The 62,825-nt window shown below is 39.0% G+C and overlaps 2 protein-coding genes and 1 pseudogene across 5 annotated transcripts; 1 reads left to right on the forward strand and 2 right to left on the reverse strand.

Annotated features, from left to right (window-relative positions):
• Positions 1 to 34,454: 34,454 nt before the first annotated feature.
• LOC149841807 (serine/threonine-protein kinase WAG2 pseudogene) lies at positions 34,455 to 35,783 on the reverse strand (annotated as a pseudogene). Its single transcript, XR_016430967.1, has one exon. The product of XR_016430967.1 is annotated as a serine/threonine-protein kinase WAG2 pseudogene (transcript).
• A 13,151-nt stretch (positions 35,784 to 48,934) lies between these two features.
• Positions 48,935 to 52,107, forward strand: LOC149841808 (uncharacterized). 3 transcript variants are annotated; one of them, XR_016431013.1, is made up of 3 exons: positions 48,935 to 49,249; positions 49,355 to 50,165; positions 51,737 to 52,107. XR_016431013.1 is itself a non-coding variant. In XM_090001169.1 (2 exons), the coding sequence occupies exons 1-2, from the start codon at positions 48,970 to 48,972 to the stop codon at positions 50,101 to 50,103; spliced, it is 1,029 nt and encodes a 342-aa protein (XP_089857295.1). In that variant the 5' UTR covers positions 48,935 to 48,969; the 3' UTR covers positions 50,104 to 50,415. The 3 variants fall into 3 exon arrangements, 1 of the variants encoding a protein (XP_089857295.1); XR_016431012.1 differs by having other exon boundaries at positions 51,740 to 52,107; XM_090001169.1 differs by lacking the exon at positions 51,737 to 52,107 and having other exon boundaries at positions 49,355 to 50,415.
• Positions 52,108 to 54,100: 1,993 nt separating this feature from the next.
• On the reverse strand, positions 54,101 to 60,259 carry LOC149841809 (VIN3-like protein 2). Its single transcript, XM_090001170.1, has 5 exons — positions 60,063 to 60,259; positions 59,938 to 59,996; positions 56,127 to 56,802; positions 55,385 to 55,713; positions 54,101 to 55,279 (listed from the first exon to the last, which is right to left on the reverse strand). The coding sequence occupies exons 1-5, from the start codon at positions 60,089 to 60,091 to the stop codon at positions 54,354 to 54,356; spliced, it is 2,019 nt and encodes a 672-aa protein (XP_089857296.1). The 5' UTR covers positions 60,092 to 60,259; the 3' UTR covers positions 54,101 to 54,353.
• Between the last annotated feature and the right edge of the window lie 2,566 nt (positions 60,260 to 62,825).

Here is a 62,825-nt window from a genome sequence, read left to right on the forward strand (position 1 = left end):
ATATATATGGATGGCATTTTTGTTACATGTTGCTTTAATTAGATGAATCATATAGTGTGTGGTTGGTATAGGCAGTTAATTAACATACACAAATACAATACAATCGAGACTTTTCAATGACTAACAATAAGCTCAAATGAAGGAGACATTGTTGTTGAGCAAATGTTTAATGATCTAAAGCATTATCGTAAGTTTTTAAAAGATCATATAATTAGTGGTACTACATGCATATGTTTATATTCAGTTGCAATTAACCATAAAAACCGATTGATGTCAACCAACCACATAGATGTAAAGTTGTAGAGTTGCTCGAGTATGATTTCTTCATGGACAATGATGTGTGTTTGAGCCTAGGTTAGAATTTTTTTAGCAGGGGTAGGCTTGGTTAGGTCAAAAGATCAACTCGGATAGACAAGAGTTAGGTTAAAATATCAACTCTGATAGGTTTGGTAGAAAAATCAGAATGCCTAAATGACAAAAAACAAAAAAAATTGGATGAATGATTTTGGACTAGGTACGATTAAAATTTCAAGGGTAGGAGACACAAGGATATAGAGATATGACTTAGACAAGTGCGGGACTTACAAGACAGGATAGAGACAAAGTGGGTTTTGGGGACACACATGCCAACTTGTAAAATCTAGTTCTCTTTGTAGAGAGTCAATAAATCGTGGGATTTAAAAGGTAGACACTAGACACCCTAAAGTATCCTGTGTCCAATTTATAAACTCAGATACTTTACAGTTTGGTTTGGGCAATTTTTTAAAGTCTAATAACTTTCAAGGTTGGATTGATTGGGTTCAGTGGGTTCTAACTTAGGATTTAGGTCAAGGGCAGAGCTAAGATGACTTATTGGACTTGGATTGACTTTGATAAGGTCTACTATAGGCACTGATTCAATTGAAGAAGGCCAGAGCATCACGGGATCAGCTTGGGATAGGTGAGGTTGTCAAGCATTCAAAGTCATGGATGCCAGATTGAGGTGGACCTTGGCTGCAGCCTTGGTCCACTAAAGTGAGCAGACCCACTAAGGATCAACATACCTAAATGAGCTAGTGAGTTGGATCAACAAAAGAAACAAAACACCATTGTGACAGAGGGACTAGCCCTAGAGAGATAGATGAGTCATGGAGTTGGGAATCATTAGAAGAAAGAGAGAGAGGGACAAGCTAAAGAGAGAAAGATAGACGAATTTGAGAGATCAATTCTATTTCATTTTCTTGATTCTCAAGCATAAACAAGTCTCCCCTTATATATGCTAAAGCGGAAATATAATGCCTTACACAAATAACAAAACATGAAATAAATAAAAACCTAAAACTAGATACAACCTAAAATATGCTAAGACTAATTCTAGTTAAACCCTAGGCTAGGTTATTCTTGGTTAAGCCTACTTGGACCAAACTAAATGTAGGGTATTCTTCTCCATTTTTGACCCTTCCTTGGACTTCTTTTTTTCATTCTTAGAGAGCCACTTAAGTCCACTTATACTCCCTTCCTTGCTCTCTTGAAATAGGTGGGCACTGCTAGGGTGGGTTTCACAGAGCCTTAAGCTTCAAAAATAGGATGAGGTGATCCACATGTGGACCCCACTTGGTCTTTACTGCTAGAATTAGGAGATGCCACCCTATAGATGGGCCCCCACAAGTTTCAACATTTGGATAACTGGATTCAGATCTGAGCCTTTAAAATTTGGATCTGGGTCTTCGATAATTGGGTTTGCATCAAACAATTTGTTGGCCATTGATGTAAGTGTTAGGTTTGCATGTTTGTTTGTTACATTTATATATAGACTCATTTGAATCTAACATGAACATATCACATATGATGATTATGTAGCATCTATATAGATTCATAAAAAAACTTATTCAGAATCACAGTCAGGACCTGATAATATAAAAAGAACAAACAAAAACCATTTACCTTACATCATATTTCTCAGTGAATCTCTAAAGCTATAGTCCTCTTGTTTTTATATCGACTAAGAGACGTTTCACATTGTTAATAACAAATGAACAAACATTTCAATACAAAAGAAGAAACTCATTTTTTAGAGAATCAAAATATGTTTATTCTTTTGAGGAATGTGATAAGGTATCTATTAAAAAACATTGCATATTTACATTTACGTTTACACTATATATGATGTATACTTATGTCTTGTAATTCCTCTCAAATGGGGCAATCATCATTGTGTTCTATGAGAGGTAACCATGAAAAAATAAGAATTAAGGCTCCATAATTTTACGAAGATTACATAGAATGCAAATAATGACATAAAAAATACAATACAAACACATTACTTATTCAATAATATATTTATTTTTCTCTCATATTATGTATGATTAATATTGGGTTTCAGGTTAAATTTTTTGTAGAGTGTTTTGGCTATGATGCTCAATCTAATTGGATGGTTTGTCTTGTGAATGGTATTCTTCAACAAGATGAGTAATTACTTTGCAATTGTGTCTAAAATCAATATATATATATATATATATATATATATATATATGTACATATTGTTGATATTATATATGATTGGTACAAGATTGATTATGGTATATTTGTGCTGATATACATGCTATACTTTGTAAAAAACATGAAATTTGATTTCATGCAGGTACTTGTATATTTGAACTCTCTTAGATATTTGCAAATCCACTTCACATCATTCTAATGCTATTTCTCTGTATTAGAGAGAAATCTGCTCACAACTCTAACTACATGAACAATATCTAGTCTAGTAAAAACCATTGGATATATTAAAATTCCTTCTACAGATGCATAGGAAATACATGACATATATTTCTTCTTCTTTTCAGTAGAAGGGCATTGCATCTTGTCAAATTTAAAGTGATTGGCGCGAGAACTAACCACTGAATTTGCATTTTACATATTGAATCACTCAAGTATTCATTCAATATATTTTTCTTGTGGCAACCATAACTTCTTGACTTTCCTGTCATGAATGATCTGCATGCCCAAAATCTGGCATGCTGACCCTAAGTACTTTATGTCAAATGACTTGAATAAATTATGTTTCAACTCAAAAAGCATTTGTTTATCCTATCCAAGTATGAGCATATTATCTATATACATTAGAAGATAATAAACTTTGCACTTGAGAAATTCTTGATATAGACACATAGATCCACAAAGTCTTCTAAAAATCATGATAAATCATAAAGGAATCAAATTTCTTATACCACTTCCTGGGTGCATGTTTAACTCGTAGATACTCTTTTTCAATTTGCAAACCATGTGCTCTTTTCCTTTCACTTCAAAACTTAGTGGTTGTTCTATGTAGATCTCTTCCTCCAAATCACCATGAAGGAAGGCAATCTTTATATCAAGTTGTTCAAGCTCAAGATCTGTTCTAGCTGTCAATCCCAAGGCTACTCGATCTTCACCACTGTAAAAAAGATCTCATCAAAATGAATTCCATGTTTCTGACTAAGACCTTTTATCATAATTCTTGCTTTGTGCTTAAATATGTTTTCATTTCTATCCATTTTTCAACTTGTACACCCATTTATTCTTCAATGCTTTTGCATCTTTAGGAAGCTCCACTAGCTCATAAGTGTTATTCTTCTATTAGGAACTTATCTCTTCTTGCATTGCCTTGACCCATTAGTCCTTGTCTTTATGAGTTTGTACTTCCTCAAAATTCTCTGGCTCTCCCTTTTTGTCAACATAATATACTCATAATTGGGGTATCTGAACGAAGGTCGATGCTTTCTTGTAGAGCTTCTAAACTCATGTTCTGAGGATGCTCTTGTTGCTCAGGAGCATATAGATGTGACTCATCATCCATCCTTGGAGTCTCATTTCTATCATATCCATTTTGGGTATCTTTCTCATTTTTATGACAAGTGGTAATGAAGTAGAAACATATGTAAGATCCACAACATCATTAACAAAATGTATGATCCTCATGAAAGGTTATATCTCTATGTTTGACAATCTTTTTCCTTACTGGATCTCATAATATGTAACCAAATTGTTCATCTACATAGCCTACAAAGATGTATGAGGCTACTTTGTCATTATGTTTTTGTCTCAAATCTCTAGAAACATCTGAAAATGATTTGCACCCAAACACCTTTAGATGAGAATATGATGAATCCTTCTTAATCCATATCCTTTTTGGAATATCCAATCCCAAAGAAACTGATGGGAACTTATTAATCAAGTAACATGTTGTGCGGGATGCTTCACCCCAAAAGTTTTTAGGTAGTTTTGACATCTTAAGCCTACATCTCACTTTCCCTATAATAGTGTGATTCATCCTTTTAATCATCCCATTCTGTTGTAGGGTACCAAGTACGATCTTTTCATGATGTATGCCTCGATCTACACAATAGGCATCAAATTCCCTAGAAGTATATTCTCCACCATTATCAATACAAAGACATTTTAATTGTTTTCTAGTATTTCTCTTAACCATAACATGAAACTGTTGAAAATATGTGATCCTTTGTCCTAAAAAAGTACATAACAATGAATGTGATAAAATGTGTTCCCCTCTAAGGTCTCCACCTTAAAAACACCACATACATCATAATAAATGAGATCCAATGTGTTATTTTTCTTTTCTGATGTCTTCTAAAAAGACACCTTATGATGTTTTCCATACAAACAAAACTCACAAAGGTTATATATCACTACTTTTGCAAAGGAAATGAAGGACTTCTTTCTTAAACTTCGTAAACCTCTCACTCATGTGTCCAAGCCTCTTGTGCCACATGTCCAGAGAATAATCATTTTGAATTACATTGAAGCTACTCTTGCACACCTTTGCATGTCTTATAAAGGGTACAACATCCTTTTCTTCTGGCTACAACTAGTGATCCTTTGGTCAGCTTTCATTTTTTATTTTCAAAGTAGTTTTCAAATCTTTGTTTGTCTAGAGCAACAACAAAAATTAAATTCAGAAGCAAATCAGAAATATGACACACGTCTTTCATAACCAATGTACATCCGACATCTATTTGTATGCATATATCACCTATTCCTACAATCTTGGATTTACAAGTATTTCTCATCCTCATTGTCCCAAAGTCTCATGCTTTGTAAGGGGTAAAGAACTCCTTGTTTGAGGTAGCATGATATGAGGCTCATGTACCCACTACCCATTCAATGTTTTAGTGATTTGCAACATGCAGACATTTTTCTTCACCAAATGAGAGTATTACTACTTCATTAGATACTATAATTACTTCATTAAATACTATAACTGTAGTGTTCTTATCTTCCTCTTTCTTTTGATTTTTGCCATTTTTTTGTTCTCCAAGCTAGATCCTATAATTCATTTTCATGCGACCTTCTTTACTACAATGAAAGCAAGCTCTTCTTTTGGACTTCAATCCGCCCTTGGATTTACTATGTCTCCTCAAATGACATCGATCATGACTTCTTCCCATGTTCTTTGTGACTCGGGCATGTATATCATTTGTCCTGATTTTTTTCACCTTATTTCTTCCTTGAACAAGCTACCAATGATGGTACTCATAGTTACCATTCAGTTTGGTGCAGAGTTATTGACAGATGCAACCAAGGCCTCCTAAAGCCTGGACCTCATCATCCAAATAGCTCTTCATTTCTGCCAATTGGTTGGCTATACTTTGAAATCTGTTCAAGTATTCTGCAATACTATTGCCTTCTCTGAATTTCAAATTCACCATTTTTTTAATCAAAAACGCCTTTTGAGTTGCAGTTTTTTGCTCATACAATGATTCCAACTTCTTCTATAGGGTGTGGGCATTTGTTTCATTAGCCACGTGATGAAACACACTATCATCTAACCATTGTCTAATTGTGCCTACAAATTTTTTGTTCAATTTGTTTAACGCAACATATATTTTGTTTTTGGGTTTGGCTCCATCCCTTTCAATAGGATCATACAAATCTTTACAGAACAAAATATCTTTCATATTTTGTTTTTAAATTTACAGGTTATTATTGTTTAACTTAATCACAGTACTTTATGATCCGTCCATTTTAATTTACACACTAGCACCTAAACACCAATACAATCAAACTCTGATACCACTTATTAGGTTGTACAATGAAAGAAAACCAGATATCCGTGCAATGTACTTGTGTGTCACAAACAACCCGAGAACAACCACACACCAAATTTGATGGAAACTTAAAATAAATAAAAACAAGAAACAATAGCATAAACCATAGAACACTAGATACAATGTTATACAAACAAAACCTAAGAATGAAATCCACTATATAAAATAGTTCATACACATATCTTCTCAAGTTTTTGCCCAAAACTTGAGGAATACAAGCATATGTTACTTGCATTTGGGTGAAATAACTCAAATCCTCACCATACAAATGGTGGAATACCTCCTCCTTTGCTAGCCTCTCTCTCCAATGAAACCTCGGCTCAGCAAGGTCGACAGACCCTCATTTGCAAAAGCTAGCCGACTGCACCCACTCCAATTCAACAAGGTTGGATGAAAAAAAAACTTGACTCATCAAAAAAAGGCCGGTAATAGGGCAGACGCCACCACCTCCAACTGAAACAATGTCTGACAACATGAGACACTGATGGGAGAGGCTCGACAGTCCCAGGAGCTCATCCTCAATGGAAGTCTCTTCTCTGACAATGGTGAGGTCACACAATGAGCTCCTCACAGTGATGACCCACGACATGATGACGAAGTCCTGGATGACACTACATCACGCCAAAAACCTACGCAGCGGTGACCCACAACACAACGACGTAGTCTTGCAAAACAGAGACAACAAGTGAGAGAGCTTCTATGCGTGAGAGAGAGAGAGAGCAAGTGGTGTGAGGGAGAGGAGAGAAAAAGAAGGTTTTCATTGTTCGGGCTGGACCCATATTGGATCTTGATCCAATATTAGCCAAACACTTTATTCTATCACATACACGTGATGGACTCTAGTGTTGTGTTGTAAACCTAGCCCTCTAGTCAAAGATAACCTTTGCAAGTGCTATATTTGAATGGAGGTGCTACAAGGAATCTAAGCCTTTGTTTGGTAAGTGGAGACTAGTAGGTTTGGTTGCTTGTGGGGTACTATACAAATGAGATTCACTTTTTAGATCTCATGAGAATTCCAATGTCATGAGATCTCTCAAGATTCGAGTTTTCACACAAATGAGGTTCACTTTCTCATGAGAATACCTTTTTACGTTTGATTTCTTTTGCAAAAAAAAAAAAGAGATTCACTTTCTAAAGTGTATGAGAAAGTGAATCTCATGTGATCAAACTAAAACTTAGGATTTTTGGAATTGCTGCCCATCTCTCCTGTTTGGTGTGACAGTCAGCATGGGAGGAAAGAATCAGAGGGGAGACGGGATCAAATTTGGCATTCTGTCACCATTGTAAAGTCTGGATTCCAACATCTTCTTGTCAAGGATGTCGTGAAATCCACTCCAATTACCCTGTTTCCATCACTGTCATCATCGCCGCTCAGATATCCCTCCCAACACTAGCTCCCAAACAGATCCTACAGGATGAAGCAAATTCTAGATTAGTTTTTTATGACGAGGAACCATCATCAAAGCGAGGAAAACCCTGGGTGGGCTGAGGACATAGCGATAGAAGTTTTACAATACAAAGCAACAACAACCACTATCTCGTGAGAAATTCCAATTTCTTTTATGTTTCTGACATTTTATTAGCAAATTATTGGCTGAAATAAATTAACATATAAATAGAATAGAAATATAAAAATTAAAAGGCTATTTTCTTCTAATTTAAAGTTGACAAAAATGTAAATATCATGATAAGTTTGTAATATTTTAAATATATAAATATAATGATGTTTTGATCCTTTAAAAGAGCTGGCAAAATATCATGATGTTTTGTGTTACTCTTGAAAATTAAGCAGCAGTTATCACTATAGTTGAAGGAAATAATCAAGCTGGGAAATAACCTCATGGGATTTGATCTCAGGACCCCTTAGTTATCAACTTGTGATAATGTGATCTAATCATCCTGCTATTGCATTCAATCATGGCAAGCTTAACTCGTAGGACACTTTTGGAAGCTATAAAGATGTAGGAAAAGTGATGCAAAATATAAAATCTGTATGAATTTTCCAACCCTTCCAAACAAGAGAGACTTTTTAGCTGAGAGAGTTTTGCTAATAAGAAATATTCCTCTATGAGGTGGAGGAATGTTTTCTACCAAGAGAAAATTTATTTTTACACTTTCCACCACCCATCTCACCATATCTCATCACCACCCACCATTTCACTATCACCACCAAAATCCAATGACTTAGATTTGACTGTCTAAGTTCCATGAGTGACTTGGTACGTGGAGCTCAAGTGACCGTCTAGATCAAATGTTCACCTCAATCTCATGTTTGAGGAGCAAGAGATTATTGCTCTAATTATTGTGGTCCACTCACCATTTCTTTTTTTAAAACCACGCAGGAAAACACTCACGCAAAACTGAGTCACCCAATGGACCCACATCCCTGTGAGGTAAAAGTAAAACTCAGAGTTGAAGACACGACCAACCAGCCTTACGTGCCCAAACAGTGTGATAAAACACTGGCGGCCACTGTGCACCAACCGGATTGGATCATGTGCCTTTGACAGGTCACTCACCATTTGGGAAACAAAAAAGTAACTGAAATGTAGAAATGAAGGTATTTGCTCATAAAACAAGCAATGCAAGTGATTAATAAATTATCATAACAATTAATAATCAATGCTATCAATGAAAAAGAAAGCCAAAGCAGTAGTTGAACAGTTACGATCAAATTTCCTAAATAAACACCAAGAAGCTATGTCACAAGGACACCATATACGCCATTCTTAGGCAATTTATCATTAAGAATAGCACATAAAAGGATACAACACAAGAGGGTAAATTGTGTTAAGAAAATCGAACTCTAGTCATACTAGAGTTTCAGATAGCTATAACTTATGGATAAACGTTATCGTCAAATGTTTTCTTTATTTCTCTGAACTCTAGGCATTTACATTTTCTTTATTTCTCTTGTAAAAATACATGTACCTACCATGTGTATAAGCAATGCAAACTTAGCTTTGCCTTCAATTCTTTGTTTCCTCTGTTATCTGTTCTTCACATGGTATTAGAGCACAACATCTGTTCCAACAGTATCCTCTTGATTCAATAACCTTGTTTTCAGTTAAGGTCTTCACAAGTGGTGCCTGCAATTGTGTGTCGTTATCAACTCAAAAAAATATATCGCTGCTCTCCTTCCTCTCGTCAATAAGTGGTGGCCTCTGCAGATCATCTCTGCACTACAGAGTGGTGCAGAATATTAGACAAGATCCTTGACTGAGATATTATATCTAGACTGAATCAGTTGACTTGTTGAGTTGTAGAGTTTATTAACATCTGCCTTTATCAAACCAATCTCTGCTCATCTACAGTCCAGATCCTTTTTTTTAGTTTGCACATTCACCGTCAAGATCTCCATCAGTTTCAAGCATATCCGCAAGCAAATAGTTGCAAAAATCACTTTCTACGATTCAACAACTTTGTTGTTCTTCATCAGTCAGGTAGTATTCAGGTTGATCCGGTTCCAACATTGGTACTTCCTGCATTTCTTGCTATCCTTGTTGCTTAAGTCTCATTGTTGTGAGGAGCGACATTACCAAAACTGAGCTTTGTTCTTTATGACAATGGCGTAAGAAGAAGGAAGTTCGAAAGGTATGTTTCTCAAGACAGAATCAGGTCAGGATGCTTCTAGTCCTTTCTTAATTCATCACTTTGATAACCCTAACAACATTCTGGTCTCTCAACCGTTGACCGGGAATAACTATGGCACTTGGAGTAGAGCCATGATGATGGCTCTTAGTGCAAAAAATAAACTTGGTTTTATTGATGGCTCTATCATCGAACCTGAAGAAGGAACAATCGATCACCCATCTTGGATCCACTGTAATAACATGATATTATCCTGGATTTTGAATTTGGTAAGTAAAAGATTGCCAATAGTGTAATCTACTCTACCATGGCTAACGAGGTATGGAAAGAGCTACAGAAAAGGTACACTCAAAGTCTGGCACCACGGATCTATCAGATCCAAAGCTCTATTTGTCGCCTGCAACAAGAAACCATGTCAGTCGCTACTTATTTCACCAGAATAAAATCTCTATGGGACGAACTGAGTTCGTACTCCTAGGTGCAAATGTGCAAATGTGGCTCAATGAAAATATTTTCTGATCAGTTACAAAGAAAAAGGGTTATTCAATTCTTGATGGGACTAAATGATTCCTATAATGCAATAAGAGGGCATATCCTCTTACTTGAACCCTTGCCCAATGTGACTAAGGTATATGCACTGATGCTTCAAGAAGAAAAACAACGTGAAGCCAGGTTCACGATGCCGATCAATGGCCAGACAGGTACGACCTTAGCTATATCCTATAGAAATAACTTCATACGAGAACCGACAACCCGATTTCAGAAATTCAGTGGTAGCCATCAAAACTGACCCGTGTGTAGTTATTGCAATGGTGTCGGTCACCTCAAAGAAAAGTGTTTCAAGCTGATAGGCTATCCTCCAGGTCACTGCTGCTGCATTTTTTTGCAATGATCTCCAAGTCACTTCAACGGATATGCACAATGTTACTCGTAAGGGTGATGGGTTAAGTAATATTGCTCCTGCATTCACTATGGACGAGTATCATAAAATCCTATCATTTGTAAAAAATCAGCCCGCGCCAGTCAACTTTGCATGTATGACTTCTCCACTCATGGTTTTCTCTAATCATGTTTGGGTAATCGACTCTAGTGCCAGTCAATATATGGGAACCAAAACTCTTGATTTTCATAACTTGATTGCATGCAATATACCTGTTTTATTACCCAACGGTAAACATATTCTTTTGTCATATCAAGGTTCAATTTTTCTTCCCCAGTTTAATATGGATCACATTCTCTGTATTCCTTCCTTTAAAATGAATTTGCTATCGGAAGTCAATTGACTAAATCTTTGAATTGCTCAATAACCTTTTATCCCAATTCTTGTGTTATTCAAGACATGAAGTCGAAGATGGTGATTGGATAAGGTGAAGAAAGAAATGGGTTGAACTTCCTATGACTAAACGATAATATCAAAGTCTGTCTCACTATAAAAACCAATCGTGCATTGTGGCATAGGCAATTCAAACATCCTTCATCTTCAAGAATGAAATTAGTAAAGTCATAGTTGAATTTAGCCTTTGATTTTGATGAATCTCATTATTGTGATACCTGTAATAAACCCAAATAAACTAGAATAAAGTTTCCTTTGAGTGAAATTAAAACAAAAAATGCTTTTGACATGATTCATTGTGATATATGGGGACCCTATTCGAAGTCCACTTTTTTTGGTGCACATTATTTTTTAAGCATAGTAGATGATTTTACAAGAACAACCTGGGTTTTTCTTATGAGACACAAGTATGAAACCTTTGCTCATATAAAAGTTTTTTTTAAACTTGTGAAAACTCAATTTCTTAAACAGATCAAGACCATTCACTCTGATAATGGGTCAAAATTCTTTTCACACGAGATCCAAGGCTTCTTTAAAGATAACAGTGTAATACATCAGCATAACTGTGTTTACACTCCCCAACAAAATGGGGTAGTTGAACGTAAACATTGCCATCTTCTTGAAGTAGCCCGGGCTTTCCGTTTTCAATCGAATTTACCAATCTGTTTTTGGGGTGAGTGTGTTCTAGCCTCTGCTTATCTTATTAATAGAACACCAACACCCAAACTTGAGGAAAAAATGCCTTTTGAAAAATTGTATAATAAAAAACTCAGTTATAAACATTTACGTGTCTTTGGTTCATTGTGTTATGTAACAGACACCAGCCAAAATAAAAGCAAATTTGACTCAAGAGCCCGACGTATTTTCCTTGGCTATTCAAAAGTACAAAAGGCATATAAGGTGTATGATTTAGAAAATCATCAAAGTTTAACCAGTAGAGATGTAATTTTTCATGAAAACATATTTTCTTATAAATCCATTGAAGAAACAGAGGATGTAACCATGTTGCCTAAGCCCATAGATCATGCCGAAGATCAAGGAACCGTTATCATGTCACACCCGTTACAGGATTCAATTCTTGAAATACCAACCGATGAAACTCTAGGTCCCTCTATAGAGCCTTAATCAGAAGTCATGAGCCCCAATGGCACAAAACCCATATCTTCCATCAAAAGTGACCTTAGAAGATCATCTAGACCAAGAAAACCCAAATACGTGGTTAAAGGATTTCTACTGCTCATCGATTTCTTTACCAAGTCCAAATACATCTTCAACACAAGGTTCTAAGTTAAGTACTCGGTTTCCATTGTCAATGTATGTCTCTTTCAAAAAAATTTCAAGTAAACACTTGTTTTCTAGCTTCTATAGCTTCTACTCGTGAACCTGACACTTTTGAAGAAGTGGTTCAATATCAAGTTTGGCAGGATGCTATGCACTCAGAAATACGTGCTTTGTAAGAAAATAATACTTGGACTATCACCACTTTACCTGATAACATGAAACCTATCGGTTGTAAGTGGGTGTATAAAGTGAAACATAAGTCTAACGGGTCAATCGAACGGTATAAGGCATGATTGGTCACCAAAGGATGCTCACAACAAGAGGGTCTTGACTACAATGAGACCTTTGCCCCAGTTGCAAAGATGGTCACGGTAAGAACCTTATTTGCAATTGCGGCTGCTCACAATTGGGTACTTTGTTAGATGGATGTTCAAAACACGTTTCTACATGGAGACTTACATGAGGATGTTTATATGGAGATTTCTTCAGGATATGCCCAACATGGGGAGAATCATGTATGCAAATTACAAAAATCTCTGTATGGTCTGAAGTAGTTACCGCGAAACTGGTACCACAAACTTTCTAATGCTCTTAAAAGTTTTGGGTTTAAGCAATCTCACGCAGGCCATTCACTCTATACTTATAATAAATGCCATGTTTTTGTGGTGGTTTTAATCTATGTGGATGACCTTTTCATTGCTGGTAATAGTCCAGAAGAAATTGATAATTTGAAACTATATCTCTCACGATTATTTCATATGAAAGATTTGGGAGTTCTTTAGTATTTTTTGGGCATTGAATTAGCTCGTTCAGATAAAGAAATCTATTTGTCTCAATAGAAGTATGCCTTGGATATCATAACTGAGATGGGCCTTCTTGGTTCCAAACTCGTCTCCTTTCCTATGAAACAAAAACACGGTTTGAGTTCAGAACAAGGGGACCCGGTTCATGATCCTCGTCACTATCGTCGGTTAGTCAGATGATTGATATATTTGAGTGTTACATGGCCAGACATCTAATTCGCAGTACAAGTCCTGAGCCGATTCATGCAGCAACCAAGACTTTCGCATTTACAAGCCGCTCTCCGAGTAGTTTGATATTTGAAGTCACAACCTGGACAAGGAATATTGCTGCATAGCAATAGTCCACTTCACCTTACCATGTTATGTGATTCAGATTGGGTGGTATGTCCCCAGACGCGACACTCTGTAACCAGGTATTATATATTTTTGGGTCCTTCTCCTATCTCCTATAAAACAAAGAAGCAAGCCACCATCTCTTGATCGTCAGTCAGAGTCAGAGTATCATGCCATGGCGAATGTTGTGTATGAGATTGTATGGCTTAAACTATTACTAAGTGACTTATGTGCTGAACACTCACAATCTTCCACAGTATTCTGTGATAATCAAGCGTCTATGCACATTGCAGCAAACCTAGTGTTTCATGAGTGCACCAAACACATAGACATTGATTGTCACGTTGTGAGAGAAAAACTGGTGTAAGGGGTTATTCGGACCTGTTACATTCGCAGCTAAGATCAAGTGGCCGATCTCTTTACCAAAACCTTGGGAAAGGAAGCGTTTGTTCATCTTCTTGACAAACTCGGTGTGTATAATCTCCACGCACCGGTTTGAGGGGGAGTGTTAAGAGTGTTAAGAAAAATGAACTCTAGTCATACTAGAGTTCCAGAAAATTGAGAGTTTCAGATAGCTATAGCTTATGGATAAACGTTATCGTCAAACGTTTTCTTTATTTCTCTAAACTCTAGGCATTTACGTTTTCTTTATTTTTCTTGTATAAATATATATACCTACCGTGTGTATAAGCAATGCAAACATAGCTTTGCCTTCAATTCTTTGTTTCATATGTTATCTGTTCATCACAAATTGGGGTATCCCAATGAGCAGCTAAGAAGCCATGGCAATCGGAGAAGTGTTATTTTTCAAAATTACTTTTCCTAAGCAGAATGTTTTTCCAAGTTAAACCATGCAAAGAAACAAAGAAGAAAACCCATAACCATCTCTCTCTCTCTCTCTCTCTCGGTTCACTTCCCAGTTCTATGGTGTAAATGGATGGACTGCCAGTTTGTTCCAGTTGCAAATCTGAATCCAATACACATGAATGTTCATGATGTGAACTTGAGTCCATTTCCAAATGGTATTCGATGGAATAAGGTTCAGTCCATATCCAATATATATATATATATATATGAAAGGCAAGCTAAGGTTAGGCGAACCCCTACCAGAACAATGGCAGCCCCATGTGGCAAAGGGATTTCAGCTTGACACATGACCCCGCTTACCACATGGGATACCACCTGGGTAGAGGTGGCAGTGGGCCTGAACCGGCACGGCCCAGCACACAGCCTGCCGGTTCAGGCCCATTAACAGGCCAATTCATGGACCATACCAGTTGAGATGGGCTGGTTTATTGAACTGGACCGTTTGTGAGAAGGCCAAACCTCACCAGCCCAGTGGAACTGGCACAGTTGGGTCGAACTTAGGCGGGCTGGTTCACGGATTGAACCGACCGAACCCACAGAATTGAAAAAAAATTGAAAAATGTCAGAAAAATTGAAAAAAAATTATAGATTTTTCAACTTTTATTTTTTTCCAAAATACCCTTACAATATAGTTGTTGGGAGGGTTAAAAATATTTTTTTAGTGTTTTAAGCTCATCTGACCAAAAAACCCTTCAAACTAGCTGTTCATAGCTGTTGGGAGTTTTTTTTTTTTGAAAAACCCCGAAATTAGCCGTTTTATAACCGATATGGTTCATTGGACGGGTTGAGCCAGGTTTGCGGGTTGGTCTGATCCGTTTCACAGGTTAAACCCTATTCACGAGTTGAGCCTAGACCGTTACTGTAGCTCTTGAGCCGTGCCTTCTAGGCTAAAGCAAAACTGTAGTTTGTCACCTGACATGGGATGATCATGATTCTAAATTCATGTAGAGCGCAGTTTATCAGTTTAGGTGCAAAATCGACCAATTCATGTAGTATCATTAACAAATTGATATGCTACAAGGCTGATTCACCTTATTTTTCAAAAAAATAGTAAAAAAAATACCGTTTAAATATTTTAATATTTTAAATATTTTTATATTTTTGTGACACGTCATTTTCTGATTGAAAGTTGTCTGATTTGCCTTATTTTTTAAAAATATCAAAAATAGTACAAAATACTTTTTAAATGTTTTTAAATTTTTTGTGACATGTTATTTTCTGATTGAAAGTTGGCTGATTTAGTTCAATTCAGCTCTGAATCAAAATCGGCCAATTCACCTGAACCGTTTGAAAAACGATTCAAGGGCCGAAACGATATTGACAACATTGGTAGGGCGTCCCTTGACACAATGTCAAAATTGAGTGTACTCTCAAGCAATCTTATCAGTATCAATGTGAATCTAATTGAATCGGCCCAACATTGATTGTGTAAAAGGCCTGATTCGCCCCCTCTCACAGAATTAGACGATTCATCCCCGATTTAGCTGTCAGTGAGCGTCACCTTGTGGTGGGACGTTCCTGATTCAAATCCCAAGTGGTACGTTGAATAATATCTGGTGGTGGTGGTGGTGGTGGTCTGCCTAACCGCAGCTTGCCTGACAAAAAAAAAAAAAGTATTGTGCCTGAGTTGAAACAAGGATATTAAGGGTACGTTCGGTTGGTTCCCACATAATTGAGGGAAACCAGAGCCGTACCTGTGTTTTATGGGGCATGAAGAGGAGGGAAAAAGTGGGCCCCTATTAATAGTAGGAGTTCGGGGGAAGCGCCTTACAATTTTTTTTAAAGAATCAAAATAACAATAAAATTTGCATTCACATTAAGCAAATATAATATTCAAAATATTTTATATTATATTAAATAAAAATGTATAAAATATTTATATAAACTACCTCAACAATACTCATTGGCCTTAAAAATGGGCCCCTAAATTTTTTTTGGGCCCAGGGGCCCTGAGGCCCAAGCCTCATTGGCCTCTTTGCAGGTCCGGCTCTGAGGGAAACCTGGAAAAGCGATTCTAAAAGCCTAAAATCTCATGTTCCAGGCAGCTGGTGATTTCGAATCAATTCTGATTCGAAATCATGGCAACCGTGAGATTTGGGTTTCCCTGGGGAATGAAATCAGAATGATTTGAAATCCCTTTCGAGTTGAGGCACCCGAACTTGGAAGCAGATCAGGTCATGCTGAACATGAGCGTTTTTGCTCATGCCGACATCGTGGCCGTCCAATTTGCATTTTAAAAAGCTCGAAAGTCAACAAAACCACGTGGCATTCATCCAAAATGCAAACAGACGGCTAGATGTCAGCATGAACAAAAACGCTCATGTTCAGCATGACCTAATATGCTTCCCCGGAACGTACCCTAAGAGTTTTATTAACTGAAAGCCTGTCAATGTGTGCAAGCATTGACGGGGTTCTTTTACTTTGACCTACAGAAAAAAAAAAAAAGAGATGGGATCTGATCAAAGTGTGCTCTGACCTATTAGGTCAGGGCACTCTTGGATGTCATTGTTCTCAAGATGAACAACATCCAAATCCTGTACGATTGAGATGCCCATCACTTGAATTGGCCCCACATTTTTTCTGGATTGTGTTTTTGGGATGGACGGCTTAGCTACCGTTTAAAATGAACGGCTCATAATGAGCATATTCACTGTTTTTATGGATATCCTTTATTTTTTAAGATGAACGACATCCAAAACGCTCAGATGGTTAAAGTTGCCTGACTTGATCCTCTGTCAAAAGAAGCACAAAAAAAACAGGTAAACTTGGAGTGTGCTTTTTTTTTAGAAAGGCAAGCTGGGGTTAGGCAGGAAGGCTTCAATTGAATGGTGCACTCCTTCTTAGCCTCTTAAATAAAAGGCTTCCACATTACTGACACTCAATGAAGACACGCACATGCAATGCTCCTTCGTCAGGGTCTCCCGTTATGTCATGTCCTTGTTTCTCATTGATCTTGAAACAAGCTAAAGCATCATTTTGTTTGTTTGTCAATGCATCCATTCTCTTTTTCTTTCACCAATTGCCAATTTTCTACATGGATCTTTATGATGTGAGCCCAACCCGACCCACCAACCCGCCTCTTAGGCGGGTTCGGGTTGGGCTTAAGCCAACCCGTTTAATAAACGGGTCGACCCGCGTAACCCGTTTATTAAACAGGTCGGGTTCAGGTTGGGGGTATGCCAACCCGCCAACCCGGCTGACCCGTTTAATAAACGGGTTAGGCGGGTGGGTCAACCCGACCTGCCAACCTGACCCGTCAACCCGTCGACCCGCCAAGCCGACCCATCAACCCGTCAACCCGACCCGCGAACCTGAGAACCCGTTTACCTAACCCAACCCATTTATTAAATGGGTTGGTGGGTCGTGTCGGGTTACCCGTTTATTAAACGGGTCGGGTTCGTGTTTGCCACAGCCGACCCGTTTAATAAACGGGTCGGGTTCAGGTTGAGGTATGCTGACCCGCCAACCCGTCGGGTCGACCCGCCAACCCGACACGATTGCCACCCCTAGTGTGAGCCATAAATTTGTGATAGACACCTTTCATCACAATTCACAAGGGATATTAGCAGACATACCTTGTCAAAGCTTGGGTTGTAGTCCTTAAGGCAAATGTCTTGGTCCTACTACTTGGTGATTGTTGGCCCATAGTAACAAGACACATGGATCCATTAGTACATGTTGAGTTGAACCATGGTCATGGTGATGTAATAACCTATTATAGGTGTTAAAAGCAGTTAATGCAATTCCAATTGATGTTGGAAATCCCAAAGAATTGGTTGTTAATCATCACCACACTTAGTGTACCTTTGGTTGCCTCTCAATGAGATTTAGAAAGTAATACATCAAAAGCAACTAAACATAAAAAAAAAAATTGGCCAAAACTCAAAAAACAAGCCTCACCTCATTTGCGTGAGATTCACTTTCTCACAAGGTCTCATACGAGTATATACCTAATGATGAGAAAATATCATCGTTGGAATGAAGTCACTTTCAAATGAAACCATATATATATATTGGACGACATAAAGTAATCACAACCCATAAAAATTCTCAATGAATCATTATGAAAAAATTATTTTATAAATAGATTCAGATTGGACGATCTAAATCCACACCCTGATTCGGTTGGATGTACACAGATCTGGTTTCCATCCCATCAGAACCTAAATTCAAATCGATTAGGAAAAAGTATCCCTTAAAGGATGGTGAAGTCTTATACGGATGTACAAATCATCTCTCAAACTACATGTTCAAAATGGATCCCATAGCTTGCTTGTGATACTCAAGAATAGAATAAAAGTGACACAAATCTCATTCCTAAATCACTGCTATTGAAAATTGTTAATTAGCTACGAAAATTTGATATGAATTTTTTTTATCGCAAATTTGTGATGGAGTAGCGAGAGAAAACTCTCCATTGCAAACATTCAAAATATTTGCGAAATTAGCGACGAAAAAAAATCATCGCTAATTAGCGACAGATTCGTGATGGAAAAATTATGTCAAAAACTCTGTCGCAACTTAGCGACGGAAAGTTTTTTGTCGCTATTCCTATCGCTAAGTCGCAACGGATTAACGATGATATTTTTTCGTCACCAAACATTACAAGAAAAAATGCTAATTAGCGACATAATTAGCAAAAGAAGTTTTTTGTTGTTAATCTATCACTAATTAGTGAGGGAATTTTTTCGTCTCTAATCCGTCCCTAATTAGCGACGAATTAGCGGCGAAAAAATTCCCTCGCTAATTCGTCGTTATTTTTCAATTCAAACCGACTCATCTAGGGTGCAAAATTTTCCCTCGCTCCCCGTGCGAAATTTAAACTGACCCAGTCGTTCGATTAAAGCTCCGGACAACGTGCTTCTCTTTCAAATCGTTCGGCTTTCCCGAGAAGCCTCGCAGGTGACGGCCGAAATGTGACTTTGTGGCGGAGGAACGCGAGGAAGAAGAGGAGTCGGAGTCGCCAGTGCTGGTTGGATTGGGGAGCTCGTCGTCCCCTTCCTCGTCTCCCTGCATCGATCTGTGCCCTAACCTCTTCCTCTCCAACTGAAGCCTCATAGTCTTAGTCACGCTTTCCTTTCCGCCGCCCTTGTCATCCACTAGGCAGAATGAGAAATCGATCGAGAACCGGCCTAGCCTCCTCCGCTCATACTTTCCAACCGACTATTGAATGGTCGCAGGTAGGCGAACTCAAAACCGAGATGAGATTTGATCGAATCATGTTTCTTGGACGCTCTTTTATTTTTTTGCCGTGTCTAGGGGTTCTCGGTTTGGTTGTCATCTATGTCTTCGTTGATTTATGTGTTCAAAGTTTCTTCTGATCGCATTGCCGCGTAACTATGGTGCTTACTTTGTTAACTGAATTTCTTTTGTTGTTTCTTGATGGAATTAGGATTACTGGGCGTCGGGTGAGTGTGCTATAATGCAATGCAACAACACATACAGAGGTAGTCGACCTCATCGAGCTTCTTTGAAAGTCCCATTATAAAAAGGATTATGTGCACCTCGGCTTGAGGCGCACCTCGCCTCGAGGCGTGCACCTCAAGGCGTATGAGGCGCATGCCTCAGGGCACTTTTTTTTTTTTTTGCGACGGATTATATCTGTCGCTAAGCCATCACCAATTTCAATCAGGTAATGTTTTGCGACAACCTTTAATCTATCACTAACTTGTCGACCAAAAGTTAGCAACCGTTTATATCCGAATATAATCCGTCGCTACGCCATCGCTAATTAGCGAGGGATCAGCGACGGACATAATCTATCGCTAAGTAGTGACAACGTAGCAACAAATAAAGTCTGTCGCAATTTAGCGACTAGAATTATGCGACGGATGCTATTCGTCCATAATTCATCGCTAATCCATCGCTAAACACCTTAGCGATGGAGTTTGTGAGGGATTAGCGACGGATAACGTCCGTCGCTAATACGCATTTTTCTTGTAGTGTCTTGCACAAAGAGCATGAAGAACCAAATCACTCAGGTACTTTTAGTAGTGGCATATTACCAGTCACTTGGCATCTAATATCCAACTCGACTACAATCAAGAATCGCTAGCGTTTTAGTAACAGAAAACAAACAAAAGAATGAAGAAGAGGCAAAGGAGCTCTTAGAGGTTTTCTGTCGAGCACTTGGTGTGTAGTTAAAATATTGTGCTTATAAATCAGACTGAACATATTATCAGACACTTGGTATGTGGTTGATTCACATGCAGCTTTTCACTGCTTTTAAGTGTGTTATACACACAATAAAGAATGAAAAAACAGAGTTCCATTCGTTATAAACCATGCAAGTTTACAACTTTAGATCTTTAATTTGAACAATGGAACAAAGTTGTCATTAAGCTGCTTCTTTGGTTTATGCTTGTCTTTGCACCGATGTTGTTAGTATCGGCCCTATATCGTTTGACTAGAGTTATCGAAAGCTTCTTAGGTAGGTGGGAAGCTCGCTTCACATAAACTCGTTTCGAAAGCGCGATACTCCTCGCTTCAGAAACTTTATGAGAATCTTGATTTCCCCACGCTTCTTTTATGCTTCCCACACACATGGTTTATGCTTCTTATATGCTTTTCTCACGTTTCTTTTCATATTTTTCATGTATTTTTTATCACGCTTTCACTTACTTTTCATGTACTTTCTTTAAATTAGTAACCATCATCGATTTTATTTTAGTTTTTATTTGTTTCTTGTTTGATTCCTATTCAATTATCATATTGCTTCATTTTTTTTTAATATTTCGCTTTTAAATTGATACTTTGCTTCTCGCTTTCTATAAATTTTAAAATGCCTTGCTTCTCGCTTCCGCTTCCCGTATCGTTTCATGCTTCCGCTTCCGCTTCCTAGTTTGGCAACCTTGCATTTGACCAATAATTCAGGTGAATCGGCCGATACCAATACTCAAATGAATCGTTGTGAATCAGCAAAAAATAATTAACAAATATTATGTGTCATTCAGAATGTGACACATGTTAATCCATTAAAATAATTTTAAGTATTTTTTTTACAGTTATTAAAAAATAACTGATTCAGGGCTGAAACATATAGATTTTCTACCGATACAATACCTATCGTACTTATCGGCCGATACACACCTTGCTCCACTAATACCGGTGAGCAGCTGCTCTTTTTGAAATATCAGGCAAAAAGCCAGACTTCACCATAAAGTTTTTCCTAAAACAAACTGATCCAGACTCAACATTAATCTCATATGGGATCTGGGTCTAGGGTTGGACCCACTTATAAATGACCTGAAACCAGCACAGGATGTCACCTCACCAATGATGTATAGGGAAATGGATCTCCACCTCGCTTGAAATTGTCATCAGATGCCCTGTGGTTGCACTTCCACTCCTTCCAAACACATCCGACTATTAGTAGTGATGCAAAGGAAAAAAAAGCAAACCCATAAGATCTCTGCCTTCTTGGCTAAAGCCAAACTGTAGTTTGTCACCTAACATGGGATGATCATGATTCTAAATCCATGTAGAGGTCAGTGATGTCAGTATCGGTGCAAATCGGCCGATTCATATAGTATCGGTCAGAAATTGATATGGTACAAGGTTATTCGCATTGTTTTTCAAAAATAAAAAAATAGTACAAAATGCTTTTTAAATGTTTTTAATATTTTTGTAATATATGTTATTTTCTGATTGAAAGTTGGCTGATTTAGTTCAATTCAGTTATGAATCAGAATCGGCCAATTCACCTGAACCGGCCACAATCTCAAAATTGTACTCTCAAGCAATCGTATCAGTATCAATGTGAATCTACTTGAATCGGCCCAAAATTGATTCTATACGGGGTCCTTATTCGGCTTCCTTACATAATTGGAGTATTCATCCCCGATTCAGTCTGAATTGGCCAATTTGAGCTGAATCGAGGTTGAATCAGCCGATTCTGCCCTTTTTTTCTTTTTTCTTTTTGTTTTTTATTTTTTAATAATTTTTTTAAATTAAAAAGTAAAATTGACCGATTCAGCTTGATTAAGTTTAAGTCTGAGTCGGCCGATTCTCTGAAAGGTCCGGAACCGATATTGACAACATTGTTCTCGAGTGAGCTAGAAGAATGTAAAAAAGTTTTACTAACAGAAAGCCTGTTAACGTGTGATCCACAGAAAAAAAAAAAGCCAATATAGAGATGGCTTGTACACCACCGACACTCAATATAGAGATGCACATGCAATGCTCCCTCATCATCATCTCCCCGTTATGTCATGTCCTCACATTCTCTGTTTTCTTCTCATTAATCTTTTTTTTTTAATAGGCTCCTTCGATTAATTTTTTTTTTTTTTTTGTGTTTTTTGAAAGTCTAGCTGAGATTAGAGCCGTTAGGCAGACCCCTACAAGTTACACAACATACCATTGTTTTTTTTGGATTTATAACCCGAAAAAACAACACCTGATACGAAGATCTGATCGCGCTGGCTCAGCTTTTCATAGCTACTGTCGTTGTGCCGGCAGCATAAAACTCTAGGCTAGGGCCCCTTCCCCGGGGCCTTGAACTTGCACCGTCTCAATACATGGTGATGTGCACTAACAGCTCCTACCAAACAAGCGGACCCCGGGATGAAGATCCTTCTCATTAATCGTTGAAACATGCTTTATGCTAAAGCATCATTTTGTTCCATTGGCAATGCATCCTTATCTCTTACTTTCACCAATTGCCAATTTCTAGATGGATCTTCATGTCAGAAAGTTGGTGAGAGCTACAAATTTGTGAGAAACGGGATCAGGTCAGAGGCAGCTCTGATGCTTTGGATACCGTTCATCTCAAAATGAGTGGCATCAATGGCATCCAAACCACCAAGAGTGGTGTGCCCATCACTTGGATGGGTTACTTGTTTTTTTCTGATGGCATTCATGATAAGGATGGACGGTCGTATAAAATTAACAGCTCATAAGGAGTTTCTCCCTTCTGTTTGATGGCTGTAGTTCATTGTTAAGGTGAACGACATACAAGGCAATAGCGTCAGAGCCGATCCCATCTCAATTTGTGATAGGCACCTTTCATGATTTGTCCTACTACTTGGTGATTGTTGGCCCGTAGTAGCAAGACACATGTATCCATTAGTAGCCTTGTATGTCATGGTGATGTGATAGCCTATTATAGATATTTAAAGCAGCTCATGCAATTACAAATGATGTTGGGAATCCCAAATGATCGGTTGTTAATCATCACCACATTTACAGACCAAACATGCCGTTATCAACCTGAGTATGAATGTCATGTGGAGAAAATACCATTGCTGGAATAGACACATACAAATAAATTTATAAATATATATATAGTAGTTGGTAACTGGCTAACACTTTTTTAAGCCTACCACGTTACTAACCGGTTTTGGAAGGATTTTTTTTTTCTAAATCTGGCCGTGATCTACCTGCTTGATTGGATCATGCTGCTCTTACACGCAGTTAGGTTTTTATAAGAATTTAAAACTAATGATATACAATTATCAACAATAATCCAAGTGTAATTTTCTTGTGAATCGAGGATGCCAAACACATTTTCAGAGTCAAATTTACAAAAAAACAACCCAAAAACCCTATTCACTGAGAGTAAGCTCAAAAGGTTTTGATTTTAGATCACCTGAAAAACTTGTATACAGGTCAGATTTCTGTGATCCAGAAAAACCTATAAATCACCTCTACAATGTTAGAGGCGAGAAAAAAAATACTTAAAACTGTGATTTTTTAAGGGGCTTAACCATACTTAATGAAAAAGAGGGCCTAAGGAACCCATTACTCTCTCTCTTTCTCTATCTCTCTATGAGCCAAACTATAAACATCAACATTACTAAAAGGGTCAACAAACATTGAACTCGACGGCAATGCAAAACAGGCCCCAGACAGATCGAGAGCACAAAAACAAAACTAAGAACAAAAACTAGACTAGATCAGCCTGGTTCGGAGGGGGAGGGCGGTCCAGGGCGACAGAAAACACTGAAGAACGAGGATGGTAATGCGCAAAATGCGTACACATCCGCCAAATTATAGTTCACTAATTTATTGAAAACAACCGAAACTTGCCAGAAAATGGTATTGTTGCAAGTCATCCAAACAACCCACCAAGACGAGAGAAGTCACGTTCTCCAAATAATCTGTCAGTGCTTGTAACTGTGAACTGGCTGAGGGCCCCACAAAAGGTCTACAACGAACGAATCTTGGTGCACGCTAACGGCAAGCTTATTCTAGGTAACCTTAAAGAGGTTATAAAAAACATGCACTCCCAGAAAAGGTGAAACGCAGATTCTTTGGCTGCCTCGCACAGAACACATTTACTTGGAAGATGAAAATTGATAGATTTGAGGAAGCTGTCCATCTACACTCATTCGTGAAGCATTAGCCATGCCAGAAAACACAATCGAGGAGTAGGTCCCTTATCCCAGATAAGGCGCGCAGGGAACCAATCCACCCCCTAAGGAAGGAGAGAAATGTAGCAACCGTTAGGAGCGAGAGTGTGGCGAAAGAACTGGGCTTGAGAGACATCATCACCCTCATTAGAAAAAGAGATAGACCAAGCTTGGATCCACGAGCGACGCAGCTGCGAAACGGTTGGCCGTATCGCACGGTAGTCAACAAACAACAATTCAATCGATTCGTATTTAGCAAGAAGAAAGCTTGCACATGGGGACCCCGTTTGGTGCACAAACCAACTTTGCTTCATGACGAGAATAATACTTCTCAACCTGGAATCTGGAATTCTCAACTACGCTCTATTCTGAGGGAGCGTTAGAGATTCTCAACCCACTAGGTGGTACTTGTTGTTGGTACTTCGCCCAGACCAAAGTAAATTCGCCAAAAACTGAGAGAGCTTCTTGCTGACCCCCATAGGCATCAAGAACATAAACATAAAGAATTCTGGCATAGCATTTAAAACATGCTTGATGAGAGTAAGTCCAACAACAACCAAAAGGTAGGATGCTTGCCAGGCCGATAATATTTTAGTCTGAACCTTTTAAAGAGTTGCATTCCAGGCTATCGATAGGATATGCGAGATATGTAGCGGCAGACCCAAATAGGAAAAAGAATTTTTTGAACAAGTGCATCCGAAATCCGTTGACCAATAGCCAACATAGAAGGAGGGACATTCATCATGGACAAACAACACTTATCATTGTTCATAGATAAACCTGACATCGATAAAAAAAAAATAAGGATAAGCTTGATTCTTAACATTTGTTGGATGAAGGCATTGCCGAAAATTATCATGTCATCGACGTAAGTAAGGATATGACTAGGGAACTCCTGGATTCCAAGAAAAACAATGAGACCACACTCCATGACATTCTTAAACAAAATCACAAGGCCTTCAAAAATGACATTAAAGAGAAAAGGAGACAGAAGGCATCCTTGCCGAAGATCGCGACCAAGTTTGAACTGCTGACTACGGACCCCGTTGATCTGAATTTGTGACTCAACATTTGTAACTAGCTCACACACCCAACGAGAGAAACGCCGACCAAAACCAAAGTTCGCCAGCATGTGAAAAAGGAAAGGCCAATGAACCGAACCGTCGACTTTGTGGAAGTCAAGCTTCAGAGTGAAGAAAGGTCGCCCACTGATCGTGAGACAGTGTAACACTTCTGTGACCAGAATGAATGAATGTTGTAGCCGTCTATGAGGGATTAAGGCGAACCGTGCATCCAAAAAAATCCGAGGAGCAACTGAATGCATCCTATTCGCCATGACCTTGGTGATAATTCGGTAAATTCTTCCTAAAACGGATATGGGGCGGAACCACAAGATGTCCGATGATGTTGCTTCCTTAGAAATAAGAGAAACAATGGTCAGATGATAGTGAATCGGCAAATGATAGTTACAATGGAACTCAGCGAAGACACTAAGAATGTCACTCTTAACATAGGGCTAGAAAATGCGAAAGAAATCCACAGAATAACCATCATAGCCTGAAGCTTTCCAACCCGACGAATCCCGCACGACAAAATAGATTTCTTCAATGAAAGAAACCTGCATAGACGAGGAAAGAGCATGGTCCATAGACCGAACAAAGGTAGGACCCATTGAACCACCGACTGAGTGGCTGCATGAATACATGATAATGAAATAATTGATAACCGCTGGAAGGACTTGTTCGCCCGAGTAGGAGACACCCTCAATTGAAAGAGAGTGAATGGCTTGCCTCCTATGCCTATGAGATGTGAAGGAATGGGAAAACCTGGTGTTTTCGTCACCCGTTTTAAGTCATATCACACGAGACTGTTGCTTCCAACGAATCTCATCCTTCAGTCGTCAATAATGCAATAACAGAGTCATCTCAGCATATCTTTCATTGGGGCTTTCAATATTAGAGGCAGACAGAGAGGCCATAACCTAGAGAGAGTGATGGATAGAAGACAATTCGCGTTGTCATTCTCCTAAATTTTGGAATTTGCTGATGTTACTGAAAATAAGCTAAGATTTGATGTCGCGAGATAAGCGAAGGAACTTGACCAGGCAATGTTTTGCTACCCTAGCCGCAAAGCAAGGTCTACTCCAAGAATAGAGGACGACCGACTTGAAACCAGTCTCCTTAAGCCACCATTGCTCAAATCTGAAAGTTTTGTAGTCGGAGAAGCCATGCCCCCATCGGATAACAACCTGACTATATTCTGAGATAGATTGGGGGTAGGAGACAACACAAGATGTCATTAAGAGAGCCCAGCAGAACCGGAGAGACAAGCACGTGCTCAAGCAGGCGGTAGCATAGGCGAGATCGCCGATTAGATCAAGAGAAAGCTTCACCGATATGGGGGACGGGATAAAGTTGGTGCATCTGAATAAAGTTTTGGAAGCCAATCATAGAAGCCGAGTAGGAAACAAGAATACTTGAGTCATTTGACGACAACAGGCAGTTGAAATCACCCATGAAAAGATGTTGCTCCCCAAAGGATTGAATAACCCTATCCAGGTCCGACCAAAACTCCTCCCGACGGCTCTGATGGTGGGGACCATACACCATGGTGACCACGGCTGGCACATGCTTGGCAGGAAGAGGCATGGCGACAGAGATGGAGAATGTGCCTTCGTCCATTTGGTAGATGCCTAGAGAAGGCTTCTCGAGGATAAAGAGACCTCTCGCATAATGGAACACGAGCTTGAAGAAAAGATCTGCACCTCGCTAGATTTCAGATACGATCGAGCGTGAGACCTCCGTCATCTTTGTTTCACAAAGCGCGATGAGATCAGGCTTCTCTTGACTAATCCATCTCGCAAGGAACAAACGCTTTGAGGGGCAATTCAAGCCCCTAATATTCTAGCACAAAATCTTTATAACTGGAAATCAAGAAAACCCTGAGGAGTACGGTTCCACGCTGAGCGCCTAGAAGATACCCCATACTAGAAGGAGGGAGAATGCGAGGTTCGACGACATCCCCTGTGGGAGAAACCACCATGGCCCGGAGATGAAAAGCCCTTGACCAAAGAAGGAGGATGCACGGTGACAGTTAGGATATGCGGATCAACAACAACCACAAACGGCAAATCATTTGCGATAGCAGCGAAGGAATCACACATAAGGATGAAGATGCTTTGTATCTGCGGCTGAAGGAGCGATAGATTGAGACACCGAGCTGCTTTAGCCATGAACAGACCCATAGAGGATGAGCGAAGACTACACAAAGAAGGCAGAGTGACGATCGAAGGAGAGGGCGAGATGGGAGAGCCCCCCTGTCCATCAAACTCGGACTCCCTGGAGGATAAGGTATCGACCGAGGAGGACTAATTCCAGACAGCCGCGAAGAATAGTGGGGGGAGGACAAGACTGTTGGAAATCAGGCATAGAGAAGATACATTGCTTCAATCTTTAAGAGACGACACCATGACCAAGAGGCCATCAACATGCATGCAGAGGAATCGAGACAGACGCGAGTCTCCAAGGAGAGGCTGATGATTGACCCATGTAAAAACAGAAGCATCCGAGAGATGAACCGTCGATTGCGGGAAATGCACAAGAGTTGAACCACCATCGTGAAGAGGAGACAAAAACGATGATGCAGCCTTGTAAGGCAGGCTGAGAGAAGACTGAGGCTTCTGGATGACTACGATAAGGCACCGAGGCCTATCAACCTCGGGCAAGTGGACCACCATAAAGGGCGGCTGCAACGAACAATGTTTATCTAGCATCCACTCAGCCCACCAAACACTAGATGGGCGGGATCTTGGCATAGATGGCTCGAAACACCCGCCACCCCCCCTTGAGCCGACTCGACGCCTCGGGAATGAGAGGCAAGGGGGGAGGATGTGAAAGGATGCATGCGACATGAACCACCACTCACACCAACCACAGACTCCAAAGCCCAAAAGGGCGAACCCCCAGGACAGATGTCAACTCTGAATAAGGTGCCAAGAGAAGAGGTGACAACATTAAAGGAAGGTGACGAGGTCCCATGCAGAGGTTGATGATTACCGCATGCAGACCCATCGGCAGATGAAAGGAGAAACAACGGCTTTTGGGAATACGCACAAGATGAGCTACCATCTTGGAAAAAAGGACAAACAGACGCTAAGGCCTCGAGGGGCGAGCCTAGAGCAGACTGAGTACCATGGAAAACCTCGATAGAGCTTTTTGACCCAATGACACCAGGCAAGGGAACCACCAGAGCAAATAACTGCAGTGAGACTCGATTATCGAGGAGCCAACGCGGCCACCAAAGGATTGAATGATGGAATTGAGGCAGAGCTATGTCAAAAAGACCACCTGCCATTCCTTTTGCCACAGAAACCACAAAGCACTTGGACGACACCCCAAAACTGCAATCATCGTTGGAAGAAGAATTCGCAGAATCGACGGCAGCACTAGAGGAAGGGGGAACCGACATGAAGGTGCATGAACTAAGATGGCCATTGAGAGCGAGAGGTCCACCAGAAGGGACGCGACCGAGATGGGCTTGCCAAAAATGTTTCTCCGTGAATGACATAGGCACGGACGACGATGGGAGAGTCAACACCTAAGTAGAACCAATCTTTATAGCGATGAAAGAAGATGAAGGATCCTGCAGTTGACCGATCTTCACCCAAGGCGAGAACACGGTTTTGCATCAAGGGTGCTTAACTCGCTACGAAGCCCGACCACAAGAAGGAGATGAGAGAACAACACTAGAGCGCCTACAGACCGGGTGTTGCCTGGACCGAAAGGACGAGACACAATGGAGGCAAGCGTGATGCTTTCGAAAGTTGAGTGACCGATAAACGACACACCACCAGTCACCTAGCTTAGCCCAGAGAAGATTAGAACGAGATAGATTTTGGGTAAATGACCACTGTCAGGGTGACTTAACCTCTTGCCAGCCACGTAAGCCGTCCGATCAGGAAGAAATATGGTAGAAAAAGAAGCACAAAGAAGGGCACCGACCGAGCAAGCATGAAGGGGCTCAACCTTGACGGCCTGCGTGAAATGTCGGATGTCACGAGGAAGCGAACACCTCCGAGAGGGAAAAGAACATACGGAAGGAGAGGCGGAAAGGGAGGGCAACGAAGGCACCTAGGCGACGTAGGGAGAAAGCTAGCCTCCAGTTATGCAAGGCCTCTTAGATGGAGAAGAGGGTCCGCTGGTTGACGAGCAGAGGATGGGTGGGGCATAGGCCTCAAAAGAAGAGGGATGAGAGAGGCATGGGCAAGGCTACTCGAAGGAAAACCGTAGATTCTGTGTGTGTGTGTGTGTGTGTGAGAGAGAGAGAGAGAGAGAGAGAGAGAGATGCTGCGCTTCTGAAGAATAAATCCTCCAGTGAGTCTTAAGCATTGTTGTCAGAATCGTATCTAACCCTGAATCGTTCTAAGGTGAATCGATCGATTCAAATTCTAATTCTGAACTGAATCAGCTAATTTTTAACCGCAGATGACATGTGTCACAAAAAGATTTAAATATATTTAAACCATTTTCTTAAAATAAGCCGAATCAGTTAATTTTTAACAGCAGATGACATGTCTCATAAAAATACATAAATATGTTTAAACAAATTTTTTAAAATAAGCCGAATCAGCTTGGTTTCGTATTGATTTTTGGCTGATACGAAACCAAGCTGATTCACAACTAGGGGTGTAACCAGGTCGTGCCTTATGAGACCCGATTATAACTCAGGTCTAAAATTAAGACCCAAACCCAACCCAATCTAATTCGGGTTCTGTTCAGATTCTGGTAGAGCTTCAAACCGTGGACTCATATGGGTTAATGGGTTCAGCTATACATCAGGCTGGGTCTTTAGTAGACCCGTTTTGATTGGAGTCTGTTTATGGCTGAAAAATTAGACCCATATAGGTTAACAGATTTGGGTATTAACGGTGGGGTCTTAATGGGTTGGGGTTTCAATTTTGGTCTTGATATAATTGGTATTCTAGACCTAATTACCTACCAATTTTGGTCTTGGTCTTGATATAAATGGTCTTGTAGAGCACTTGGACGGCACCCCAGAACTGCAATCATTGCTGAAAGAAGAATCCGCAGAATCGACGACAACACTAGAGGAAGGGAGAACCGACATAGAGGTGCATGAACCAAGACGGGCATTGAGAGCGAGAGGTCCACCGGGAGGGACGCGACCGAGATGGGCTTGCCAAAAATGTTTCTCTGTGAATGACATAGGCACGGAGGACGACGGGAGAGTAGACACCTAAGTAGAACTGATCTTTATAGCCATGAAAGAAGATGAAGGATCCTGCTTCTTGCCGATCTTCACCCAAGACGAGAATGCGGTTTTGCATCGGGGGTGCTTAACTCGCGATGAAGCCCGACCGCAGAAAGGAGATGAGAGAACAACACTTGAGCGCCTGCAGATCGGGTGTTGCCTGGACTGAAAGGACGAGACACAATGGAGGCAAGCGCGATGCTTTCGAAAGTTGAGTGACCGATAAACGACACACCACCAGTCACCTGGCTTAGCCCGGGGAAGATTAGAACGAGATAGATTTTGGGTAAATAACCGCTGCCAGGGTGACTTAACCTCTTGCAGTCCATGTAAGTCATCTGATCGGGAAGAAATAGGGTAGAAAAAGAAGCACGAAGAAGGGCACCGACCGAGCAAGCATGAAGGGGCTCAACCTTGACGGCCCACGTGAAATGCCGGATGTCACGAGGAAGCAGCGAGCCGGAGACCAGACAGGAAGCGAACACCTCCGAGAGGGAAAAGAACATACGGAAGGAGAGGCGGAAAGGGAGGTAAACGACGGCACCTAGGCGACGCAGGGCGAAAGCTAGCCCCCAGTCATGCAATGCCTCTTGGATGGAGAAGAGGGTCTGTTGGTTGACGAGCAGAGGATGGGTGGGGCATAGGCCCCAAAAGAAGAGGGATGAGAGAGGCATGGGCAAGGCTGCTCGAAGGAAAACCGTAGATTCTGTGTGTGTGTGTGAGAGAGAGAGAGAGAGAGAGAGAGAGAGAGAGAGAGAGAGAGAGAGAGAGAGAGATGCGGCACTTCTGAAGAATAAATCCTCCAATGGGTCTTAAGCATTGTTGTCAGAATCATATCTAACCCTGAATCGTTCTAAGGTGAATCGACCGATTCAGATTCTGATTCTGAACTGAATCAGCTAATTTTTAACGGGCAGATGACATGTGTCACAAAAAGATTTAAATATATTTAAACCATTTTCTTAAAATAAGCCGAATCAGTTAATTTTTAACAGCAGATGACATGTCTCATAAAAATACATAAATATGTTTAAACAAATTTTTAAAAATAAGCCGAATCAGCTTGGTTTCGTATTGATTTTTGGCTGATACGAAACCAAGCTGATTCACAACTAGGGGTGTAACCAGATCGTGCCTTATCAGACCCGATTCTAACTCAAGTCTAAAATTAAGACCCAAACCCGACCCAATCTAATTTGGGTTCTGTTCAGATTCTGGTAGAGCTTCAAACCGTGGACTCATATGGGTTAATGGGTTCAGCTATACATCAGGCTGTGTCTTTAGTAGACCCGTTTTGATTGGAGTCTGTTTATGGCTGAAAAACTAGACCCATATAGGTTAACAGATTTGGGTATTAACGGTGGGGTCTTAATGGGTTCGGGTTTCAATTTTGGTCTTGATATAATTGGTATTCTAGACCTAATTACCTACCAATAAAAAATATATAAATTAATAGAATCAACTATTTATTAAGAAAATTATATGCTAACAAAATAGAAGCTTAATAACTATTCTAAATAATGTCAGAATCTGAATATAAAAAAATATAACCATGCCAACCGAAACATTTTAAGTTGAAACAAATAATAATGTATATCATATTAAAAATGTATCAAATTCAATGAGTTATAGATTATTATTATGGGATTCACTTCAATCCGGCAGTTTTCATAACAAAAGGGCAATAAAAAATATATGCAAAAATGAATTAAAGTTAAGATTACTAAAATGCAATGCATATTAATTCTATTTTTATCAACATCTTTAAATGTTTAATTAAATATATAATATTTGCCAATTAAAAACTTTCAGATGGATCAAGTATGAAGCGGGTTTAAGAATGAGTCGGTTTAGGTACATAATTTGGTTGGGTCTATCGGGTCTTCATTTACAATACCCAAGACCTGACCAGTTTTTACTATGAGTATATATTTTGGATCTGACCCAAACCCATGGGTCCACCAATTTTGGTTTAGGTCAGGTATAATCGGTTTGGGACATCGGGTTGGATGGGGTATACCCAACCCAGTTACACCCCTATAGACAATTAAACTGGCAACATTGGTTTTAGGGACAGGTTTTGACCCGGCTAGATCCAATTTTGTCAGATATGCACTTAAAAAGCTCGGTTTAATTAAAAAGCTCGGTTTAATTTTGTCAGATATGCACTTAAAAAGCCCTAATTCAGCTGAGTATGTTCTTTATATGATCTGATTCTTGTTGGATCTGGATCATGCCTGTTTCTGTAGAACCCACCCCGTGACTCAAGCACGAGGTTTCTCCTTTCCGTCAATGGAGACGCCCCTTTTTACCACTGGATCTCCTAATAAGAAAATTGCCAAAAGAAAGAAAGAAATCAGTGACATCTAGACCCATCTCAATAATGATCCTACAGTCCTCGCCAGTTATGTTTAGTCCCCACTGCATGGAACTGCACATCTCACTTGAGGACCAGAAGAGTGGGGCTACACACATCTCCATCAAGTGAGATGTGTGGTGGTGATTGAATATAACCGAGGAATCAGTAATATACAATATGACCTGATCTGTTCTCACTTTAAGTAGTCCTTCACTCAAGGTGCACATGATCTCTTCCTCTCCATATAAAGCCTTTTGACTAGGAGGGTAGTTAGCCACTTGAACTAAAAAGGAAGTATATATGATATATCCCTTGGGCTCCAGCATGTAAAGCATAATTAATTAGCACATTCCAAGTTTCAACTGACATCAATACAGTTGATTTTATATTTTTGCATGTTGCCCATGTGGCCTCTGTTCTTTCTCTCTTTTAATGGTCGATTTTTCATCTAACTCGTTTATTTGTTAGGTTTTTTTTTTGGTATAAAAAAAATTGATCAACATTGACATGGAGGAGCAGCATATGATGATAACCAAAAGAAACATGTCACGCCAAAGAACCATGTGATTTCTGACGATCACAAAGTAATCATATGTTCAGGTTAAGGATTCTTGGACATAATAGTTTTGAGTCATGTGATCCAGCATGCGCACGGTAAATCCAGAGAGAGGGGGGATCATAGTCCATATAGTTGATCGCGGTATTCATGTGTAATTTGTGGAAAAAAATCATGAAATTAATGTTTATAGACTTAGCATAAATCTATTTCTTTAGATGCACTCATATTCATGGATAATTTGATGAAAACTTTCACGAAATTAATCATCTATTCTTTCAAAAGTTTGTGCATAAACTTGTTTAATTCAGATAGACCCGCTTTCATGGATTTAGAGAAACCTTTCGAGAAATCCATGCTTATAGTTTTTGCATAGAGCGCTTTCTTTAGATGGTCATGTATGAGCTTTGAAGAATACAAATCGAGTCTCTTTCTCTCTCTCCATGAAAGAGCACATTAGATGCAATTCACAAATTTGATGATTGATATGATTGATCTACAAAATAAGGTTGCAGTTTATTCATAAACTCATCTCATTTGTACAAAGTCCCTCATAAACCTATTAATATACATACATAATATATGTGTGTGATGGCAAAATAATAAACTCTCTCTCTCTCTCCACATCTTCAATCCCAACTACGTCCCTTTCTGCTACGAGCAGCTAACCAGGAACGCAGCTTCCCCCAGGACCAACGTCCTCTAACAGCCCCCTTCCTACTCTTTCTAACAGAACGACGCCTGTGGCCATTGATATCAAATCTTGGGGGTGCATATGTCCTTATCAACGGCCACTGAATTGTTGCAAAGAAACTGTGCTTCTTCACACCAGCAGCACCTCTAGCACACCCCAACCTCCTCCTTGGGTCCTTCACCAGCAACCTCTTTATAAGGTCATTCGCCGCCGCGAGGTCAGGCCTATCGGCGGAGCCGGCTGGAAATCTAAGCGGCTTCAACATGATGTTCCTCAAGGTCTCCTCCTTGCTCCCACCCTTGAATGGTGTATGCCCATACAACAACTCATACAAAAGCACCCCAAAGGCCCACCAATCGACACCATTGCCGTGCCCCCGGCCGGAGATTATCTCCGGTGCGAGATACTCATGAGTCCCGACGCACGCTCTCGATGACGCTGACGTCGGCTCCGCTATGAATTCAGGAATTCTGCCGGACTTATGCCTTGGGCGATGTTCAAAACATCCAAGATCAACAGCAACATTAGTCCTTCTATCATCCATAACCGGTTGTTCGAGCTTGGGATCGACGTCGGAAATAAAGCACAGATCAAAATCCGATAACATGAGATGCCCATCTTCGCGTCTCAAAATATTTTCTGGCTTAAGATCTCGATAAACTATGCCTTTAGCATGGAGGTACTCCAGTGCAACCAGCACTTCTGCAGCAAAGAAGCTAACATCACAAGGCTCAAAACGGCTGCCTGGCTGCCTCCTCAGGAGGGCATGGAGGTCACCACCTGAGCAGTAGTCCATGAGGAAACAAGTATATCGGCCAAAGTCGAATTTGGAGTAAAGAGTTGGAAGGAAAGGGTGATCAAAAGTAGAGAGTAGGTGCGACTCGATCTGCACATGGGAGACCTTGTGCTTGTCTCGGAGTGCTAGAGCCTCCCGGTCGATGACCTTGAGCGCGTACTTGGCTCGATCAAAACCCTTGAGGTTGCAGAGATAGACTCTGCCGACATCTCCACTGCCGAGTTGTCGAACCAGCTTAAGGTGGCGGACGTCTACCCCTCCATCTTGGAGGCGGATAGTTCTGATAGGAGACCATAGAGGATCGTCACAGCGGTGGTGTTGGCTGTTTCCGGTGGCCAAGTGACGGATTTCGGATAGGCTGATGCTGCTCCGCGTGCTGGAAATGCCGGTTCGGTCGGTATCAGAAGTAGAAGTGCAGCTAGTGAAGCTCAGATCAAGGTCTGAGTCTGATGGAAATATGGAATCCATCGCGAACAAGAGACAAAATGGGAATGAGAAAAGGCTAAAGAGTGAGGAGCCAATGGCTCCTTTTAGAGGAGGAGGAGTGGAAGAGAGGGGTGCATGAAGGTGTGGCCGTGTATTGGATGGTGGGCCTTGGTTTTAATAAAGAATTTGGATGGTGAAAATCATGGGTAGCTCATGTGATGCTGGCAGGATGAAAGTGGGTTATTGAACAAGTCATTGATTATGACATAACTACATAAGTACCATTTACCTACACAATTGATTTTTCTCCAATGATTATGTTGAGCATGTCTTAAGGATACCATGCAAGGAACTATTGTGTGCTATTCGTCTCAAAGATGTATGGCGTTCCTTGATTAAGGGTAGTTGTATGTTGGTTGTTAAGTAATTCCTAAACCCCTCTTGCATTGATTGTGCCATCCTTAATGCATGACAATTTACAAACTCCCTGACAATTACTGCTACAGAGAAGGGAGCAAGTCAGGACCAACTTGACCCAATAGGACCTAATGACATCTGACAGAGAGAGATGGTGATGCATGGCAAGCATTTCAGAAACATAGAATTAGATCACCATCAACCCATCTGCCTCTCATTCCTGTGATAATCTGACAGCATCTAGTAATAAACTCTCACCATGTTTCAACTCTGTCCTTGAGTTTCATGCCATTTGGTTAAGACATGAGATTTTCAAGTGTAAAGTCTAATGCCTTCATTTGTTCATTTGCATAAACTTTGACAAATACCTTATGGGAGCCCTAGTCCCAAGCCTGGATAAAAGAAGAGGGTTGGCCGCAGTGGCTAAATGCTGTGAAACTTTAGTCATATCCTATTAAAATCAGCCTTAAAAGAATGGAAATGAGATTCGTAAATGTAGTTGAGATAAGGACTACTGATGACGATGATGACAGTGGCCGTTTGGACATGAAGCCTTAACTCAAAATTGCGTGTCGTGCTAACCGCGTTTCTTTGGGAATTGTGCTTGGGAACATGGGCCTGAGCCGGCTGTTGGCTTCGGCCACTGAGCTGCTCAAGCCTTCCTGTAAAAATTACTCATTAACTATTTCTTTGTTGAAGTCAACTTATAACCCTCCTTGTTGTGGATGCTAGTTTGTTTTCTCCAAAGTCCCAGTTGCTAACTACCCCAGATTCCTTTGTGCTAAGATAGGTCAGCCATCCTTTTTTTTTTATATTAGGTAGTTGAATAAAACAAATTCCCCAGCTAATTTCCTCTTGGGGATATCTTATGGTATGTTTGGCATCTCTTGGAACCTGACCATGTTCATTCAGCTACATGATTTTAAGTTCTGCAGTTAGCTAGTGGCCAACTTCATGGAGTTAGATAAATTGTTACACAAAGATTGCTTCAGCTTTTGATCTTTTTGCATGTTGGAATATCTCTGCCCAAGTTCCAGTGTTTAACATGGAAATATATACTGTGTATTGCTTAGAAAAGTTGGGGAAAGGTTTTATTCTTTGTACAATATTGCTGCTTTATTGAGAAAATACAATCATCAACCGTGCACTACAAATTGGTTGAACGGTTGATCAGACCTGAAAAAAGACAAAATGAACAAAAAGGTAGATAAGGGTTGGAGGGGGGAAAAATAGTTGAGGAAGGGAGTAGTCTTTGATTCTCAAAGTAAAATTAACAGGGATCCTAACTCCTTAAAGTTAAAAAAAAACTTTGTATTTCTTGGACGTACCCTGATTCATTGTAGAGCTTAAAAGTCCAATAACAAGACCATATTAAAATTTCTTCTAATAGCACATGCAGCCAAAGTTAAGGGGAATCTTCATCCACTAATCCTCCACCCTCAATGATATTATTTTAATATTATTTCATCTACAACTCCCAAAATAAACTTTTTCACATTTTAAGCCAAATATGAGGATCTAAAGCCAACGCGTAAAATCTTTCTTGTAAATGGAGATTTTTCTAGTACACAGTATCCAGCCTTCAGAAAGAAACCTAAATGATCACAGACAGTAAATCCAAAAGCCCTTTTCTTTAAGCAAACAGGTCAGAACTTTTTACCAACAAATGCAAAAAGTTGGATGGATGCATAATCATCATCATAAAGACAAACAAGGGAAAAGAAAAAGTTATGCATCTAATCTAATAATCAATATTACATTATAGAGTGTGACCAAACTCAATTCCTCTTCACCTTTGATTTTTTAAATCCCATTAAAGTAATAAGAACAATAGCGGTAAGAATACTAAGATATTGGTGATAATCATGAATGATTGGTGAGAGTTTGACGTTTGGAAGAGGGAAGTTCCCATGTGATGGGGCCAGTGGAGCAGAGATGGTGGGCCCATTTGAACGATGCTGTCTGCCACGTGGTCAGCATCTACCCGGCTTTGTCGCATCTGGAAGGATTCCTATTTAATGAATCAATATGCAAATGTGGGTCATATTTGTGAAGCCTGGGTGAAAGTGAATTTTATTGCCCCCAAGTAAACAAAAGACCTTGATGATCAGATGGCAGCTTAATTTTTCCCTCTTTACCATTTTCAGTTGACCAAAATGCAGCAATAAAATTCTATACTCCTACCCACTTGCATGGTAAGTATGAGTCTAATTATAGGCCAAAAATCCTAAGAGAAGATTAGGTGCAATGTAATAGCACACTTTTAGTATATATATTGCTGCATTCGATCACCCTCTATCCTCTATCCCTTGTTGGGTTCCAGTTCCACAGATGACAGGTTGTATCTCAAAAATAGAAGGTGATAGGGTGTAGGAACACACTTAAAAGTATGCAATCACATTGCACCTTAGCCTCCCGCTTAAAGCATGACAATGACATGATGCAAAACTTTGTATTTTAATATTATTTTGGCTGATCATTGATTAAACAAGTTGCATTAATTCAGTGCAAATAGGTAAAAGCATGAAAGTTTCAATGACAGCCCAAGCAGGACCTTTGATTGTGTGTCTACATTAGGAGTATATGAGTTAAGGCAATTCATGACAGTAAGCCAGTTGCAGACAGAGCAAGCACATGAACAAAGAACCACGAAACCACGAAGTCACGATCCTGCATTACCAGCATTCCCAAGTTGGGACATGGGTGATATATATATATATATATATATATATATATATATATATATATATATATATATATATATATATATATATATATATATATATATATATAGCGAGAGAGAGAGAGAGAGAGAGAGAGGCGTTCACTTTTTTCGTTAGGTCGGAATAAGACCCTTTTAAAAATTGTACTTTCAAGCACTTTTTGCTCGATTTGAACTGTTAGATGTGTCATTGCTTATTTACTAAGAAACAGCTTTTTTAGAATTGATTTGATGTACAACTGTAAATATTTTGTCCTCACATTTTAGTATATATAATATCAATCGTTGATTAATTTACTTTTCTAAAATACACATCGGAGCATAAAAAAAACTTAATCAAGTACATGTTCTCTACAAATCAAGCAAAAATTACTTGAAAGTAAAATTTTTGAAGAGTCCTAACGAGACCCTCTCTCTCTCTCTCTTATATATATATATATATATATATATATATATATATATATATATATATATATAAGAGGCATATGGGGCCGTCTAATTAATGGAAAATCGTAATCCATCACTGTTGGAGACCCAGCACTTGCAACCGAACCCTATGATTTGTGAGCCCTGTTTGTGGGGACTAAACTGCTAATTCTCTCAGGAAAAAAAACTAAAAGAAAAAGGGAGGAACTAGCAAGATTCGACCTTTTTTTATCGTAACTTTGTGTCTTAAGCTCATAGCTATGTCTTTTATTATTCTTGTAAGTGCAAAAAAAAAATGTGGAGATCAAACGAAGCTCCTCGAAACATAAACTCCATTCTTGTGAGGGCCCGACCCTTCGCAATGCTGTTACTCTTTTCCCATTGTTAGTTGTTATATAATACTAAATTAAAGATATGATCATGAGAAGATGCTAAGCTTTTTATGTTGACGGCACTACCACCACATTATGTATACCTGCTGTTAGGGATGCACAACGAGCCGAGCCAATTCGGCTCGAGCTCATTCAAAAAATAAATGAGTCGATCTTGATCTAAGGTTTAGGCTCAGTACATGAAGTCGAGCTTGAAGAGATAGTCCAGCTCGGTTATACTTGATAACCCCAATTAGGCTTAGTTCACATAGTTATATAAAGAAATCAGAGTTTATATATGTATATTATTTTTCTATACTTGAACACAAAAAGGAATTGTTACCTTAGTAGGTGTGTGTAATTTCATTGGAAAGTGACCTTGGTTCAAATCCCACCACATACATTACTTTTGACACAAATTTAAAAAAAACTTTACAAAAATTACTGGATATATGCTCTCTCTCTCTTTTACTGGTCAAGATAAGCTTGGGATTGACTCTTGGCACAAGCAAACTGGCCTGACACCACATGAACCTGATTAATTAAGCCCCTAGCAACTTTTTTCAGAGCAAGACCTCACAAGAACAGAGCCCCCAAAGTATATTTGATGAGTTCAAAACCCATGAATGTGTGCAATCCTTGCCGTGAGGCCGAAGCTAAGCGTACTTCCTGGTGGGTGAGAGAGACCTAGAGTTTTTACACCAATGAACTCGTGAGTGATGTGGTTTTTCATCGTTATCTAGGATAACTTGCTAAAGAACAAATCACGCCACACAAGAAAACAAGCACATAGATATAATGTGTAGGGGTGGCAATCGGGTCGGGTTGGCGAGTTGGCATGTCAGCATACCTCAACCCGAACCCGATCCGTTTATTAAATGGGTCGGCTGTGGCAAACACGAACCCGACCCGTTTAATAAACGGGTAACCCGACACGACCCGCCAACCCATTTAATAAATGGGTTGGGTCGGGTAAACGGGTTTTCAGATTCACGGGTCGGGTTGGCGGGTTGACGGATCGGGTTGGCAGGTAGGCAGGTCGGGTTGACGGGTCGGGCAGACGGGTTGGCGGGTTGACCCACCCGCCTAACCCGTTTATTAAACGGGTCAGCCGGGTTGGCATACCCCCAACCCGAACCCGACATGTTTAATAAACGGGTTACGCGGGTCGACCCGTTTATTAAACGGGTTGGCTTAAGCCCAACCCGAACCCACCTAAGAGGCGGGTTGGCGGGTCGGGTTGGCGGGTCGTGTCAGAAATTGCCACCCCTAATAATGTGGTTCGACCAATGTGGTCTACGTCCACAAACCAAAGAAAAATATTATTGTTTGCTTTATGTGACTCTGCATAATAGAATTTGCAGCAAGATACGTGGTTCCAATGTTGTTACACCACAACGTGGGTGTGGACAAAACGGGAAAATGCAAGTCAAGAAGTAGTGAAGCCAAAGAACCTCTGCAGCGATGTTAGATAATGATGGATATTCAACTTTAGTACTAGAGTGAGAAACATTACATTGTTTACGAGTATACCAAGATATAAGGGAGTTGCCTAAGAAAAAAACAAATCTACCAGTGGTCTCTTGATAATCGATATTTCCTGCCCAATCAACATCAAAGAAAGCAAAAATATGTAATTCTGAATTTTTAGGAATATGAAGACCAAATGGCAGGGTATATTTGACATAGCAAAGAATCCGCTTGACTGTCGTCCAAAAGTAGATGGTTTGTGCACAAAATGGAACACTTTATTTACAACAAAAGCAAGATTAGGCCTGATAAGGGTCAGATATTGTAACATACCAACCATTTGACGTAGGATTCTCAAATGGTTCACCATCATCTACTGATAGACTCAAAGACGATGCCATAGGTGCCGTAACTAGTTTGGCATCTGACATATGTGTCCGATCCGATAAATCCAACATATATTTTTGTTGAGACAAGCATAAATAAGATGAATTGTAAGTAATTTTGATGCCAAGGAAATAATGTAACGATCTCAAATCCTTAATGAAAAATTCAGATCCCAACTGAGAAATAACATCTAGAATATAAGAATGAGAATTTCCAACAACCACAATATCATCAACATAAATGAAAATAAACACAGTGACTAGACTACGTTGATAAATAAAGAGAGAGATGTCCGGGAGGAGACAACAAATCCAATGCTTAGCAGATAATGACCAAGTCATTAGTTCCATGCTCATGGAGCCTGTTTGAGACCATACATGGCTGTAGATAACTTGCACACATAATCAGGACAATGAGAATATGTAAAACCTTGCGATAGAGTCATGGAAACCTCCTCTGATAAAATATCATGAAAAAAAACATTATTAACCTCCAACTGCCTAATAGAAAGTCCTGAGCAACATCAATAGTGACAACAATTCTAATCGTAGGAGGCTTCACAATGGGACTAAAAGTCTCAAAATAGTCAATGCCCTATTCCTGACTGTAGCCTTTTGCAATTAACCTGGCCTTGTACCTTTCAAAAAAACCATTTTCCTGTCTTTTTATTTTATAAAACCACTTGTTGCCAAAGACATTAAATAAGGTTTACGTGGCACAAGAGTCCAAGTATCATTTTTTAGAAGAACATTAAACTCATCTTCTATGGCTTTACGCCAGTGAAACACTTTATTAGCTTAAAAAAATAGGTATGTTCATTGTCTCTAGAAAATTTTGTAAGGAGAACTAAGGGAATGTGATATCGAAAGATATTAAAAGATTTGGGTTTAAGGGATCCAATTTGAGAATGGGTGACCATAGGGTGTGAACAGGAGGGTGCAAAAGAAATTTGTGGGTGAGACAATTTTGGAGCAGCCAGGACAAGAGAAGCAGGGAGTGATGCAGAGTTCTTCTCCATAGAAGTTGGATCTTATGAAAATTGTGGTATAAAGGTAGATGGTAAGAGATGGAGACTTTTAAGGGATAGGTTAGGGGAAAACAGTGGTTCAGGTAAGGAAATAAGAATAGGTAAAGGGATAAGAGATGTGGTAGGGGATAGATTAGGTATCATCAAATTAAACAATTCTGTTAATAAAGACCTTTCTGTCACATAGTCAAGGAAGAAATAGCCCTTGTGTTGGGTGCTATAGCCCAAAAATATATATTTAGTACTGCAAAATTGTAGTTTATGGGCATTAAAAGGGTGCAAACAAGGATACCAAGCACATCTAAATACTTTTAAAAGCATAAGAAACTTAAATAGAATTTAAAATAGGGATTTGTGATGAATAACATAAGGGATTCTTTTTATCAAATAAATAGCAGTAATAAAGGCATAATCTCAATATTGATACGGTAAACTGGCTGGAGCCATGAGAGAAAGACCAGTTTCCACAATGTCTATGTTTTCTCTTAGCACAACCATTCTACTCGTGCATGTGTGGACAGGTAATATGATGTTCAATATCACACAACTTTACTTTAAATACATTAAAACAATACATATTTACCACTCCAATCAGATTGCAAATTTTTTAGCTTTTTGCTACATTTATTTTCTATCAGTTTTTGAAAAGATTGAAACACAAGTGAAACTTGAGATTTTTGTGTAATAAGAAATAATCACGTGAATCTGGAAAAGACATAAACAAAACTCACATGAAAAGAATGTCCTCTAATGCTATGAACAACGGCAGAAGCCTACACATCAGAAAAAATTAAATCAAGTGGTTCAAGGGGTAAAGTATGACTTTTACCCAATTGACAGGCCTCACATTATTATCATATTTATCATTAACTGACAAACAATGTTTATTTAAAAGAGACTGCACAAGATGAAAAGGAGGGTGTCTCAGGAGTTTATGTCACTGGTCAGTAGTAGTCCTTTCTTCTTGATATGTTGTTTTTTCTGCATGCCCAAACTATAAAATCTCTAATTACTCGAACGCTTCATTACTTCTTTTCCCGTTTTGCAATCCTTAACACAACAATGACCGCAGTGGAATTACAAAAAAATATTTTTGTCCTTAGTGAACTTTTGCACAAATAAAAGATTGTGTGCAATTTTAGAAACATGAAGAATCTCTTTCATATGAAATTGATAATTAGAATTCTTGAAAACTGAATCACCACCATGTTTAATTTTTAGGAAAATGTCATTGCCAATTTTCATGTGATCACTGCTTTGATATTCTGATTGAAGAGAGAGATTATTCAGATCAGCTGTACCATGATGTGTTGCTTTAAAATCTAAAAACCAAGTGCCTTCTTTCAACGTGACATGATAAACTTTAGGTCTATTAGAATCCTTTTGAAATTTGAAAGTTTTACGCTATAAAGTATCATGCCCTTGTTTTCTGCAAGCCTGACAGGTAGTACCACATTGAGTGGCAATATATTCCTAATTGTCACAAGCATGGCATATAATAGGAGTAGAGGATTGATCATGCATAGATTTTAGGTAAATTTTACATAAAAGCATGCATGATTTCATATTAAAATCAATTAAAAACCCATCTATATGCTAGGGTAGAGCATTTTAATAAAAAAATAAAAATAAATAAAAAATAGAGAAGAATAGTTTTTTTTTGCAATTTAGTATACATTTTTATAGTTAATAAAATCATTTTAGTTGTCTTTATAGAAAAGAAGAAAAAAATTAAATATACATTTAAATAGTTAAAAACAAAAATTAGAGTAGTATATTTTTTAAGTCATGAGTTTTTCTGCAAATAGTTTTCCTTTTAGTGTTTTTTTATTTTTGAAAAAACAAACAACAAACCGGTTTAAACCGGTTTGTTCTTTAAAAACCCAACGAAGGGGAAATTTTCACCCGTCTTCCCCCTTTTTGCGAGAACCCTCTCTTCTTCCCCTTCCTCTCCACCTCTCCTTACCTCTTCTTCCCCTTCTCCCTCTTTCTCTCTTCTTCCCTTTTTCCGGTGGAGCTAATCAATCCGGTGACGGCATAGAGGTGGAAGTCCAACCTCTTTTCTAACCCCTCTGAAGCTACGATAAGTCATCTTCATCTTCTTCAAATTCTTCATCTTTATCTTCTTTTTTTCTGCTCAATTATTTCTGTGTGAAAAACAAAAAGAAAAAAAATAGATCGAACTATGGATTATGCATTCGTTTCCCTGTTTTCTGTTTTACTCATCTCCAGATTTGTTTAATCTTTTCATAGATTTTAGTTCTTGTTCTATTAATTTCAATTGAGATTCGTTACAGATCTTGTTTTCATTCATATTTTCGTTGTATGCATTCTAATTTCATCGCATCTGTTTTGATCATCATCGTAATTAGCATTTGATTTTTTTTTGTCAATTCAGTAATTTCATGCGTATAGTCATCTTCTAATTTGTTGTTTGCATTTCATGTTTGTTTTCAGTGTTGTTAATCTTCAGATTTATTGCTTTTCAATTGTTAGAATTCAATTCTTGTTTGTTTGTTTTGATCTTCAATTCTTGTATGATTTCATCAGATCTCCTGCGTTTCTGTTTTGTATTTTCACAATTCTCGATTTCTTGTTTCATTCGTTGATCCGATCTCTTGTTTTCATTCCCTGTAATTTCAGTTTACTTTCTTTCATTCCTCGATTTTCCTGTTTTGCATTTTTTTGATTCTTCTCTTAGTTTTCTTTGTGTTGTTTTTACAACATTGTATTTCCTAATTTTTTTTCTTTATCTACTGTTGTTCATCGTTTGAATTCCTGTTGTTTTTTTATGCTAGTTTCAATTCAGTCATTTCCGAATTTCCTGTTTTAGTATAGATCTCATTTTAATTGTAGTGTCTATTTTTAAATTCTTGCTTTCTTACTGAATTATATCTCCATTTTCCTATTTTGTTACATTTTCAATTTTTTTACATTACAGTTAGTTCATGTTTAACATTGATTCTCCTATTTTCTGCAAATTTTAATGCCTTCTTTTACATTATGTTTTTCTCCATTTTTTTTCAGTAATTCCCTGTTTTTCACCTCCTGAATTCGTTTTTTTTTTTGCTAGGTTTCCTGACTTTCATTACATGTATTTCCTGTTTTTAAATACATTTCAATTCCTGTTTGTTAATTCTTTGTGTTTTCTGTTTTTTTTTTATGCAGTAAATTCCAGCTTCTCTTACAATCTGAGTTCTTGTCTTGTTTAATTGTTTCTAATTTCCTATTTTTAACTTTTTCATTTTCCTGTTTTTATCTTTCATTTCCTGTTTTGTTTTCTTTCATTCTTTTTCCTGTCTTTTTAAAATCAAGTTTCAATATTCTGTTAATTTTTCAAAATCTAAACCTAGATGATGCATGAATGTGATTTTGATAAAAAGATTTTCTGAAGATTTTTAAGGAAATTGTTTGAAAAAGAGATTTTATGTGCCTTATAGAATTTCAATGAAATAAATTTGCTTCATATCTCTGACTATGGCCACGGATATGGATTAAATGGTTCTCATTTGATTCTAAAAGGATAAAAACATTTATAAAAGATTGAAATATGCTATGTTTTTTGAAAATAGCCTAAGAGTGTAGGCTAATTGTGGCTTAAAAAAAGATGGTAAATATGGATTTCGTTCGTATTCTGACTATGGTCATAAATACAAACTCCTTCATCCCCATTTCAAAATCTAAACCTTCATCCCCGCACGGGGATAAATTTTAACCTCCCCCCCGCTTCCATCCCTGTTTCATGTCCTCCATCCCCGATCCAAACGGGGGTGAGGCAAGGCGAGGCCTCGTTTCCCCTCGGTCTATAGTCATTCCTTAAAGGATTGGGGACGGGGCAGGGCGGGGATTGAGATGGGGACGAGGCAGGGGAAAGCGTAAGTCCATCCCTGCATGGGGATAGATTTTAACCTTCATCTCCACCTCCATCCCCGTTTCATGCCCTTCATCCCCAGTCCAAACAGGGCAAGGTGGGGCGGGGCCCCCATTGTCCCCTAGTCCACTGCCATTCCTATAGATAACCGGGTCACTTATTGAGCCCACCTCCTCTCAAGTGAACCTTAGATGGAGTCAACGACACCCAAGCTCTTACCATAGTGACAAACGTTAAAAACCATAAAATCTCATTTTTCAAAAACTCGCAAGAATTTGAAAAAAAATCATAACTCTTGCATTTTTTGGCAAAATCTCGTCAATAAAAAAATAAATTAAAAAATATTTTTTTATAAAAAAATTTAATGAAAATTATTTTAAAATAAAATACACAGTTTTTTCATGATAAATAGTCGTTTAAAACGTAAATATCTCATTTAAATTGTGGTATTTATATTTTTTCATAAATCTCACAATATTCGTTTTAAACTTTCAGTCAATTTCTCATGATATTATCACTAGATTTTCATAAATCTCACGATACTTGTCACTATGGCTTTTACCGAGCCTACCAGTTAAAAGAACCGTCATGCCTAATGGGAGTCAAACCTACATGGTTTTTTTGTTCGAAAATCACGTGGATCTAGCAAAATATTTAATTTTTATAAATTTTTATAGGAGCATAAGTATGGCAGATTGAGCCAGTGCAACCACTTCTTTGTGCCAGGGGCATTTTCTTCGAGTTATACAATTTGTATACCTTATGTAGTGGAAAGGGGTATTCTGATGGATCCGGGTTGGATTTTAATTGATTTAAAACCAAATCTAAATTTTATGAATTTTTTTTTTCATATTTTAACCTGTGGAAACCTCCCACCGGTGCATATACATAGTCGTTGTCCAGCTTTAGGAAACGCCAGGGCTAGTACCCCCGACCCCAGGGCCTATACTTGCTCCGGCTTATGCTAGCGGGATAACGTCCACGGGAATCGAACCCCAACTGTCCGTATGACAGCCGAAGACCGTTCCAACTATGCTAATCGTGTCTCTAAATTTTATAGAATAAGTACAAAAGCCGAACTTAGCCTAAGGGGGGTTGGCTTGGTGAGGCTGCACCTTGGCCATTATATGAAGTGGTTAAGATTCAATCCTTGTGGAAGTCACCTCCCTACACACATGAGGATGCACAACATATGTCTTGGGGGCGAGGGTCCTAGCCACAGAGTTTTCTCCTTAAAGGTTGATCTATTATTAGGGGTGGCAATCTGGTCGGGTTGGCGGGTCAGCATACCTCAACACGAACCCAATTAGTTTATTAAACAGGTCGGCTGTGGCAAACACGAACCCAACCCATTTATTAAATGAGTAACCCGACACGACACGGTTAACCTGTTTAATAAACAGGTCGGGTCGGGTAAACGAGTTGGCGGGTTGGCGGGTCCGGTTTGGGTAAACAGGTTGGCGGGTCGAGTTCGAGTAAACAAGTTGGCGGGCAGGTCAGGGTCGGGTAAATGGGTGGCGGGTCGGGTTCGGGTAAACGGGTTGACCCACCCGCCCAACCCGTTTATTAAATGGGTCAGCCTGGTTGGTGGGTTGACATACCCCTAACACGAACCCGACCCGTTTAATAAACGGGTTAGGCGGGTCGACCCATTTATGACACAAACCTGTTTAAGTCAAACTCGAACCTGGCTAAGAAGCTGGTTGGCAGGTCGTGATTTTGCCACCCCTATCTATGATCCACCGGTTCACAGCCCTTGGGTTTTTCTGTATGACTAAATAAAAAAATAAAAACAACACAGGTGTTGGAATCAGGTGCAATGACATTGCACAATTACAATGTGCTGCGGCACCTGTTGGGCCATGGTGACAACTGTATTGACAAAAAATGGAAGGTGGATCAGGTACAGTTATGCAATGTGATTTTACCTGATCCTGACTCACTATCTAAGAGTCTAGTTTACGAGGCCACTCGAGTCGGACACACAATGACACATTAACATGACTTTTTCTTTTAAAGGCAAGCTGGGTTAGGCAGACTGTACGAGTTATACAACTATACCATTGGGTTTTGAACCGGCAACATCCCAACACAAAGTGTCATGCATTAGCTGCTCCAACCAGACAAGTGGGCGTACCATTGGGTTTTGAACGGGCAACATCCCAACACAAGGTGTCATGCATTAGCTGCTTCAACCAGACAAGTGGGCCTCCGTTGGTCAAATTAACATGACCTTAACACCTATGAACATTGTTTATTTTTAGCATTGTTGCCAAGTATATTTTAATAAAAATATTTTTATATATTTAAATATCAAAAATATTTTCTGCGATTAAAAATTGTATCCTTGTGCCCTGTTTTTCAAAGAATCTACGAATTCGTGTGATGCGTGTCTTTGTGAATAGATCCAAATTTTGTAATAGAACTTGATTCGGATCCAAATATCATATCAAAACCCTGGAAAATGTTCACTCACACAGTCACAGACGCGCACACACGACACAAAGAGAGAGAGAGAGAGAGAGAGAGAGAGAGAGATGGAAGAACCAGAGAAGCGGAGGGAGAGGCTTCGAGCGATGAGGGAGGAGGCCGCCTCCGCCCTCCCCGAACCAGCCGCTCCCCACCACCTTCCCTCTCCTTCCCTCTCTACCCCCTTCTCCGCTGTCCCTTCCTCGTCCTCCTTCTCCCCCCCTTCTCGCTTCGACTTCTACACCGACCCGCTGGCCTCCTTCTCCTCTGCTACAAATAAGAGAATGATCGCTAAATCCCCACAAAACTTCCCCTTCGACACCACTGTCCGATCCTCCCCGGTCTCAGGCAAGAAAACCACGCGGTATCGCCATTTTCTAAGGTTTCTTTTGATGCTTTCGTGTACCCAATTGATCGTTTCTTTCCTTTTTCTTTTTTTCTTGATTTGTGCAGATCAGAGAGTTCTCCAGAACTCCCCTCAGATGCAACCTAATGGGCAATGGAGAAGCCCGATGGGGATGAAGACCCCTGTTGAAGCAAACCATAGTCACGGTTCTTCTTGGAACAATTCGTACGGGACACCCAACTATGGTGAAGGTTTCCACAATCTACCGAGGGGGGTTGGTTTTAGCCCTAGCCCTAACTCTAACCCTAACCCTAACCCTAACCCTAATTTTAATTCATTAAGGGGGAGCGGACGAGGTGGTTTTAGCTTTAACCATAGCCCTAGTTTTAATTTGGGGAGAGGGAGAGGTGGTTTAGTCCCTAATCATAGCCCTAATTTTAATTCTTGGAGAGGGAACGGACGAGGAGGTTTTAGCCCCGAACACAACCCTAATTTTAATTCAGGAAGGGGGGGCGGAAGGCATTTCGGCAACAGCCCTAGCCCTGGTTCCGGCAGGAGCGGCGGGAGGGGGCGGGGATTCGTTTCGGCAAGGGAGTGCCCGCAGAGGTTTTATCATCGATCCATGGTGGAGGATCCCTGGAAGAATTTGGTACCCATTGTGGGAAGCCTGCTGGAAGCTCGGCTGCCAGTGGAAGTGGCAACTCGTGATTCGCTGAGGTCGTGGCTTCCGAAATCGATCAGTGTGAAGAAGGCGAAGGTTGCGGAGGACTTCGGTGGGTTGAATCCTCAATCGAGCATTGCCGATTGCTTGGCGCTGTCTTTTGATGACGCTGTTGGTGACCAAACTGAATTCTGAGAGCGGCTTGTGATGGCTGGGGTAACTCTGGGAGGCCAGTGGCTGCGACGTGGGACTAACAGGTAGTTTTCTTCGTTGCAGAGGGAGGTGATTTGAATTTTATTGTATGTTAACCGATTCGTTAGAGTTGCATTCAGTGATTCATAATGCCTGTATGGTACCTTGTGTATAATATTGTAGCTTGTCGAGGCCAATGATATTGTAATTCTGAGCATTTTCTCAGCTAATTTACACTAATGAACTTAGATTATATTTCAAAGACATCAGAAAATTGTGAGTTCAGTTCTTTCTTTTTATTGAATAAATTTCTTGATCAATATGGGTTGTCTTATTTTTGCTTCAAATCTGTTATGAGAGTTCATATGGGTTTAGCTTTAGGCCAGCTGCAAGTTATTCAGAAAGTTAAGCTTGTAGTTATTGATTCATTGGAAGCATGTGATGACTTGTAAGCCAAATCGTATCATCTTCTTTTCTTGTGGGTGGTCTTCTAAACTTGTTGGAACATGTAATTGTGTTAAAAAATTTATTCTTCGTTTGCGAATGTAATCCCTGCTTTTAATGAGAAAACCTTGGCTCATGCATCCATTATCAATCACTTTGATTTGGTTGGCCTACATAGGATTTTACTGTTTTTTTTAAGTTTTTTATTTTAGTTGTTGGGGTTCAGTTCACTCATTTGGTCTAAATAGCTTTATGTAGAGCTAGAAGTATCGCCTTTTCCCCATTGCTTGTTTGTGCTTTCACATTCTATATTTGCTTCCTGATGACCTTTTCTGCCTCATCTATGGCCTTCCTATTGATCCTTTATCTTCATAGCACACTAACAAGGAAACACCTTGCACTTATTGCTGCAGCTCTCTGTGGTATGGTGGCTCATGTGTATCGATTTCACTTTTTTGAGCTGTTGCTTTTGACATCATCCACCAATCCAGACACGCACACATGAACACACTGTTTGGATTGCAATTTCAAGTTATTAATAAATTTTTTATTTGTTTTCACATTATTGATAAAATTTTATTTGTTTTCTTCAAAAAAATACTCAAGTATGCTAGCAAATGATGCCACTGGGATTGCACTGAATGAGGCAAGGATAATAACAACTGCAATAAACACATGATTTTAAAAGCTTTTGATACTGCATGGCAAAGACCTTCCTTTTGATACTTGGCAAAGGATTAAGTTGTGCAAGAGTCTGCATAAAAAACAGGGATGTTGTGCCCTATCCCTAATCTTTTTGACATAGTAGATGCTCATAGATAATATACGTTTTCTATGGTTTCTGGATTTCTTTTTCTTTTTAAATATTTTTTCCTACTTTTTCTGCATTTTTTTTCTTGAGGGGGCAGTTAAAATGTTGAGGCATGGTGCTAATCATTGTAAGAGAGATCCCCAAATCCTATTATGAAGAATATTTATGTGTTTTGAATGCTTAGCCATCCATTTACCACTTGTATTCTCATGTCTAAGAGCAAACAAAAATTTAAGATATTAGCCTTTCTATCATGAATTATAATACCATGCCAAGAAAGAGTGAAACTTGTTGCTGCTAGATTCTGTTCTGTGTTGCAGTAGCCATCTGTTGTACCGGATGAAGGTTTGACATTTATTGGCTTTTCTCCTTTTATTGTAGCAGGTACTCTTCTTATAGCTTCCTGAAGCTTTGAGCCTTTTACTCTATCTGGATTGCATTTCTTCTGGCACCACCAGAATTATTTAATCTCAAAGCTATATACAGTTTGTCTTGTAAGCTTTTTGCATAAGTTACCATGAACAGTGTCATTGCCATGATCGCTAGTTTGTACTTTGTAACATTTGGTTCTCTTTTCACTAGTTTCTTTCAAAGTTCTAAAGCTATGGTCTTTTTTCATGTAATCAAGTTGTTTTCTTCATTCAGATTTTTGTTGACCTCGTCGAAGAACCCCATCAACTGTGTCATCTCTGTTTTGACCTTTGAAGTGATTGCCTTAGTGGATAAAATGTATGATATATCATTTGGACTCCTCTTTTTTTTTCTTCCCAGTCTTATATTTATTTGTCAGGATTCTTTGTGCTTCAGCCTTACTGCATTTTACATATGGGGAAGATATCAGTTCAAGTGCAATAGAAGTAAAGATTGCTAAGAAAATTAGCTTACAGGATTTTAACATTTGAAAATGCAAATAATCAACAGGTATCCAATTTGAATTTGCTCTCCTAGTTATATGCTCACGGTCTTCAATTTCCTTCTCTTGTCAATCTTACTTCCGTCTTCTCGCTCATTGTCAAAAGTGTTCTGGGCTTTCTTTCTGCTAGTTCCCATCTCTCGAGTTCTGCAATATTTTACTGTTGTTTCCCTTGATTTTTAATGAAAATTTATCTTTCCCTTCAGGAAAAAATTCCGTTTTTCTTACTCCTTAATTTATGTGTTGTCCTGCTATCCCTGTATGTCTCAGTGAGTTCTTAACTTTCAGTTTTGTTCTTTCTGCTTTGATCATGTCTTCCTGTGCAATTTTGCCATGGTTTTACAGCTGGGGCTGTTATCTTGCAATGAATTGTTTCTCTATGTAGCGCCTCTGAAATTGCACAAGTTATTGAAACTAGGGATGTAACCCAAATCCAACCCGAATCTGAATCTGATTAGTTGGTAGCCAAATCTGGATCCGATTAGAAATTGGATTGGGTTTGGTATTGTCTAAATCCTACTAAACTCGAACCGATTAAGTGTAAATATCAGGTTTTAAGCTAGTCAGGTCCGGATTCAGTTTTAACTTTTTCCGTCTGAATCCAGCAATTGAAACCAATAGATTCAGCTAAAAGATGTTCAGCAGTATTTATTTGTAAAAGCAGCTTGTTTTCTCTTGAATTTTTGTTAATCTAGTTTTCTGGTTGCGTGCTTGGTACTAAAGCAGCTGCTCAGGTTGGTGCGCTTTGTTCCAATGTTATGAAAAGAAAAGATGGCAACTGCACCTCTTAATTGAGGCAGTCTAATTGGTTTATTGAAAGCAAAATTCTGAGAGCTTATGCCTTTCTTTAACTCGGCTACTCGTGGATATTGTTGTTTTCCTATCCATCACCGAAAAACTGCAACAGCCAAATCAGAAGCAAAAATCCTGTTGATTATGATGGACAAGAATCCGAGTGGCTAGGTTTTTGACCTCTCCGGTTATTAAGGATTAGGGGCTTCAACGTATTGCTGTTTTATATATGTAAACTTATAACAAAAACATAAGATCCGTAAAGGTCAGTCCAATTCTTTTAGCCTGAACAAGAGAATTCCAATCTATTTTCGTATAGGGAGAAGCAAGCTTTACACTTTTTGGACTTGGTAGCATGAAAGAAAAGGGGCATGTTTACCAATGGGTGCTCCGCGTGATTGGTAAGAGCTGTCAGTGCACGTCCCCTTGTGGTGGGATGTTGCAGGTTCAAAACCCAATGGTACGTTGAATAACTGGTGGGGTCTGCCTAACCCCAGCTTGCCTTTCAAAAAAAGAAAAAGAAAAAGGCATGTTTGGTAATGTCTGATGAGATCCGGACTGTCATGCAAAACTCGAGAGATAGGACGAATAACTCCAGACAAATGTGGATGTATTGAGTAATGCCAAACTGAGCTAAAACCAACTAGATTGATAGTGAAACATACGCGGGAAAAAAGGAGAATCTTGAATATGAGCCATTTTTTGAAAATATCATGCTTTGTACGTGAAAAGTTCAATAGAGGTAAGTACACATACTAACTATGGAGGTAAGTATACAAATATGATCATTGACTAATATTATAATCTTCAATAATAAGAAGGATAAGTAGACAACTCCCTCAAAAAAAAAAAACCAACTTGCTCGATCCCAATGGTTGGCCACATACAAGAACAGGAGATGTCAACACCACAGCACAGCAACCCACATAAGGGCGACAAGCACGTTTGCATGTTGTATCCTGTTTGGCCCACGGATTGCCATCTAACCAAAGTATGTTTCTAGCCATGACAGGTTCTCAAAATAAAACACAAAACAGAGGTCAGGGAACAAACACAAAGATCATAAGTCACTTCAAACATGGCCTTAATTACTGTTCGTTTGCTTCATCTGCAAACCATAGAGAGAAGAACCCATTTTTCGCCAATATGCCTTCACCACCACTAAAACCCTAAGAATCAAACAAATTACATTTTGGAACGCAGAACAATGATATAGAAAATCCACCAAACCACTGAGACATGGCAATATGGCATCAATGTCTAGCACATTAATAAAGCAGTTCAACATCAATGTCAATGCCAAAGCCGGGTACAGAAGCCATTTTGAATCGGTGGTGGCTTTTTGCTGCAAATCCTATCCAAGAATGCATCAATCAGTTGGCCAGCCAAGCTTGCTGGATCATCAATCAGTGTATCCACAAACACACTCACCACCCTTCTCTCCTGAATTGTAGCTTTCAAGCTGAACCATGTTAAGAACTTTACTCTGAACTCTTTATCGACGTGTCCTTCACATTCTAGCCACCTGATCACCTTGACACAATGCTCATACTGTCCTTCTGCTACTTGCTTATCAGATTTTGGCAAATCTTTGGCAGCATCTGGTTTACATGGAGTGTCAGGGGGTGCTGTGTTCGAGCATGTGAGAGGCACAATCTCCATTGCCATGAGCATATCACACTCATTGTTATTACTAATTTCATCCAAAGAGCGAACCTTAGAGTGGTTTTCATGGCCAGTTTTAGGATGTTTCACAGCTTGATTATCATCGCTGGAGTTGGAGTCCCTCTGTGACTCTGCCTGGATAACAGAAGCATGTTCACCAGTCACATTTTCCTCTTCCAGAGTAGAGCCAGAGTCTACTTTATCGATCCTATCAGCGCTGTGACTGGTTGACATATTGTTAACTCCTATGGGCATTTCTCTAGTTATCCACCTAGATTCACATTCCCCGAGCTCTTTGGTGTTACTCAATGGAGCAACCTTGAAAACATATTCTGTTGAAGGATCCAAGCCCGACACCAAGAATTTTGTCTCTTTGTCCAAGAAAATATACATGGGTTCTTCCGGATAGTCAACTGGAGAGACACTTCGGTACCATAATCTGCAGCCAGTGATGTTGTCTGGTGAGTTCTTGTCTTCAAGTTCTAAGATCACCATGACTGTTGTTGGTGAGACGTCTTCAAAATGAACAACGAAAGAAGGGATTGATGCTTTTGCTGGGACACAACAGGAGTCATTTCACAATCGTGTACATAGAAGTGAGCAAAATCAATCAATGTGAGCAAATCAATTAATGAAAATTTTCAAGAAAGATGCCAAACCTGACATACTTGAGAGGTTCGGATCATTAAGCGGTTGCTCCAAACCTGCTTGCAGCATGGAATCAACAGCCTCTATTGCAAAGGAGCAGAGTTTCTGAACCTCAGCACCACAAGAGAGCCTATTTACTATCCCTCGGGCCATCTTTAGAGATACTTGACGAAGAGGCCCAACCTCTTCCTTCAGTTTCTTTGCAGCCACATTAACGATTTCATTAAGACCCTTGTATCTCTCAGTTCCTCTCAGAATCCTCTGGCATAGAGATATTCGATAACATAGTATATCGACTCTTCTAGCATCCTTTGCAATCAATAGTTGTTTCCGCCAACATCTGCAGAGAATAATATCAGTAGCGATTCATATATATACTCAACATAGTCTATTACATGATCTAAAAGGAAACGGACATGTCCAATAACCTTATGTATACTCACAGTTTTATAGCTTCCTCTCATTTGGTCCTTTTGAAATTTTATTTCATCAAACTCAATGGGATGATGAAAGAAAAATGTAGATAGCTATCATCCATAAAAGTAATCAAAGAAAAAGGTGTAATATTAAGATGCAAGTAGCAAACAACCGCTTACACTTTGTGTGAAGGAAATGCAGAAAATTACAGCAGGACATTCTCATAACATGTTTTCCAACAAAACTATAAAGAATCAAATCTAAAGGATTACATGAATAAACATGACCTTCATTTTAATATGCCAGGAAATTATTAAGAAGAGACCAGCATAGTACCCGAGGAGGCCATTCACTTTTCCACATGACACACAGTAGAAACTTCCATCCAACCTTGGATACCGCCCATTCTTAGAAATACCTGCCTTGTCATGCTTGAAAGTACATTCAAGATGGTAAGACATCCCACAAAAATCATCTTGGTTAGGAGAATCAGAACCACAAACCAACCAAAGACTAGGATCCTTGTTGTCATCATAACGGTAACAGATACAGCAGGAGCACCTCTTGCAGAAAGCATCTTCTGGCTTCATAGTAGCTCTACATACCAAGTTTTGACATAGGATAACATTGGTATTTTTGGGCTCTTCACTACTCATTGATGTGTGACTTGAATCAACAGATAGTCGCAGTGGATTATCCTTTTTTCTCTGCCTTTTGGAGATACTTGGATTGTTATCTGGTGAGGTTGGGGAGGTGGAAATTTTATCAGTACATTTGCCTGCTTTCCTCTCAGACACTAGTCTGAGAAGATGTTCAATCATTTTAGTCTTTGTTATGCCTGTATACTTCCTCTCCTTGCCCATTTCTGCACAAATAAGCTGCAGGAGATCTCGACGGCTCCAAGACTGAAGAAGGTCAGATGCAATTTCTGACCACTGTGAGATCTCATAAACTAGCTTCCGCTTCTCCTCTAAACTCATCTCACTGTATTTTGCAGGATCAAGTGTATAACCTGGTCAATCAAACAGAAAAATTTTAAAGTCACATCAGAAAGTCCAACAACCAGACTAATCACCAAGCAGCTTATAAGACTCTAGGCATGCATTGATATCCAGATAGCATGACTAAACATGCAGATGGAGCCTTAATTGAATGAGGCTTTCTTTCAGACGTGGATTGGTACCCTCATTGATTTGGTTGTTCCTATAGGCAATTCTAGATTTAAGAACAGTTTCCATACAAAGCCTTTAACAAAAGAGATGGACCTCAAAGCAACCAGAAAGGAAAAAAGATGAAGACACTTGTCTTCTTTTGCTTCTGGGTAGGTCGCTATTAAGTCGTGGCTGCAGCGTGGGTGCTTCTAAGACACCATGATTTCTGTTCCGTTTTAAGAATATTCAAGGTTGCATTTGGTTATGATTAGGATGGGTAAAATCTTCTATTCACTGATACTGTTCCTAGGACGAGATTGGTTTGCAAGTATCTGAAAGGAAATGACATACTTTAGAGTTTTTATCAAGGCAAAGAAAAGATTAAAGTGTTAAAAACAAAAAATTGGAAAAACACAAACAAAAGAAGAGGCAAATCAGACAGGAATTAAGTGGGCATAAAAAGGTAGAAAATAAGCAAGAGTTGGAACGTTTAGTTTTGTACTAAGGATGCTATCAGAGATGAATCTATCCTATGGGTCAGCATAGAGAGAAGCAACGTAATGGAAAAAGAAGAATAATCATTCTTACTAATAAATATTATATATAATGACATGATTTTTCCTTGCAAGAAAACCAATGACAAACAAAAAAGCAAACAGAAAGATAGATGTAGAGCCATTTTCTTATTTCAGTCTTTGAAAAAATCAATAATCTTACACAGTTTATAAATACACTAAAAAATTTATTTCACAAGCAAGTTTTGTTTAGAAGACCAGGATACACTTGCTATGCTCTCTCTCTCTCTCTCTCTCTCTCTCTCTCTCTCTCTCTCTCTCTCTCTCTCTCTTTGCAAATCTACATCACATGGGGACAGGGAGACAACATGAATACAGGCGAGGAAAACAACTTTATCAAAAGTAGAACATGAATGACCACATTTATGTAAGACCATTGTGTATAATGTTATATTGTATGCATCCTGTAGAATATACATTGAAACAATAAGAATGACATTGAGGCAGACATAAATGAATCTGTATCAAACAAGTTAGAGAAAGGTGTTTGAAGAGCCAAACCAATGAGCCATGTGAAAAGAAACCATGGTGACAGTTTCAAGAGTTAATGAAGAAAAGGAACATGTTGCAATGTATTCAGGAAGTCCACAACTCATAAGAAATACGATGGTGCAAAACAGATAAAGGGATGAGCATGAAGTAGAAAATCAATCAATGAATACTAAGATGATTAAGCCATGTTTTGCAAGGAAATCAAATGCTAAATGGACAAAGGAATGAAATATTATCTGGAGGTTGGAGAAGAGAAAGTCCAAGAAAGTCATGGAGAAAGGCAGCTGGAGTTGAAACGGACACAAAATGACTTGAAATTTATCATGGATAGAAATGAAAGGAGAAATAGAAGCGGGAATGAAATAGGCGATCCCATATAGATGGGATAAGAGATAATGAAGCTAAATTCTCCTCATCCCATTTGCATAAGTTCCTAGATACTACATATTATCAAAATTCAATCGTTGTACTCTGTGGGATATAACCTTCAAGCTACAATACTATACTATACTATACTATCATAGCTACTGGTATATTTACGGCATGTATAAATACCATATATAAGTTTTCATGCATATCATGTACATTTACCATGTTAGTTTGCATAGGTATGCTATGTAAATCAGAACTCCAGTGAGTCCAATCTTTTTTTTGAAAGAATCCAATGAGCCCAATCTTATGTAAGTTAAGAATTTCTAAGGCAACTTATCTTAGATGAAATTATAGATCCATTACATTTCTCATCTTTCGTATAAAATTCCTTATCATTAGGCCATTTTGTTAACCTTCACTTTACCTTCATGATGCTCATGCTTTGCTTGGGGTCAAGCACCTCAGGATGCATACAAAATGCATTCTCCATAATCATGCAAAGTGATATCCTTATAGGTAGTTAGTAGCCGTAAGCATGCGTAAATACTCCCTGGGAGCATTATACGTAGGTTGTTTCAACCAAAAGGGTCTTGAAATTCATGAAGAGAGAAGCATCCTCCACGACGGTTGGAAGTTTCACGCTACTGCACATAACCCATCTACTCTGGGCAACTAGAGGTGAAACCTTACCTCACAGCCAGCCAGTACATGAAAAACATGATGCGACGCAATTGAAAACCTTAAGGCTGTTACAGATCACACAACAAAAATTTAAAGAGATTCTCACTCAACATAAGAAAGGAGAAAAAACATATGATACAGTTGTGATAGATTTCCCTCATTGTTCAAATCAACCAATATCACTTTGCAAATGCACGCCATAGAAGGAGAAAAAAAATCAAAACTCTGATACTGAAATTCATTATTGAAGGCGTGAAAAAGCTGAAGAGAAAACCAACATAACCATTCTTTCAGAACTCCAAATATTGAGGCACAACTATTGGACGCGAAAAAAAACCATCAAAACCAGTTGAGAGAGAGAGATCCCTGATTTTGGTCAAGATGCATGCTCCAATTATTGCAGTAGATCTAATTTTCTCAGGATTTTCAAATGGGACCCCTCAATAACCCGGAAGAAGGAAAAAGAAAAGGAAACAAAACACCCTTTTCTACAAGCAGACGGACGTTGACCAGCGCAATCACTAGAGCAAAAGCAGATCCACCCACAGACAGTGATGAGCATTACAATGGAGAACAACCACGATCTCCTGACATCTATAGAGAGGAATGAAAACCACAATCTTCCCAACGGACGAGTGGGAGAAATGCACCAACTTCAGTACACCACAATTACCACGACCACCACAAGGCTTCCAATCATTTCATTCAAGAGAAATATAACTACCAACAACAAATGATTAAAAAAACAAACTTTTTTCAGCAACATCCACATCTGAAATCAGCCTTTCCCCCCACATACACAACAATCCATACCCCACAAAAAAAGAAAAAAGAGAAAAAACAGGAAAGTTCTTATCCACCATGAACAAATCTAACCTGTGACGCTCGGTTCCATGCTTGCCAATGCCAATCCCTTCTTCTTCATCAACCAAAAACTACAAATACAACGGAAAGGATGAGAAATCCTTTTTGGCTATTCAAAAATATCCTGAAAATACAACCCCATCACAGGAGATTCCGCGATGAACATGGTGAAACTGAAAACTACACGAGGAAATACGAAATGGGTAGGAGCCAATGAGTGATAAAAAGAGTCAGAAGCCCTGTTAATTTATTTTTTTTTCTTTTCACCATTAAAGAACAGTATGAGGTTTAGGTAAGCGTGTAGGCCTGAAGGGATAGTGTTATTCTACATGCAATAAATCACAATATATTCATTAATGTGTGGGAGGGAGTCTGTTGATGTGGGTTTTTTTTTTATGACGAGAGTCTGTTGATGTGATTAGCCGTTTTCCAGAAAAGAAAATTATTGTTTTATATTTTTATAATGGAAAGTGAGGACAAAGGGTGAAAAGGAGATGGTCTCTTTTTTTATCGTAATGAACGCATCCTTCCAAGCAATCCAGCTAGAAAACATCATACCCAAACTACCCCTCTCTTTCGAAGAAATGTCAACAAGTTCGGATCCAGGTCGACTTAAGTGGACCCGAATAATGTCCCGAATTTGTGGAGGGCTTATGGCTCGATCCGTATCTTAGTGGTGCTGTATTTTTTTTTTTATTTACACGGAGAAACCACCCTCAGGATCAGAGACCCTGGGTCTACCTGTCATACTTGTCTTGGTAGCCTAAAACTTTGTGGGCTTGCTCTTATGCCTAAGTAGTCGCGCCCTATTCGGTTTGCACAAGGGCTGATGCCTATGGGATTTGAACCTAGGCTGCTGCCTAGCAGCCTGGTTTCCATCCCGCGATTCGGCTTGTATAAGGGCTTGATTTAATAGGAATCACTCTTGGATTATGTTTTTTCTAGGAAAAACATATTTTTATGAGCCAAAAAAACTGATACCTTCGTAGCCATTGATTTTGGATCACAAAAAAAACTGGCTCCCATTAAACAAAACCTATAGATCACATCTATGACGTTAGATGTGAGAAAAAATACTTAAAACTATCATTTTTAATAGCACCTAACTAAAAAAGGAAGCGTAAGAAAGGCATTACTCAAATATAAATAAGTAAATAACCTATATATAAACAAAACAATGATATACTATAATGAGTTTAATATTCAATAAAAATCATAATCCAAACCTGACCTATATATTAGTCGAATCGGTTCAGGTGAGACTAAACAACATTTAGGTTGACTCAAATAACACGATGTTAGTACCTTTTTATGGCATACCCGGATGTCAAAGTTCAGGTCGGGTCGGGTCTGGTCTGGTCTTTCCAAGGACCAGTTCCATTGACAGCCCTAGCAATAGGGGTAGAGATGGTCAAAGCTCAAAGGGAGACGATTCCCTGCCATGGACATAAGTCATGACCAAATTCTTCACATTTGGAAGGCTAAATAGTTAAGAACTTTTTCAGCTCAAGAAATTTGCTTAATAAAGCTTTTCCACAAGGAGAGAAAACGATCCACTGAGGTTCAATTTTTTTTAAGAAATACTAGAAATTTTGAAAGTCAAAGTGGAAGATTGTTAGCTTCATGTCAAAGCATGTGAAAAACTTTTATGTATCCTGTCCTGACAGGTCAGGCGGTAGTTGAGTTTAACCTTATTAAAATAATTAAAATACTTTTGAAATAATAGCATGTTAAAAATTGTATGATTGTTTTTTTTGTGCATTATAGGTTTTTTTAAAAAATCAAACACATTTTTTAAAGAATTAATATTATAAAATTATCAAAGTTACTTTTTTTACATCAAAAATAACTTTGCATTTTCAAAAATGTTATTATTTTAAAGGTCTTTTAGTCATTTTTAACGAGGTTAAATCTATATAATGTTATATACAACTAGTTTAATATTAGATTAACTTTATATATATAGAGAGAGAGAGAGAGTGAGAAAGAGAGATGGGTTCCTTTTACCTCAGTAACCGCTTTAAATTTTCAGTTTTTCATTTCTTTCAGTTTTTTTAAATATCACCTTACAAATATGATCTACATACTTTCTTTTACTAGGGTGCAGCTTTTAAATCATCCAATTGAGCAGTTTTTTATAAACAGCAATTTTTTATAAATTTTAAAAATAATAAAATCTTACTTTTTTATGAAAAATGAAATTTAACAGCCAATTCTTATCAAATGAATCACGTGTTTAACATATCAATCAAGTCTGATTTGCAAAATACAACGTGAAATATTCAAAATCATCACTATCCACAGTATGGATATATATATATATATAAGGCCCATAAACAAAGTGATTATTTACCAAATGCAGTTCCGGATCTGAAAAGATTTGATAATCTAAGATTGAATAGAGATCCCGAATATAAGCAGGGATATTGGTTTAGTTATTAATTAAAAGAAAACAGAAATCAAGGTTTTTACATGTAAATGCATTGGATTGGATCCGAAACTGAACATAGATCCGCTGTCAAAACACATGTTTTAATCTGATTTTAATACCCTTCCGGATCCTTCTTACTTTAGGGTGCGTTGAAACCTACCGACCTCATCTCTTGGGATATGAGGTGGTGTGGATCATACCAAGATCCGAGGCCTATCAAACATTGAATCTCAAATCCAAGGCCACCTCATATCTTTCGTGAAATAAAAAGGAGAAAAAGGGGTGGGGGAATCTTAGATTCAATTTGAGAGAATCAGACTTCAGATCCTCGGATCACTGATTTCAGCATCTGCCTGATCTTGAGATCTAAGTATATCAAATGTACCCTTTATCAACTTACAATGTTCAATTACAATCCGGAGACTCTCTTTGCAAAGAGCTATCATTAAGAACAATTACATTCAGTTGG

The sequence above is a fragment of the Nuphar pumila genome, chromosome 3 (assembly GCF_984573655.1).
Source record: "Nuphar pumila chromosome 3, dmNupPumi1.hap1.1, whole genome shotgun sequence".
Lineage (NCBI taxonomy): Eukaryota > Viridiplantae > Streptophyta > Magnoliopsida > Nymphaeales > Nymphaeaceae > Nuphar > Nuphar pumila.

Excerpts from the sequence above, each read along its gene's own strand:
- LOC149841808 (XM_090001169.1), top strand. The coding sequence starts at position 48,970 with ATGGAAGAACCAGAGAAGCGGAGGGAGAGGCTTCGAGCGATGAGGGAG. Across the intron at positions 49,250-49,354 it reads CCGATCCTCCCCGGTCTCAG|ATCAGAGAGTTCTCCAGAAC; the intron begins GCAAGAAAACCA and ends TGATTTGTGCAG.
- LOC149841809 (XM_090001170.1), bottom strand. The coding sequence starts at position 60,091 with ATGTTCATCGCGGAATCTCCTGTGATGGG. Across the intron at positions 59,997-60,062 it reads GCGGAATCTCCTGTGATGGG|TTTTTGGTTGATGAAGAAGA; the intron begins GTTGTATTTTCA and ends TTGTATTTGTAG. Across the intron at positions 56,803-59,937 it reads CATGGAACCGAGCGTCACAG|GTTATACACTTGATCCTGCA; the intron begins GTTAGATTTGTT and ends TTGATTGACCAG.